The following is a 72089-nucleotide window of genomic DNA, read 5'->3' on the forward strand; positions in this document are numbered from 1 at the left end:
GCTCCATAAAAAGATTTTAAAAAAAACTATGTAACACCCAGATTTAAATATAGGGTTGTAAAAAGAAAATATATATCAATCAGAATGAAAAAACTAATATAATAAAACAAAACAATCTTTAATAAAAAAAGAATAAACATTGAAATTTAAGAGTGTAATATACCTTTAAAAAAATTTCATATATAAATGCAAAAAAGATGACGTTTCAAAAACAAAGATTTATGGGAAGAAGAAATGACATTTTGAAGCAAAGTCTTATGGGAAGAAGAAACAACATCTTGAAAAAAATAAATCATTATTACAAGATACAGATGCATATATCTGAAACGGAAAAAAGAATAAAAAATATTGTAAAAGTTAAAAAAGCATCCATAAAACAGTGATAATAGTAAAAAAAATAGGAATCAGACCCGTAGAACGGGATAGAAAATTATAACCCAACTTCGTAGGTTACTTAAAATGAGATGGCACCCTCTCTCCGAGGAATCTTCAACATGACACATAGTTCAAGTTGCACTAGAAGATCTATAATCTTCAACAAATTTCTTCGCTTCTTCTGGGGTTTTGAAAAATTGCTGAGTGTTGTCGTTCAGCGTAATTCTGAGCTTCGCTGGATACATTAAAGCTTGTTTAAGTCCAATCAAGTGGATCTCTGCCATCACTGGTTTAAAAGCGATTCTTGATCTTATTACATCGTATGAGTAATCTTCAACAATTCGAAATGCATTGGTGTTATAAGGAATCATACCTTTTTTACGAGCTAATCGAATTAAAAGCTCTTTCTCCCGAGGATAATGGAGGCGAACAATCACCGCTCGTGGTTTATCAGACAGAGCCGAAAATCTCGTAACTCTATGAGCACGATCGATAACAGGTTTAGATTGCAAACCTTCTGCACTGAAAGTTTCCCATAGTAATTTAGAGAAAAATTCAGTTAAATCACCGGACTCAACTTTTTCAGGAAACCCGATGATACGCAAATTCTGTCTACGAGATCAATTTTCGAGATCAGTAATTTTAAACTTATATTGATCCATAGTTTTAGCATTCGACTCTACCTTTTTCTCCAGCGCTTCGATTGTATGTACTTTTTCACAAATTGATTTTTCAAGAGTCACGATCTTATCTTCATTCCGCTGAATGTCTGATGCCTGCGATTGAAGTTTAATTTCAAGCGATCTATCAGCTTCTTCAAGTTCGGATATTTTCCTGGTAAGTTTATTTTCCAAACTTGTCAGTCTGCTTCCCAGTCTACCATCTAATCTGCCTTCCAGACCCGAAAGTTTAGTATCCAGTTTAGCGTCCAGAAGAGTAGAAATTGCGTCGATGAATACAGGATCCTTAGCCGATTTCTTGCTTGTAGCCATTTTAAGTTTGACAAGATTAGATCAAATATTATTTTAGGAAGAAAAAGTTAATCAAAAGTATCAACCCATGTGATTAAATTCGAAAAGATTTAATTAAGGGGTGATTATAGTTGAAAAAATGAAGAGCGCCTAAAAGGCAGTTGTTTACGTCGCCATCTTGAAACTCCCCCTCTCCCAGCTGTGCCTTCTATATGCAAATGTTTATTGGTAAATCCTTCACGTGCACTTCTGAAGGCAGATGTAGCTTAATTTTAAAGTTTAATTCAAAGGCTGCCAACCCACTTCAGTAATGAATAAGAAACAGTTCCAGGAACAAATGTAGTCGAAGTGAACATTATCGAGTAGAATAACAGCAGGATTTGGTATTAGATACCATCAAATTATTAACCATGGCATGATATAAATTCACTGTTTAGATGTTTGTACAGCTCAGTTAATCAGTTTCAAAGGCAACTTTCACCACTCTCTCTGCATTCTCTGTAAGATCATTCAATGCATCACTCAGTATCTTGAACGTCATGAGAAATGATGAGCTTGCTCCAAAAATGCTGCCGATAACTGGGACAAAGTTGAGAGCGAATTCCACAGCTGAAATGGTAACAGCAGCAGCACCCCAGGATAACCTCATAATTACATCTGTGCTTATTTCCCCCAGCAGTGGACCTTTTACAATCGCCTTCAGCTCTTCCACAGGTTTTCCTGCTCTCTTGGCCAGTCGTTGAAGAGAAGCATCATCCAGACCCAGGCATTTCCGAAAATAGACAATGGCTCCAATCAATATACTAGTATCACAAGCGAGAGAGAAGCCGGGAACTGGGGCCGCTCCACAGGCCCCAGAGAGTGCTGCAAACATCCAGATAAATTTACTCAGAATCTTATATTTCTTCTGAACTATCTCCACATTTAGATTTGGAAGGTTCAGGACAAATATCCTTTTCTTTATATTATTTAGATCACCTTCGAGTCCTTCATTTAACCGAATGAAATCAAAACGATCCGGCTCTAAACTGGATATCAGGAACACAGCTGGATCCGGAAACCCTGCGTCTGTCAATCTCTTGACAGTGTCATTCCGAATCTTTTCCAGCTCTTTATTAATAACTTTCATTAATAACTTTTCATTAATAACTTTCTCTTCTTTCTTCATGGAATAAATCTCAGCATCAATCTTAGAGCGGATAAAGTAGAATTGTTTCCCCAGCCTTTTAATCTCTTTGGCAAGTTTTACATCATTTTCTTTGAATCGACAATTGGAGATGATGATAAAGAAATCATATCTTTTGAATTTCATTTTTCTGAGATATTTAGCTGCTGTGAATTGTGTGGTTCCCATCCCTGGCAGGTCCCAATAGCGAACATTGGGCAGAGTGGGATGTGAGTACCCGGTTGGCTCCATTGATGTTTCTGTGGTCCCAGATTTAGCTGCTCCCGGATCATCCTTCCGAAGTCCTCTCATGGCATTGATGAAGGTGGATTTTCCTGTACCTGATTCTCCCGTCACTGCGATGTTAAGCTCTGTTTTGTCCAGGTCAGTTACTTTCTTCTCTATCAGTAGTTTAACTTTTTTCACCCCACCTGTTTCAAAATCAGACTTTAGTTTGCTCAGTTCTTCCTGTGTGAAGAATGAGGAGGTCTCAGTCTCTGCCTCCTGTTCCCTGAAAGAAAGTATGTTCCATTAAAGTTCTCAACTGAAACAACTTCCATTTATATTTCATAGCATGGCATTCACAGAACATCCTCATGTCAGTCCCTACAAGGAATGGTCCAAGTGCTCTTTGCTGTTAAAATTTGCTACCCAACAGCTATCTATATTCATTATTATAATGTGCATAATAGAGTCATTGAGTCATTGTAAAGTGCAGTACAGAAACATTATGCACCTGCACCGGGACCATAACCCTCCATATTCCTATTACTGATGTACCTATCCAAAATACCCTTTAATGTTAAAATCGAGCTCACAAGCATCACTTATGCTGGCAGCTCATTCCACACTCTCATGACCCTCTGATCGGTTAATATTCTTTGACTCTGCTTAACACCCATTGACTATCGGACCACATAGATCTCAACGTGTTTGTCCACAGAGCAGCATCTGCACATACCTTTACCATTTTATTTCTATTTACCCATGTTGCTTCACCATGTCATCTCTTCTCAGTTCAACAAAGTAATCTTAGCTTTTGCCTCTCTGAAATGATATTGCCAGTGAAGTCGGTGATGGGAAATTTTGAGCACATGAAGCCCTATTTTGTGAAGGGTGCTAGTAATCAGTTGATAGGATGAAGAAGAGGAGAGGTCATCAGAGGTTCCTATGCAGATGATGCTTTCTGCCTGCAGTGTGGTGAATCAACAGGAATGGAAACAGCTCATTCCAGACCTGGCATGCTTCAGTCATTGATACTCCTTACCACAGTTAATAATCTAGTTTCAGCACATGCAATTCTGAGTGATGCTGCACAGTCAAATATTTGGAGGGGAAAAAGAGAGGAACATTTTCCAAGAACATGCCCGTCCTCAACCATGGTCAGTGCTAATGATGTGGCTGAAATGGTCACAAGGCTGCTGTTTGATAACCAGGTCAAATGGGGACAGGACCAGTTAACTTCCTGAATATAGTACATAAGACTTAGACTCTTTCTATGTAGGTATCTACACAACAAGATGTAACATTGCTCAGGTGTCAAATTCTGTATGGGTAATGATCACCAAATCTGTCTATGCTAAAACATTAACAAAGCAATGGGCCTTGCTGTCATGGGCTCTCAAGAAGCACCTATTCACAAGCACCCCTAAGCATAATTTGGATTTTATCTGTGACTATTTGACCTTCAAACTTCATTTTCAACGTAGTTGAATTGTGGCCATGAGAGCTTTTTCCCATACATAATGAAAACTGTCTTTGATCCCAGGCTAAAACATCATTGAGTGTGGCAAACAGAACCACACTCTTTCAGTGGGCAATAAGAAGAATGCATACCAACAGTTAGGGAGTTAGTCCATATAAACTGGAGTTTGGAATAGCAATACTGAGATCTGTTTGGGGGTCATTCAAATGTGAAGTTCTCCTTGATTGGAAGTTTCATGAGCCAATAAAATATGTGGTTTAAGCATATTTTTGGAGTGGGCAGTGTTAGAGTAGTGGACTGAGGCTTTGGGTCAAGAGACTTCAATGAGAAGAGGAGGAGACCAAGGTCTCAGAAGCCATTTTGGATTGGCAATTGTGTGAATGGGTTAGTAGAGTGGTCTGACATCTGAGACTTTGGTTTGAGAGGCCTTGGTCAGGAAACACAGATAAGAAGAGGTAAGTTACGTTATACATTATTGTGCAAAAATCTTAGGCACACATGCATATAACCCCATTCCCGGCCCAGCACTCCTTCTCAGCTATCTGCCTCATACTTGTCTCACAGCACTCTAGCCTCACCATTCCCAACAACCATTGCTCCCAACAAACTGCTAACCAAACTCAAAGGTTAATGTATTAGCAAAGTACATATGGAGTATACAACTGAGATTTTTCTTCTCCAGATAGGCATGAAACACAGAAAACCATGGATTCAGTTCAAAGAGTTCAAACAGCAAAACCACCATGACCCCGCACAAAAAAAGAAAGGCAACACCATCTTTACCCCAGCCTGAAAACCCCTCCCCTGCACAAATTCATCAAGAACATCGGCCCCTAAAGAAATGCAGCAAGAACATCAACCCCACTCCCCACTCCATATTGACAAATACAATACTGTGCAAAGGTCTCAAGCATGTTATATAATATATAAAATGCTATATATTATATATGTTATATCATATATAAAATAGGGATACAGGATCTGGTGCTGTGTTTTAGCTCCATGATGTGGGAGCTGGTGGGCTCCATTGAAGTTCCTGGTTACCAAATCTACAGCAAGTGTTAGTTTCTCGAGGAACTTGGGCTTAAATTTGAGGAACTGGAATCTGAGCTTCAAACATTGTGATGCATCAGGGAGGAGGAGAGTCACCTGGAATCTGTGTTCAGTCTGCGATCACAGCCAAGATATTGTGACTGTGAGTCATACAGAGTCATACAGCATGGATTGTGAGGCACTTGGGGAATGGGGGTTCCAAGAAGAAGTGCTGGAGGAGTCTCAGCTCCTGAACTTGCCCAATAAGTTTGAATTGATGAAATACACACAAAAAGCTGGAGGAACTCAACAGGCCAGGCAGCATCTATGGACAAGACTAAGCAGTCAACATTTCAGGCTGAGACCCTTCGTGTTAACTGTGAGGATGAGACTGAGGGCTGTAGGGAAGACGAGCAACCATACCATTGCTCTATGGTCATGGAGCTGTCTGGTGCCTGGGTCAGGGGCAGTTCATCTAAATTGCAGAAAAATTATGCTTGGGAAGTGGAAAGATTTGTTTTTCTTTTGTGGTTCATGTGGGTACCAGTGAAAAGGAAAGAGTTTTCACCGAGGAAACTTAAGAAGCTAGGGACTAAATTAAAATGCAGAAACAAACAGATATTAATCTCTGGATTGTTACCTGAGCAATGTGGAATTTGCTCAGGGTTAATGAGATCAGAAAGCTCAATGTGTCAAGGTTTGGTGTGGGAGAAGTGGGTTTGAATTTGTGAAATATTAGCACCAGTATTGGAGAAAGAGGGCTGTTCCAATGGGGCAGGGCCCACCTGAAATATGCTGGGACCAGAATCCTGGCAAATCACATAACTTGGGCTATGGTTATGGCTTTAAACTCTAAGGGGGGAATTGAACAGGTTGGAAAAGTCAGGGTAACATTAAAGAGAAGGAGAATCCAGGGAAGGTTACAGAAGTCTCCAAATTAATTAATAACACAAAGTTTAGAAAGGGATACAAAGGAAGATAGAAAAGACATGTAATGAGGGTAACATTATGTTGGCTATGTGAGATTACAATATGCAGAGTTTTTGGAAAATCAGTTTGGTACTCAATTCCAAGAGAAAGAGTTTATAGAATGCCTAAAAGATGAATTTTTCAAACAGGTTCCGGTTGAGACCATGAGGGAAAATTCCGGTTTAGGCGTTGTGTAATCAGATTTAATTAAGAAGCCTAAGTTAAAGGAACCCTCAGGAGACAAACATCATACTAGTATAGAATACACCCTGCAGTTTGAGTGGGACAAGATAAAATTGAATGTATCAATATTACAGTGCATTAAATCATTGCTTTTATATTCTAGTCCACTCAAAATTAATATTATCTTTGCATTTCCCTTCCTCATCAATTGAACCATCAAATGAACCTTTAGGGAATCCAATACGAGGACTCCCAAGTCCCTTTGTACTTCAATTTAAAAAAAAAATTACTCCCCATTTAGAAAATAGTGTACATGTTTATTCCTTCTACCAACATACCTTTCCATATATTACCCAACATTGTACTCCTTTTGCCATTTCTTCGCCCATTCTCTTTATCTGTCTAACTCCTTCTGTAGCCTCCCTCCTTCCTCAAGTCTACTTTTCCCTCCACCTATCTTCATATCTCCTGCCACAAAGGCATCAATTCCATCATCCAGGTCATTGATACACAATTGAAAAAGAAGGGTAGGTGTTGGGATGCCAGCAGAACACCACTAGTCACTGGCAGCCAATTCTGAAGTCACTCTCTGGATAGCAGTAAAAAGCTGATCTTTCACGCTGAGACTCTTCGTCAGTCCTGAAAGGTCTCGGCCTGAAACATTAGTTTTTTATTCCTTTTCTACATGGCTGCCAGAGACTAGTACTGTTCCATTGATGTCAGTTTTGGAAGAAACAGGGATTCTGCAAAGGACTCGGACAGATAGGAAATAGGAAAAGAAGTGACAAGAGGAATGCCAGGTGGTGAAGTGTACGGTCAGGCATTTGGAATAAAAATACAGATTATTTTCTAATGTGGTAAGTAAGACAAATGCAACATTTGTGAGGACTAGAATATTATAGGAAGGATGTAATGATGAGGCTTTATTAGGCATTGGACAGACTGCACGGAGTATTATGAGCGTTTTTGTGCCCCATATTTATATATTTATAAAAGGATATGCTGCCTGGGGAGGCCATAATAAATTAAATACTCTCATAACATGCAGCTATATAGGAGCCTAGTCAGACCCCACTTGGAGTACTGTGCTCAATTCTGGTCGCCTCACTACAGGAAGGATGTGGAAACCATGGAAAGGGTGCAGAGGAGATTTACAAGGATGATGCCTGGATTGGAGAGCATGCTTTATGAAAACAGGTTAAGTGAACACTGCCTTTTCTCCTTGGAGCGACAGAGGATGACAGGTGACCTGATAGAGGTATATATGATGATGAGAGGCATTGATCGTGTGGATAGTCAGAGGCTTTTTCCCAGGGGTGAAATGGTTGCCACAAGAGGACACAGGTTTAAGGTGCTGGGGAGTAGGTAGAGAGGAGATGTCAGGGTTAAGTTTTTTAACACAGCGAGTGGTGAGTGCGTGGAATGTGCTGCTGGCAATGGTGGTGGAGGTGGATATGATAGGGTCTTTTAAGAAACTTTTGGATAGGTTCATGGAACTTAGAAAAATAGAGGGCTATGGATAAGCCTAGCAATTTCTAAGGTAGGGATATGTTCCGCACAACTTTGTGGGCCAAAGGGTTTGTATTGTGCTGTAGGTTTTCTATGTTTCTATAACACTTTGGCCACCTCTGATCCTTGGTAGGGAAAGCTTGCGCATATCTGTTGTATTGATCCATGATGACTAAGATATTCACTGTGTTGCCAGCATCGGGTTCTATTGACAGGAAATCCACACACACCAGGTGATTAAGTTTTAAGGGAATTCGGGCCGTAAGAAATGATTTTTGGACTCTTGTAAATAACAGGTTAAAATTAAGTGCCAGCTTGTGTGTGCAAAGTTTGGCCTTCACTAAGGAATCTGCTTTCAGCTTGTTTAGATTAATGACTCACAGCTGGGAAAGATGTGGGAGTTGAATCCACACACATTATGTCTCACGGTTTCGCACCACTGAACTAAGTTCATTCCTCTATATAATATCTGATAAATAGTGGACAGAACATTCATTTTTTAAATTAAAACCTTGATTTAGTGGAATTTCTTATCTAAGTAATTCAGTTTTGTTCTAACTGACTTGGTGGGAATATCTATTGAACTGAGTTCACTTTGTCTCGCTAGTTCTATAAATTGTAACGTTTCTGCATGCTTGGTAGAAGCTCGCTACCGAGCCGCCAGAGAGAGTGATATTCTGTCTCGCTAATGCCTGGCTCTGAGTTTCTCACCGGCTGAGTTTGAACAAATAAAATGGTGAAAAGATAAAGTAAAGAACTATTTGTGGTGTGGTTATTTGGTCTGGTAAATTTAAGTTTACATTTGGTGCTGTGACTCGGATCCCAACATAGGGAACGCATCTCTGGGCTAAGTAAGCCACCGATGGTTTGAATCGAGCACAACCGAGAGGTAGGGCACCCTGAGGTGTCTTACCTCTTGCCACTCCTTGTGTCCGGTCAGGAGTTCTGCCCCTTGCCCAGTGAAACTTGTACCTTGATGGGATCCAGCAAATGACCAGCACCAGGAAAATAAGGCTAGCTGTTGTTTTGGTGAGGTTGCACAGGTGACATTGGCTATTCTGTATTACGCTCAAAACAGGACTACAAGCCCTGTTTGGGAGAGGTGGTCTTTTGGAAGAGGACAGCGAGGCTTTGAGAGGAAGTGCGGCGGCGGCCATTTTCAAATTGCTTCTCAGATTGGAGTTCTGAGAGGTGGGACTGCGCAGGCGCGTGAAGGAGGCCTGGGAAGGGGGGAAGATATAAAAGGAACGCATCCTTAAGCAGCGGGCAGCTTCGTTTGCGGGCAGCGGAATGAGCTGGGAGCAGAGTGTAGGGCTTGGGCTCAGAGTGCTTAGGCGGAAGAGAGCACAGTAGGCTTATCTTTTAGTTCTTGTTATTTTTCAGTTTTTCGGGAAGTATGAGTGTGAGGGCAGCTTGTTGTTCTCAGTGTCGGATGTGGGAGGTCCTGGAGTCTCCGAGCCTCCCAGACGTCCACATCTGTGCCAGGTGCGCCGAACTGCAGCTCCTGAGGGACCGAGTTAGGGAACTGGAGCTGCAGCTCGATGACCTTCGCCTGGTCAGGGAGAGTGAGGAGGTGATAGAGAGGAGTTACAGGCAGGTCGTCACTCCGGGGCCACGGGAGGCAGATAGGTGGGTCACGGTCAGGAAGGGGAAGAGGCAGGTACTAGAGAGTACCCCAGTGGCTGTACCCCTAGACAATAAGTACTCATGTTTGAGTACCGTTGGGGGGGACAGCCTTCCTTGTGGAAGTGACAGTGGCCGGGCCTCCGGCACAGAGGACGGCCCTGTAGCTCAGAAGGGTAGGGATAGAAGAAAGAGGACCATAGTAATAGGGGACTCAATAGTCAGGGGTTCAGACAGGCGGTTCTGTGGAGGTGATCGGGAGTCCCGGATGGTAATTTGCCTCCCTGGTGCCAGGGTTCGAGACATTTCTGATCGCGTCCAAGATATCCTGAAGTGGGAGGGTGAGGAGCCAGAGGACGTGGTACATGTAGGTACCAATGACATAGGTAGGAAAGGGGAAGAGGTCCTGAAATAAGACTATAGGGAGTTAGGAAGGCAGTTAAGAAGAAGGACCGCAAAGGTAGTAATCTCAGGATTACTGCCTGTGCCACGCGACAGTGAGAGTAGGAATGGAATTAGGTGGAGGATGAATGCGTGGCTGAGGGATTGGAGCAGGGGGCAGGGATTCAAGTTTCTGGATCATTGGGACCTCTTCTGGGGCAGGCGTGACCTGTTCAAGAAGGACGGGTTACACTTGAATCCTGGGGGGACCAATATCCTAGCGGGGAGGTTTGCTAGGGCTACAGGGCAGGCTTTTAACTAGTAAGATGGGGGGCAGCGTGAATCAATTTGAGGAAACTATGGGAGAGGAGGTTAGTTCACCAGTAGAGCAAGTAAGTAGACAGTGTGTGAGGGAGGAAAGGCAGGTGATGGAGAAGGGATGTGCTCAGCCTGAAGATGTAGCGGAGAAGAAGGAAAGGGATAATAAATTTGAATGCATTGTTAGGGATGAAAAGAGAGGAGGAGGTGGAGAGTATCTTAAATATATCTATTTTAATGCTAGGAGCATTGTAAGAAAGGTGGATGAGCTTAAAGTGTGGATTGATACCTGGAATTATGATGTTGTAGCTATTAGTGAAACATGGTTGCAGGAGGGGTATGATTGGCAACTAAATATTCCTGGATTTAGTTGCTTCAGGTGTGATAGAGTAGGAGGGGCCAGAGGAGGAGGTGTTGCATTGCTTGTCCAAGAAAATCTAATGGCAGTGCTTTGGAAGGATAGATTAGAGAGCTCCTCTAGGGAGACTATTTGAGTGGAATTGAGGAATAGGAAAGGTGTAGTACCACTGATAGGAGTGTATTATAGGCCACCTAATGGGGAGCGTGAGTTGGAAGAGTAAATGTGTAAGGAGATAGCAGATATTTGTAGTAAACACAAGGTGGTGACTGTGGGAGATTTTAATTTTCCAAACGTAGATTGGGAAGCTCATTCTGTAAAACGGCTGGATGGTTTAGAGTTTGTGAAATGTGTGCAGGATAGTTTTTTGCAACAATACATAGAAGTACTGACTAGAGATGGGGCAGTGTTGGATCTCCTGTTAGAGAATGCGATAGGTCAGCTGACAGATGTATGTGTTGGGGAGCACTTCGGGTCCAGTGATCACAATAGCATTAGCTTCAATATAATTATGGAGAAGGACGGGACAGGACCTAGAGTTGAGATTTTTGATTGGAGAAAGGCTAACTTTGAGGAGATGCGAAGGGATTTAGAGAGAGTGGATTGGGTCAAGTTGTTTTATGGGAAGAATGTAAAAGAGAAATGGAGGTCATTTAAGGGTGAAATTATGAGGGTACAGAATCTTTATGTTCCTGTTAGGTTGAAAGGAAAGGTTAAAGGTTTGAAAGCACCATGGTTTTCAAGGGATATTAGAAACTTGGTTTGGAAAAAGAGGGATGTCTACAACAGATACAGGCAGCATGGAGTAAAGGAATTGCTCGAGGAATATAAAGAATGTAAAAGGAATCTTAAGAAAGAGATTAGAAAGCTAAAAGAAGATACGAGGTTGGTTTGGCAAATATGGTGAAAGTAAATCCAAAAGGTTTCTACAGTTATATTAAAAGCAAGAGGATAGTGAGGGATAAAATTGGTCCTTTAGAGAATCAGGGTGGTCAGCTATGTGTGGAGCCGAGGGAGATGGGAGAGATTTTGAACGATTTCTTCTCTTCGGTATTCACTAAGGAGAAGGATATTGAATTGTGTAAGGTGTGGGAAACAAGTAAGGAAGTTATGGAACCTATGACAATTAAAGAGGTGGAAGTACTGGCGCTTTTAAGAAATTTAAAAGTGAATAAATCTCCGGGTCCTGACAGGATATTCCCCAGGACCTTAATGGAAGTTGGTGTAGAGGTAGCAGGAGCTCTGATGGAGATCTTTCAGATGTCATTAGAAATGGGGATTGTGACGGAGGATTGGCGTATTGCTCATGTGGTTCCATTGTTTAAAAAGGGTTCTAGAAGTAAGCCTAGCAATTACAGAGCTGTCAGTTTGATATCAGTGGTGGGTAAATTAATGGAAATTATTCTTAGAGATAGTATTTATAATTATCTTGATAGATAGGATCTGATTAGGAGTAGCCAGCATGGATTTGTGCATGGAAGGTCATGTTTGACAAACCTTATTGATTTTTTTGAAGAAGTTACGAGGAATGTTGATGAGGGTAAGGCAGTGGATGTAGTCTATATGGACTTCAGCAAGGCCTTTGACAAAGTTCCACATGGAAGGTTAGTTAAGAAAGTTCAGTCGTTAGGTATTAATGCTGGAGTAATAAAATGGATTCAACAGTGGCTAGATGGGAGATGCCAGAGAGTAGAGGTAGATAATTGTTTATCGGGATGGAGGCCGGTGACTAGCGGGGTGCCTCAGTGATCTGTTTTGGGCCCAATGTTGTTTGTAATATACATAAATGATCTGGATGATGGGGTGGTAAATTGGATTAGTAAGTATGCTGATGATACTAAGGTAGGAGGTGTGGATAATGAGGTGGGTTTTCAAAGCTTGCAGGGAGATTTATGCCAGTTAGAAGATTGGGCTGAACGTTGGCAGATGGAATTTAATGCTGAGAAGTGTGAGGTTCTACATTTTGGCAGGAATAATCCAAATAGAACATACAGGGTAAATGGTAGGGCATTGAAGAATGCAGTGGAACAGAGAGATCTAGGAATAACAGTGCATAGTTCCCTGAAGGTGGAGTCTCATGTAGATAGGGTGGTGAAGAAGGCTTTTGGAATGCTGGCCTTTATAAATCAGAGCATTGAGTACAGAAGTTGGGATTTAATGTTAAAATTGTACAAGGCATTGGTAAGGCTAAATTTGGAATATTGTGTACAGTTCTGGTCACCGAATTATAGGAAAGATATCAATAAATTAGAGAGAGTGCAGAGACGATTTACTAGGATGTTACCTGGGTTTCAGCACTTAAGTTACAGAGAAAGGTTGAACAAGTTTGGTCTCTATTCATTGGAGCGTAGAAGGTTGAGGGGGGATTTGATCAAGGTATTTAAAATTTTGAGAGGGATAGATAGAGTTGACTTGAATAGGCTATTTCCATTGAGAGTAGGGGAGATTCAAATGAGAGGACATGATTTGAGAGTTAGGGGGCAAAAGTTTAAGGGAAACATAAGGGGGTATTTCTTTACTCAGAGAGTGATAGCTGTGTGGAATGAGCTTCCTGTAGAAGTAGTAGAGGCCAGTTCAGTTGTATCATTTAAGGTAAAATTGGACAGGTAAAAGTGGAGGGTTATGGGCTGAGTGCGGGTAGGTGGGACTAGGTGAGATTAAGAGTTCGGCACGGACTAGGAGGGCCAAGATGGCCTGTTTCCATGCTGTGATTGTTATATGGTTATATGTTATATGGTTATATGGTCGCCGATACCTGACAAATTCGGTAAAGGGTTGTGCACACTTCAGAATATGGCCGGTTGAAATTTGATAAGGATATGAGACTGGCAGCCTGGTAAACTTCTCACCTCAGCAGCAAGAGTATAGCCGGTTGAAATTTAATGATAAGGTTCTCCGGATGTTAATTGCTGCAGCGCTAACAAAGAAACGGGGAAACAGGGGTGGCCACCAAAGGGGAACTTGAGATATAACCTCTTGTGAACAAGCAGGAAATTTAATTTGGAAAAAGAATAGCAGTTAAAAAAAAGTGGAAATTATTGATAAAAAATGGAACGATAAAGCTGATACCAAATGGAATAATGCCTTACTGGCCAATTGGAGGAACAATGCATGTGATAAAGGGGTGTAGAGGTATGTATGCCAGAAGGAAATCCCAAGAGTTAGGAAACATTTAAGGCAGAGTGCGAATGGGTAGATGAGAGAAGAAAAAGAGAATGAGATAAACAAAGAAAACAGGCAAAGGCAATATGGACAGACAATAAGGTTTAAACCGGCAGTGCTGCGTGTGAGATCTGGGGCCAATATGGGATTCCAAACCCATGTCTGGCGTACCGATCCTGTTTGAGGACAGTGACTGCGATAAGGATTGGGCACTCACCGTACCCCCACCTTACCAGGGGCCGAGTGCACCCAGTGCTCCCGAACCCCAATCCTGCTAGTACTCAGATACCGTGACCACTCGGGTAAAACAGCGGCGGCAGGGAAGGAGGGGCTGTCTATACCCTGAAATTCAGGAGGGGAATGCCGAGGATTATTCCGAGACAGGGAGGGAAGAATCCAATAAAACCCCAGAGTTAATGGCTCCACAGAGACAATTGCTCACCCGAATGCTGTCCAATCCACGAGCAGCGAGGAGGGGCAGCCCTCAGTAATTCCAGTCTATGCACCCTGGAAGCCTCAAGAGATTATAGTGATTATGAATCAGGCCCCCAATAGAAAAGAAAAACCAGCACAATTTGTTTAGTACGCCTGTAGTATGATACAAAGGTATAATGTGACCCCACAAGATTTATTCAGTCTGTGCTGCATGATTCTCCCAGCTGATGAGGGATGGAAATGGAAGGCAGAATTAAGATTACAAACCTATCAGGAGTTACAGGTGGGAATCCATAATGAGAATGAACAGACAGACCAGATTACTCAAGCCTTGGAGAGGGCTGTCCAACAACCTGTAAATAATACTAAAGTACTTAAATGCAAACCTAACCCTAGGAAATCGGACCGACTATCGGGAGAGATTTGTGGCCTGCTATGGCAATTTCGCAGGAGACCAGGCCTCTAATAGTGGGAATCCATTCCCCATTAATGCCCTGCCGCTCCAACGCTTACCAATTAAGTTAGCCAACATGATTAAACCAAATAATATGGATTGGCCTAACAATGACTGAAATCGAATGCAATGAGCTTTGAGCCTTGACATATTACTGGGACCCAGCTTTTGAATCCTGATCAACCCCGAAGGGAACTAATTTTAAAGGTGAATATGTTCAGCGGGAAGGACATGAGAGGGCTATATCTGGGGATCAGAATTGGGAACAAAAACCTATCAAGGGGCAGGTGTTGACAACCCATTTAGAAATTGACAAACAAGGAGGCTTTCTACCGTGAGTACCTCTCCTCAGCAAGAGCCCAATGTAATATTGCAAGTTGCTTCAATTCTAATTCCATTTATGATTGATAGGAGAGCAACCACATCCACTCTCGATCAGGAAAGGGATTTCAGCTATCAGAAGCTACAATCACCCTGTCTGGGTTCGAAGGCACAGAACGCACTTGTTCACTACCCAGCCACTGCAGGTGGAAATGCAGGGGGCCAGTTTGAGGTTTCATTTACAGCCACCTTCAGTCTGGGGTGTAATCTAGCAGGGAGAGACTTGCTCTGTCCGTTGGAAGTCAAGATTCTATGTACAGAAAAGTGTATCACCCTGGGACTAGTGAACAATCGGCAGCTTCTCCAGTAACCAACACCCCACGCCCAGTGGGGGGCAATTAATCCAGACTCCACTTCGTTTGAACCCCCTCTGCCAGAGGCAGACCCTCATGTGACTCTGTGCTATGGTTCATGGGGTGCTCAACTGAAGAAAGCCAGCATTATGCACCCCTCGAGGGACAGAAGTTCCCAGTTACGGTAATTGCAGAGGTTAAAGGAAAAGAGAGCAGTGCATTACTGGCCGAAGTTTCGGATTTCCTTTGGCAACAGTCAGGACTGGTGGCTCCCCAAACCACCGTTATGGTTTGCCCCATGTGAAGCCAAAGATCCTAGGGTTGCTTGCCCACACCCTGACGAAACAAGCCTCGAGCACCGAGGGAGACTGGCAAGATTTCCCACGGGCCAACTCCAATACCAGACGGAGATGGAGGTGAAGACGGGACATCTGCTAAGACATTCTTTTAATATTGACCAAACCCAAGACGTTGTACCCCATCTCTGGGCAATTTCAGGCCACAAAGTCAGCCGCACCTACTGCCCCCCGTCCGGATCACTGTGAACGAAGGACAGACACTCCCCTCCCTTCGGTAATACCCCCTCGAGCGTGAGGCAATGTTTTATGAGGATGGAAGCTCTTTTGTGGATCCAGCGAGGAAACGATGTTCTGGCTATGCGATAGCGACGGACAGTGAAGTAACTGAGCAGGCCTCTTGTCTCCACCCGGAAGGCTGAGCAGCTTGCCCTGACACATGCACGTATCCTAGCAACAGACTAAATTGCAAACTATTATAACCCGTTATGCACTGACTATGGGACTTTGGGAATTCCTGACTTCCTCTGGCCACCCCATTAGTAGTGCTACCTTTGTAAACAACTTACTCACTGCCCTATACCTACCTCGAGTTTATTAAATGTGCAGCCCATACTGGGAAATCTGATGAGATATTTAAGGGTAATGCTTGGGCTGATGCAGCAGCTAAACAGACAGCCTTGAATCCCACACTTCTAGTCTCCTTGGGAACCCAGCAAGCTCCTATTAGACAAAATCTAAGGATGGGTATGGCAGGTATGGGGGAAATATGTACGTTCCAGGGGGATGCCCCAAAAGCAGAGCGCAAACTATGGTCCCCAATGGGTCACCACCTTGAACCTCAGACCAATTTATGGGTGACCCCTGTGGGACAGATTTGTGTTCCCTCTGTATTCTTACCTATTTTGATAGATTATCTACATAATTGTTCACACGTGTGCAAGGAGGGAATGGTTAATACATTATTACAATCTTGGTGGCACCCTGACTTCCAGCAAGCAGCTAAAAAAAACAAACCTCAGCATACTTAATTTGTAAAAAATGAAATCTGGAAAGGGAATACTTTGTTGTTTCCTGAACAACCCCCTTGCCTGGTGGGCCTTTTTCTTGTTTACAACTTGATTTTATGTAACTACCTCGAGTACATTATTGTAAGTATTGCTTAGTGATAGTAGATGTATTTGGCAGATGGGTTGAAGCTGTTCCTACAGCTAATAATACTGCAATGGCTATTGTGAAAATATTGCTAAAAGAAGTAATTCTTCACTATGGACTTCTAGAAATGATTAACTCGGACCATGGGCCACTTTGCTTAGCCAAATTAAAAGAGGAAGTCTGTAAAGAACTTGCTATAAAACAACAGTTCCACTGCACCCATCATTCGATAGCAGCCGACATAGTGGAATGAGTCAATGGTACTTTGAAAGATAAGTTGGCCAAACTTACGCAAGAAACTGGATTGACCTGGTTGAAGCCCTATTCCATATGAGAATCATATGAGAATCATGCCATCAAGTAAAATGGGGTTATCACCTGTAGACATTATCTACAGATAGCCTATGACAGGGGTCAGCAACCTTTACCACTGAAAGAGCCACTTGGACCCGTTTCCCACAGAAAAGAAAACACTGGGAGCCGCAAAACCCGTTTGACATTTAAAATGAAATAACACTGCATACAACGTTTTTTTTTGCCTTTATGCTATGTATAAACAAACTATAATGTGTTGCATTTATGAAATTGATGAACTCCTGCAGAGAAAACGAAATTACATTTCTGCATGCAACAAAAACATTTTGAACTCCGAAAAAAAGACGTTGGGTTGAAAGTTACTTTTAAGTAAAATATTCAATGTCTATTTGAGTCCTTCTTGTATTTATGAAAAACGCCGAACTTAAATTTTCCGCCAGCAGCAAACCAAAAATAACGTCAGCCAGCTGTCATCCTGAAAAATGAAAGGACTATTTCACTGAACCATGAAAAAATATGAATATAAGTAAAATAATAGGCAATTAAAATATTTATCATACTTGGTTAATGGGATTTCTGCTCCTGGACCTCAGCGCACAGCGTCTGCACATCAGGGCTGTATGATGTCACCTTCATCTTTACACAGGATCGCAAGCTGTCATCTGTGAGGTTTTCAATATCACTCCATTTGTGTTTCTGAGCAAGAACGGCCTTCTGACGGGCAACATCTTCAAGGTCTGCTGTCAAGCGTCTAAACTTGGACACCCATATGTCTTTGTCGGCTATGTCGGCCAGTTCCATCTCAAGATCAGGTTGACTCACACCTGCCAATGCAGTCGTATTCAGTAGGGAAGGATCGATGCTTAAGGGAGTGACCGGGAAGGATAATGTGTTTTTTTCCTCTCTGAACTCACAGAAGCGTTTCCCAAACGATGTTTGCATTGCGATGATTGCAGAATGTAAATACTCCGAAATTATCATGTCGTGACCTTGTTTGAACTCTCTCAAATTGGGGAAGTGAGACAAAGTGCCTTTCTGTAAATCTCTGGCAAGCACTGTCAACTTGCGCTCGAATGCCAAAACATCCTCCAACATGTGCAGGGCTGTACGTCCTTTCCCCTGAAGAGCTGTGTTCAGCGTGTTCAGGTGCGCTGTCATGTCTACCATGAAGTGTAGCTTTTCCAGCCACTCTGGCTGTTCCAGCTCAGGAAAGGTGAGCCCTTTGCTGCCCAGGAAAGTTTTCACTTCTTCCAGACACGCGACAAAGCGTTTCAGCACCTTCCGTCTGGACAGCCAGCGATAAAAACACGTTGTAGCGGTGTCAGTAAACTGCAGTCAAAGATAGCTTTATTCGAACTAAACAGCCTTGCTTTTAAGCCTCCCTCAACCCAGCCCCCATGGACGCAGATGCTGCAAAAGACGCGTACTCACAAACCCCCGTAGGCTATCTCCCTTAGCCGGAATGCCGGCTAATTGTGAGCCGTTTCGGATGTGGCAGGAAATGTACAAGATCACCATAATTACATTTCAAAAGCTAACAAACTAACATAAAATACATTTTAATTAAATACTGACCAATTATTTCCCAAAGCCACAGGGAGCCGCAGCACAGAGGTGAAAGAGCCACAAATGGCTCGGGAGCCGCAGGTTGCCGACCCCCGGCCTATGAGAACCACATGAGGATCCTGACCTTGTCTGCCGCTCTTCCCTGAGAGCTTACCTGCAAAATTAGATATGCAAACCTTGGGGGAGGAGATGGGAAAATATTTATGCAAATTAACTAAAACTGTCCAGAGCTTGCATTCACATGTATAACAGGCCTAACAAGAGGACAACACCCAGCCTAAGAGTGACGACCCACCATTGAGCCTGGAGATTTTGTCCTGATTAAGAAGTGGGATTGCAAGAAGTTGGAACCGAGGTGGAAAGGACTGTAGCAAGTGCTACTGACAACGCCTACTGCAGTGAAGGTGGAAGGGCAGCTCCGGCAGATCCATCGAATGGACTGTAAACACATTACTGGCGGAACTGATAAGGACTGAAAAATGTATTGGTTAATGCTGATTTTAATTACCCTAAAGGGACCTGCCCCTGTCTCAGGAAGCCCCCAGGTTAACACTTCTTGTCCCCCTGCCACACCTACGCTAAGCACGTAGAGCAGGGAGAATGTTGGGTATGTGCCGAAGTTCCCCAACATGGTAAGACTATGAACCCCAAATCAGTGGTGCCCCTCAATACTAGCAAAGTAAATTCAGTTATGGTGTTTTCTGATTGCCGTAATGGTAGCATTGTCAATTGTACCATAGTCAGGTCTAGAAGCCTAGACTGTGGGGGGTGTTGCTTTGAGGGTTGGGGTTGTAGATCTTCTGCACAAGACCCCTCCAAGCTATGGCCGGGGATAAGAGTCACATCTCCAGCAGTGGTTAGTACTACTTGTTAGTGTAACCATAACGAGAGTGCACCTTATCAAGTGGGAAGTAGTAACTGTACAAAGAATCAAACTTGTGATACCCCGGACCACTAAATGGAACTTACTGGGTTTGTGGAAATAACGTCTATCCCTAGCTGTCGGGAGAAAGAATAGGGCAGCAGCATGGAACCACACCCTACCAGAAGGGTTCTCGCAGGCGAGACGAGGGTTGGAGTGGTTGTTGGTATTTGGCCTACCTTGTGCTACATTTGAGGATCCTGGCTCAGCCTCAGGATCACCCCCATTGGGATAGGCAATGAAGGGGTGTAACGGAATCTGAGAGATTTTGGATGATTACCTTTCCCTCCTATGGGGTAGGCAGAAATTCCAGGGAGAAAATTAACATAGCAGCAGCCCTAGAAGAGTTAGCCAACAATACGGTTGGAGCACTAACTGACACTCAAGCACATGTGACTGAAATATCTACCAAAATGATTGCAATCCGGCAAACAGTCCTACAGAACCGGGTGGCCCTTGATTTTATTGTGGCAGAAAAGGAAGTACCTGTGCTGTTATAAGAGAGAAATGCTGCACCAATATCCCTGATGAATCCTTAAATATTACTGATCTATCTAAACACATAACCCAAGACATCCCAAAAATTTGAGATGTTGGCAGTAAGCTACACAATTTTGGGGCCAGTAAGACAGGAGAATGGCTCTGGCTCTTTAACAATGTTTGGGGACTTCTTTGGGTTGTTTTTGCATTTCAGAAGTCTAATTGTATTAACTTTGATTATTGTCTGTATCCTGCGGTGCCTGTGGCCATGTTTTGTATCATTGTGTAGAAGCGACAATCTGTTCTGAAAGGTTATCATGTAATGATAAAAAGAGGGAATTATGAAGTTTTAAGGGAATTGGGGGATGTAAGAAATGATTCTTGGATTCTTGTAAATAACAGGTTAAAATTAAGTGCCGACTTGTGTGGGCAAAGCTTGGCCTTCACCAAGGAATCTGCTTTCACCTTGTTTAGATTATCGACTCACAGCTGGGAATGATATGGGAGTTGAATTCACACACATTATGTCTCATGGTTTCACACCACTTAACTAAGTTCCCTCCTCTATTTAATATCTGATAAAGACTGGACAGAACATTCATTTTTTTAAATTTAAGTCTAGATTTAGTGGACTTTCTTATTAATTATTCTTATTAGTAATTAAGTTTTGCTCTAACTGACTTGGTGAGACTATCTGTTGAACTGAGTTCTCATTGTTTCGCTAGTTCCATAAATTGTAACATTTCTGCATGTCAGGTAGAAGCTTGTTACTGAGTTACCAGAGAGAGTGATATTCTGTCTCCCTGATGCCTGGCTCTGAGTTTCTTGCCGGCTGAGTTTGAACAAATAAACTGGTGAAAAGATAAAGTTAAGAACTGTTTCTGGTGTGGTTATTTGGTCTGGTAAATTTATGTTTACACAGGTCCAGGGGCCCCACACTCTGTAAGTGGGACAAGGGAGCTGCCCATGTAGGTAGCATCTTCCTCTGTTGAATCAAATACACTACACAGTATCCTTCGACCTCAAGCTTCATTCGAGGCCAGTAAAAGTCTCTGAGAAATCCATAGGTCTTTTCAACCCCCAAATGTCCAGAATCATCATAAAGTGACTTATCTACAATCTTCCAATACTTCTCAGGCAGAACCAGCTAGGAACGCCGAGTTTGGTCTGGAGGTGGGGACCTGGTATAGGATCTGGCTCCACAACTCCAAACTGAGCCATTCTCTCTGTAATGGAGACACTGCAGCATGTTTCGTCTTCTCTGCCTGAGCCATGTCTCCCTTTCTGACAGCTGACCAAATGATACCAATGCCCAGGTCATCTAGCTGAGCAGTTTCCATTTCCCCAGAACTCAATTCTGGTAACTGGTTTGTCTTCAGAGCAGTCAAGTTACAGTAAACTTGTGGAATGGCGATATCAGAAGCTCCCAATTGATCTATTGCTCGATCCTGCCCTTGCTTTCCATCCACCTCCATCAGGATGGCAAATTGACACATCGCCTTCACTCCCAGGGCAGGAATGCTCTCCCACTCTTTGTCCCTGTCCAGCCCCTCATGAGCCCGTCTGGACAAAGCATCAGCATCAAGTTCCTGGCCGGTACTTCAGGCTGAAATCATAGGCAGATAATGCCACCAACCACCAATGGCCTGTGGCATCAAGTTTCGCTGAGGTCAGGATATAAGTGAGGGGATTGTTGTCCATCCTCACCTCAAACTTGGCGCTTTAGAGGTAGTCTCTCAGCTTATCCACCACCACCCATTTCAACGCCAGAAACTCTGACTTGTGGGTGGGATAGTTTTTCCTCAAAGGATGACAGACTCTGGCTGACAAATGCAACACATCTCAACCCAGTGCCCTGATTCTGATACAGGACAACCCCTAATCCCTCCTTGCTGGCATCTGCATGCAGTACATATGGCAATTGGGGGTCTGCAAAATCCAGCACAGTCGCCTGGATCAGCAGCTCCTTCAGCGACCGAAAGGCCTCCTCACATTTTGCATCCCACCTCAGTCCAAAGGGCTTCAATGGGCTAAGATACTTTCCACCCTCCTGTTCCTTTCTCCCCCAAGAGAGGGTAACCACACTGGAGCTGATTCAACAGATGACTCACTTTCGCGTAGCCTTTCACAACCCGAGGAACGAGCAGAGTGCTCACAGTCTGGGGTCTTGGCCAAGTGAAAACTGCCTCTATCTTAGCTGGATCTGTAGCAACTCCAACTGTGAGACTATGTGCCCAACATAGCTAACAGTCATTTGGCAGAACTGGCCCATGTACAGGGAAAGTTTTACTCCTTCAGCAGCCTTGCTTCATGTTCTTCCAAAGTGGATCCAAATACTATGATGTCATCCAGATATACCAATACCTCAAGGAAGTTCATATCCTCCAACATCTTCTCCATGACCCGCTGGAAGGTTGCAGGGGCTCCCGATATGCCCTGGGGCATCCTTTCGAACTGGTAGAATTCCAGTGGACATACAAATGCCGTCTTCTCTTTGTCAGCCTCACTCATGGGGATCCTGTAATATCCACTCCTCAAGTACAGCACACTGAACCACTTTGCACCACCCATACAGGCTAGCTCGCCTTCGATCCTTGGTACTGTATACTGGTGGGGGAGGTGCGCCTGTTCACACACATCTGTACCTTCCCATTCTTCTTTTGGACCATTATTAATGGGGACGCATAGGGGCTTCTGGAGTCGGTGATGATCCCAGCTCCCTTCAACTTACACAAATGTCGCTGGATGTCTTCCACCTCTGTAGGGGCCAGTTGCTGTGATGCCTCTCTAAATGGGGTGTTCATGGTCACCCAGAGAGTGTGACGAGTGCTCTTGGAACAACCCACATTAAACACGTCAGTGGAAAAGACACCTTCCAGCTTCGATATCCTCTCTACCAACCTCCTCTTCCAACCCGCAGGTACCGGGGAGATCCAAAATTGAATAACTCATCAGTCAACTTTCCCCCTTTTCCAATAGTTTCTCCCCAGCTTGTCTCACAAGGACACTAGACATTACTGTCACTGGGAACAGATGCGCCCAGGGAATCCCCCGCTTGAGGGTGACCTCCCTCTTTGTAGTGTTCCTGACGATCACTGCCATCCTGCTTGCCTGTACAACCGAGGGCTTCTGCAGTTCTGGCCTCACCAGCACCCCAGTAGCTACCCCGACTCCTCCTCATGGTCTTCTGGAGTATCCACCAAAAAGCCCTCACCCTCGAGCATTCCAGAAAACTCGGGGTCCCTTCATTCACGCTACTTCCCCAGCCCATAACACGATTGGATTGGGCTGGTTGAACCACACAATCCCTGTCTAAACTCATTATCCGGCCCAGTGAAGCCTCGCATTTCTTCAAAAGCAGCTCAACACACCGTGTGAGTGGGCAATGTTCTCCAGCTTTCTCCATGCAGGCCCCCATGTGTCTCCTCACAATAGGAGTCTTGGTCCCCATGAGAACTGTAACGCCCCCCTTCTCAATGGGGTCGGGACAAACCAGCGCTAATGAATCCAGAACCTCAGACACTCCCGCATCAGCCTCCGAAAACTGCAGCTTCACTGTCAAATAGCCATCATCATAAAGATAATCACCCACACTAGGACCCCAGATCTCTAGTGCACTCCCCCTAGACGAGAATGAGCTGAGTGAGCCTGAGGCGACCCAGGGGGTTACATTGTGGGGGCTCATCTGGATTGATTTCTGTGGAAGCTGTGTGATCGCCCTCTTTAAATTATGTCTGGTGCGATTGCTGGTTATCTCTGCATGTGTGTTGGGTGGGGTGGCTGTTGGTGCCCCGGAGGGCGTTGTTCGAGTTCTGACTAGCGTTGACGAAATGTTGGTGGGGCCATGGGCTGTCCATGCTGTTAAGAGAGCGGGGAAGGACTGGTGGGTATGTTCCAGCTATGGTGGGCTCCGCCCGGTTGTTGGATTGATGTCCAGCCCTAAAGGGGCGGAGCGGACCTCTCAGTTGTTGGGTGAGTGGCAGTGCTTGGCACAGGAAAAGCGACAGGGATTGGTTGAAAGTTTGAGTAGGCGGGCTGGTGACGTTAGAACAGTTGGGTACAATTACCTCGAAGTGACCGCTGCCAGTTCTGGGAAAGTGTGGGAAAATGCATTTGGTTTGACTGGAAGTCAAATGCTGCAGCTGAGGGACTTACCATATCCATGGCCGGAGATTTGTGGAAAGTTTTTAGGGTATCCCTTTTGGCTAGGGGGGCAGATAAATTGCTTGCGGAGCCAGGGTGATCTGTCAAGGGGATCAGCTCCTCCCTCAGTTGTTCAGTTGATCCGAGAGGTGTTGGGAAACTTAGAGGAGGCCCAGTGGAGGAACTGCTTGGGGTCTCTAGGGGAGCACATTCCCAGCAATGTACCAAGGATCTCCCGAAAGGAACAGACCCTATTCCTGAAGGCTTAGCAGGACCACACACTCAGGGGTCGTTACGGATAGATGGAAGCCAAGTTAAAGCCATCCTCAACACCGGGGCACCAGTTAAGTTGCTGTACGGTTTGTTTTATAACCGTTATTGGAAGCGTTTACCCTTGACGACATTGAGGGCACTGGGGTTTGGGGTACCAGTGCCGGTAATTATCCAGACGATGGTTGTTGGTCAGTGCAAGTGGAGTTCTTAGAGGCAAATGTGGGGGTGACTGAGGTTTGTGAATCGTTAATGCTGATGTGTCTGGACACTGTTGAGACAGGAAGTGTTTCGGTTCTGGAGAGAACCAATATCCTGCTGGTGCACTTGGGAGCCTGGCCGGAAGAAGCAGGTGAGCACTGTTTGGAGGCATTGTCGATGCACCCAGAGTTTCGAGCTGCTTGTGCGGACGTGTGTAGCTTCATTGGGCCGGTACCGAATTCAAACAAGAGCCAGTGGTGGTACGGCCTGGGGGAAGTATCTAAGAGTGAGACCCTCTTAGTGGATACTGTGAAATACCACAGGAGAGGGGAGTTGACCGCTGAAGACACCTCGGTGAGAAATAGGTTGCGGCAACTGGCCCCTACAGGCGTGGAAGACGTAGGCAACGTGTGTGTGGATAATAGTGCGCTGAAGAGGCTCACTGTCAGTGACCAGAGGGCCGAAGAGGCGATGGCCTGTCTGAGTGGTGCAAAGTGGTTTAAGGTGCTGGATCTGAGGAGTGGATGTTGCCAGATCCCGATGAGTGGGGCTGACAAGGAGATGATGGCCGTTATAAGTTCCCTAGGATTCTTCGGGTCCGAAAAGATGCCACAGGGCATATCCGGAGCCCTTGCAACCTTCCCGTGGGGCATGTGGAAGAACATGGGGGATGTGGAGGTGTTTGGAGCTTTGGCAGATGTGGATGACCTCCTGGTATTTGGATTTGCCTCAGGAGAATATGAAGTGAGGTCGTTGCAGGAGCGGCTGAGAACTACCAAGTTAAAGTGTTTTCTGGACACGTGCCAGGGCTGGCGAAGGTCGCAGCTCGTGAGTGACTGTCTGTACGGAATCAAGTTTGAAATGAAGACAGAGAGACTGGAGAGAGTGATCTGGAACCAGTGGGAGGACTTAGAAGTTGGAGAAAATGAAGAAAGTTGTCTGACTGAGGGCAACAGCAAACTGAGAGCTTGGAGAGGGGAGTTTGTGGAGGTGAAGAAATTGCGGACAAATCTCAGAAGAGGGAAGCGGATGCTTGAAGGAACCCTGAAGATGACCATCGACAGTTCAAATGAAGTGCAAAGCCTGAAAGTCGATCTGGAAGAAGTCATGATGAAGAAAAAGCTGGAAATAAGTGCTGTGAATACTGAACAGGAGGCTGACCAATCTCTAGCTGCTGCTTTTCCGGTCAGGGTGGAAGAAGCTGTTGGAGTAACTGCGTCCCAGATTCAGATGGCCAGGATGCGTGAATCAGAACTGCTGAGCCTGTGGCGAGAGTTGGAGGGGCCAGAGAAGAAGCTGATCTCTCCACTGCAGGAGGTTGAAGAGACTGCAGGAGCAATGCAGGCCACGTGTTTCCATTTGGAGAAGATCAAACAGCAGCTACCCATCGCGGAAATGAGGAAGAATATGTTTTCGAAGGATGATGTGCTGGATGTGTGGTACATGCTGCCTTCCCCTCAATTGAGGAAGAGACCCTTGGCCCTTCTCCCACTGAGTCAGGTGCAGTGGGGAGGGTTAGCTGTGGGCAGCAGGGGGCTCAGAGTTGCAGTGGGGGCATGAGTGAGAGGTTGAGAGAGGAGTTGGTAGCAGGCCTGAGGTATCCCCAGTTGTGTCCGAGCCTGAAGGGTTAAGTTGAGGGGGTACGGAGCTCTCGGAGGGTTAGGAAACTCCCAGGTAAGTTGGCCTATGTAGTGCCTGAGGAACAGGGCATGAGGTTTACTGTTTAGGAAGCAATGTCACTGCTTGTGCCTGGGTTAGGGTTTGTGTTGGCAGGAAGAGTGGGCGAGTTATTTAATAGTCATGAGGACATGACTTTTATTTGACGGGGGGAGAGTGGAAAGGGTTTGTTTTCTTTTTCTTTATTGCTGCATATGTTAATCAAAATGGCTTCTTTGTTTTGTTAAAAGGAGGAATGCTTCTTTGTTGCGAGAGAGTGCTGGAAGCATGGGTTAAAATTTACTGATAAAGAGAATTGTATTCCTTTGCAAACCAATTGGGATTAATGTTCTTCTGAGTCTGTACACTATTGTTGGCAGGCTTTTGGAGAGATCAGTGTGAGGGGGTGAGAGAGAGAGGACGCGATGCTGTAAACTGGGCGAGGAATGGACCCCAAGCGGGGGTCCGAGGCCAGGAGATACCCCAAGGAGAGGAGACGAAGATAGATATGCTTGGTTGACCACTTTGGGTGGTCCTGAGCTGCGAGTCGAGGAGTTCGGAGGGGATCGAATGGTGGCCAGAAGACTTCAGTAATTGAGCTCCAACCGTTGTGCAAGAAGTGGTTTGGACTTTGATAAATTTGGCGCCTTTTCTTTATTTTCTTTTCCTTCATATATACTGTATCGATATTAAACACTTATAGTAATCTTTATAAATTGTAATCATTTAATCGCATATGGTGTCCTGTTTGTTTTTGGGCGAGGCGGGGACATCACACAGCATCCACACAAGCTGATTACCCAGTTTGGCGGGGCCGAAAGCTGCTCCCCCTAGACGAGAACAAGCTGAGCGAGCCTGAGGCAACCCGAGGGTTACAACTGGAACTTGGCTCCACTAAGCCTTCAGGAATATAGTTTTTTGCTTTAGGGTGTTCCTTGATATATTGCTGGGAATGTGTTCCCCATGATACATCAGGCCATCCCCTCTCTGGGTCTCTTTTAAGTTTTTCCATTGACTCTCTCTGCTGAGGTACTCCGCGGCTCACTCTCACAGCTGAAGCGTCCCTCTTCACCACAGTTATGACAACCAATACTGGCCGCTCCCCTTCTTGCGTGATATCGGCTGCTAGCAGCCCTCTGCTTAGTCTGCCTTCTTAGATAATCCGCCTCATTCTCAGCTCCATCATGTGGCGGGGGGGAGGGGGGTGGGTCCACAACTGGGGATAACAACCAGGACATCTCAGTTCTCAACTCTGCCACTCCCCGGGGCAGGCTATCCGTTGTTACTGCACCACAGGGGACCACTACTGAGGACTGTACCCTGCTGACAGAGGCATCCCGTGCCTCTGACGCATTCTCCTCCTCTCATACTTCTCTGATCAGCTCAGCAAATGAAGGAGGGGAGCACGTTTTACGAGACTGTCGGAGACCCCAAGCAATTAGGTCCTGAAACTGGGTGCCCTTTGTTATCTGGTCCATTCTTAAACAGATCAAACTTAACCGCCTGAAATGGCCCCTTCTGTGCGCAAGCAATTAAGCTGTCTCCCCAGCTGAAAACTGTAGGCAGAAAGCTTCTTTCCCTGCTCCTGGTGCATCTTCTGAAATTCGCCATGAAATCCATTGGGCTTCCTGTCATGCCCAACACATTTTCCAGTGCTTCCGTGTAATCGGCAGCCTTAGCTGGGGGCACCAGGACCTTATGGCTCTCACAATGTCGGTAGCCCGCCCACTCAAACTTTCAACTAATCTCTGTTGTTTAATGTCATCACAGTCCTGCCACTCATCTAACAACTGAGAGGTCTGCTCCACCCAAGTCTCATATTCTTCCCTTTTGGAGTGGGCTTCATTCCTAAGAATCGGCAGAGCGTAACATAGCTGGAACTTCGGACCTGCGTATTTCTGCATTTATTCACCAGAGAGGCAAGGGCAGATACTAATTCAGAATTCTCATTCTTCCCTGCGGAACGGGGACTAATTAGTCATTCCAAATCCAACCACTCCTTCCACTCTCTCCTCAGAAATTACAGAACCCTGTCTTTGAAGTCTCCGCCCCCAGCTACGGGAAACTCAACTTGTGATTCGGTCCACTCCTCTACACACTCCTCCTCCCTGTAAGTATGGGCAGTCCACGGCCCCCTCCCCTTCACCCGGGGAACAGATAGTACCAGGCATCTCTACCGCCAATATGTCACCGCTAGTCTGCAGTAAAACGAGGTCTGTGCCCACCATTTTATCAAACCTCCGCTCGCAATACTGATTTTGCAGACAAGTTTAAGAGGCGACTGAACAATTCATCCGGAGTATGAATATCTACCCCACTCAACTCGGATGCATTAGATACCAGTAACCCTGTGGATGCACACCACCACTCTGCCCCGGCAGCATCCATACCAACACAGTCTTAAACACACAACCCACTGGTTCAATGCTCAGGGCAATCACACAGCATCCAATGGAATCAATCCCGGAAGGATACCTCCGCACAAAAGCTTATTGTTTTAGATACATAAATATTAAATAAGAGGTAAGACTTAACACAGGTCTGCAGAAAACTGATACTGGAAAGGTAGTCATGGGAACATAGTCATGGGCCGATTTTGAAATTGTGGAGCAATAGATCCTTCAAGTATCACTGGTATTTGGAATGATTTCAGAGTGGAGAGAGGAAAAAGACAGGAAATTATGGGCCAGTTATCTTGACTTCTGTGGTTGGGCAAGGTGTTGGGGTCTATTAATACAGTTGAGGATTCAGGGTAGTTGAAATGAAATCATGCCTGACAAATCTGTTGAAATTCTTTGAGAAAATAGCATACCGGATATACAAAAGAGAGAGAGACAATTTTGTTAACTTGAAAATTCTGTACGCCTTTGACAAGGTGCCGCACAGAAGGCTAGAAACAATATGATACTAGCATGAATAGATGATTGGCTGACTGACAGAAAACAAAGAGTGGAAATGACGTTAATACACATAAAATGCTGGAGGATCTCAGGTCAGGCAGTACATATCTATGGATAACAATAAAGAGCTAATCTTTCAGGCCGAGGCTTTTCATCAGGACTGAAACAACAGCTCTTTATTCCTTTTCTGATTGGCTGCCAGTGACTAGTGGTGTTCCATAGATGCCATGCTAAGGAAGCAGAGCTTCTGCAGAAGGACTTGGACAGGTCAGAAAATGGGAAAAGAAGTGTCAGAAGGAATACAGCATAGTAAAGTGTACGGCCAGGCATTTTGGAGAAGAAATTAAAAAATAGACTATTTTCCAATGTGATAAGGAAGCAAATTGCAACAGTTGAGAGGACTAGAATATTATAGGAAGGATGTGATGCTGAGGCTTTATCAGACATTGGACAGACTGCACTGGAGTATTGTGAGCATTGTGGACCCCATATCTATAAAAGAATATTCTTGTATTGTAGAGAAACCAGAGTATGTTCACAGGAATGTACTGGAAGCTGAAAGAGTTAATGTATAAGAAGTGGTTGATAGCTCTGGGTCTGTATTCATGGGAGTTTAGAAGAATGGTGGGGGGACTTAGTGAAACCTCTTGACACCCCAAAAGCCTTCTACAATCTGTGAGGCAGAAGACCCCATACAGGATTACTCCTCACTTTCATATCATGAATCAATCTCCAGCAGCACTCAAGGAGTTGGTCAGGTACACCATCTGCTCCCCAAAAGAGTCACGCTTCCCGCCAGTACCACACAGAGGATGAAGTGAATGGCAGTTGGAAGATTTAAAGACACTGCCTGTTTATGCTATTCTACAACAAAATATCCACCAAGAAAATGTTCCAGAGTTCTGTTGTGAGATAACATTTCCTCAGGTATCTTCATCTCCATTATGCGCCATGCTTATGAGGAAAGGTATCATTGTTCCTTCAATGTCACCAGGTCCACTGTGATGAAATCATGAATCGACCTCAAAACAGGATCAGATTGATCCAGAATGCAGATTTTCAAAAAGGCTACATGCTTTCACCTACGTGCACAAGGCTATTAGGAACTTCTAATAACTGCTGTTCTCAATGTCAATACCCACATCTCAAAAACAAATAAAAGGGATTTAATTCATCGAAGAGCCAGCGCTATTTCTAAAGATATAGCTGAGCACTGTACGGCATCTGCTCTGGCGGGTTTTGTTGATGCAGGAGAGCAGGGAAGAAACAATGTGCGTAATTTCCGACCTACCTGGAGCTTGACCCTCCCATTCCTGATCTCTGTCTCTCGTTGGCTGGCCTGTAAAACAATCCAGTGATGACAGGGCTTTAAACGGATGCTCATGGAGCCTTTTTGTCTTCTCATAGAAACACAGAAAACACACAGCACAATACAGGCCCTTCAGTCCACAAAGCCGTGCCGAACATGTCCTTACCTTAGAAATTGCGCAGGGTTATCCATCGCCCTCTATTTTTCAAAGCTCCATGTACCTGTCCAGGAGTCTCTTAAAGGACCCTACTGTATTCACCTCCCCCACCATCGCTATCAGCCCATTCCATGCACTCACTACTCTCTGCATAAAAAATCTTACCCCTGACATCCCCCTGTGCCTACTTCCAAGTACCATAAAACTATGCCCTCTCATGCTAGCTATTGAAGCACTGGGAAAAAGCCTCTGACTAGCCACATGATCAATGCATCTCATCATCTTATACACCTCTATCAGGTCCCCTCTCATCCTCCGACACTCCAAGAAGAAAAGGTCGAGTTCACTCAACCTATTCTCATTAGGCATGCTCCTCAATCCAGGAAATATCATTGTAAATCTCCTCTGCACCCTTTCTATGGCTTCCACATCTTTCCAGTAATGAGGTGCCCAGAATTTAGCACAGTACTCCAACTGGGGTCTGACCAGGGTCCTATATAGCTGCAACATTACCTCTCAGATCTTAAACTCAATTCCACAATTGATGAAGGCCAATGCACTGTATGCCTTCTTAACCACAGAGTCAACCTGTGTAACAGCTGTGAGTGTCCTATGGACTCAGACCCCAAGACCCTTCTGATCCTCCACACTGCCAGGAGTCTTACCATAAATGCTGTATTCAGCCATCATTTTTGACCTACCAAAATGAACCACTTCACACTTTTCTGGGTTGAACTCCATCTGCCACTTCTCAACCCAGTCTTGCATCTTATCAATGTCGCAATGTAACATCGGACAACCCTCCACACTATCCACAACATGCACAACTTTTGTATCATCAGCACATTTACTAACCCATCCCTCCACCTCTTCATCCAGGTCATTATAAAAATCATGAAGAGCATGGGTCCCAGAGCAGAACCCTCAGGCACACCACTGGTCACCAGCCTCCATGTAGAATATGACCCAGGTATAACCACCCTTTGCCTTCTGTGGGCAATCCGGTTCTGGATCTGCAAAGCAAAGTTCCCTAGGATTCCATGCCTCCTTACTTTCTTAATTAAGCCTTGCATGGGGTACTTTATCAAATTCTTTGCTGAAATCCATATACACTACATCTACTGCTCTAGCTTCATCAATGTGTTCAGTCACATCCTCAAAAAATTCATCAGGCCTTTGATAAAGCCATGCTGACTATTCCTAATCATATTATGCCTCTCCAAATGTTTATAAATCCTGCCTTTCAGTATCTTATCAATCAACTTACCAACCACTGAAGTAAGACTCACTGGTCTATCATTTCCTTGGCTATCTACATTCCCTTTCTTGAATAAGGGAACCTCATCTGCAACCCTCCATCCTGTGGAACCTCTCCCATCCCCACTGATGATGCAAGGATCATTGCCAAAGGCTCAGTAATTGGCTCCCATGCTTCCCTCAGTAGCCTGGGGCACATCTCATCTAGTCCCGATGTCATCTCCAACTTGATGCTTTCCAAAAGTTCCAGCACACTCTCTTCCTTAATATCTACATGTTCAAGATTTTCAGTCTTCTGTAGGTCATCCTGACAATCACCAAAATTCTTTTCTGTAGTGAAAACTGAAGCAACTATTTATTAAGTACCTCTGCTATTTCCTCTGGTTCCATACACACTTTTCCACTGTCACACTTGATTAGTCCTATTCTCTTACGTCTTATCCTCTTGCTCCTCACTTATTGTACTGTGCCTTTGGGTTTTACTTAATCCTGTCTTAATTCTCATGGCCCCTTCTGGCTCTCCAAATTTCATTCTTAAGCTCCTTCCTGCTAGCTTTGTAATCTTCTAGATCTCTATTATTACCTAGTTTCTTGAACCTTTCATAAGCTCTTCTTTTCTCCTTGACTAGATTTACAACAGCCTTTGTAAACCATGGTTCCTGTACCCTATCATTCTTTCCCTGTCTCATTTGAATGCACCTATGCAGAGCCCCATGCAAGTATCTCCTGAGCATTTGCTTCATTTCTTCCATACGTTTCCTGGAGAACATCTGTTTCCAATTTATGCTTCCAAATTCCTGCCTAATAGCCTCATATTTCCCCTTACTCCAATTAAAGATTTCCCCCACTATGGTAAAGGAGATAGCATTGTGACCACTATCTCAGAAATGCTCTCCCACTGATATACCTGACTCCTGACCAGGTTCATTTTCCAATACCAGATCAAGTACAGCCTCTCCTCTTTTAGGCTTATCTACATATTGTGTCAAGAAACCTTTCTGAACACACCTAAAAAACTCGGGCAGGTGGTCTATAAAAACACTCAGTCAAGTTATTGACCCCTTCCTATTCCTAATTTTCACCCACAGAGAATTCATAGACAACCCCTCCATAACTTTCTCTCTTCTGCAGCTGTTACACTACCTCTCTTCAACAGTGCCACACCCTCACCTCTTCTGTCTCCCTCCATGTCCTTTCTGAAACATCTAAATTCTGGCACTTGAAGTAACCATTCCTGCCCCTGAGCCATCCAAGTGTCTAGACACAATATCATAGCTCCAAATGCTGATCCATGCTCTAAGCACACCCGCTTTGTTCATAATATTCCTTGCATTAAAATAGACACATCTCAAACCATTGGTCTGAGCACGTCTCTTCTCTATCACCTGCCTATCCTCCCTCTTGGACTGTCTCCAAGCTTTCTCTGTTTGTGAGCCAACCAGCCATTCCTCTGTCACTTCAGTTCGGTTCCAACCCCGCAGCAATTCTAGTGTAAACTCTCCCCAAAGTATTTTGCAAACATCCCTCCCAAGGTATTGGTCCCCTTGGGGTTCAAGCACAACCTGTCCTTTTTGTACAGGTCACACCTGCCCCAAAAGTGGTCCTAATGATCCAAAAATCTGAATCCCTGCCCCCGTTCCAATCCTTCAGCCACACATTTATCCTCTACCTCACTCTATCCCTCTCCTCTTCTGTTGTGTGATTTCTCTGGTTCTAGAGGAGATGACAGAATGTGTTATTTTTTTATTGCAGACACATCCAAGACTGTGAGGAAAATCACCATTAGTAACATTTGGTTTAATGCAAGCAACTAGAAAACACACAATTGCATTTACTTATGTTGCCTTAGTCAAGCCGAAGAAAGGTATTGTGAGGGCAGTCGTGCTTCCTTCTCAAAGTTCCAAGGAAAAAGATCCATCATAAAGCTCAGGAAATAGAGAACTGAGGGTGAATGGAAATGTTCAAAAATTGTCTGTTGGATTCTCAAACATCATCATAAATCATAAATCAGTCACCACCTTGAAGTGAAGTGACAGAAACCCTTGTGCTGTAATATGCCACTTTACTGTCTCAATGGAAATCACTTGAAAAAGAATAACATTTTGCACTCACACTCTCAGCAATTCTCAGAAAGATGTTATTTCTATAGACAGCAGATAACAGTGAAATTGCGATTAAATTAAAATAAGAAGCGGACGTGTCCAGTACCTTTTTTTGTCTTCACAGAAAGGAATAAAATGCTGAAGATATAGTTAAATACAAGACTAAATCAAGAGGATGAGATTTGTCAGTGTTGTACCCATAAAGCATTGGTAAGTGAGAATACAGTGAGACAATGTTACACCGTAGAGTGAATTATATCTAGCTGTATCATCGTCTGGTGGGTGGGTGACCACTGCACAGGATGGAAATAAGCTGCAAAAAAATAAAAACTCAGCCAGCTCCATCATTGGCACTAGCCTCCTCAACATCCATGACATCTTCACGGAGCGATGCCTCAAAAGGGCGGCATCCATCAACACCCAGGATATGCCCTCTGCTCATTGCTATTGGGGAGGAAGGACAGGAGCCTGAAGATAAACACTCAACGACTTTTATGTTTTGGCGATTCCAATGCTTATCCGGATAAGAGCTATCTTTCCGGAAAAAGACAGGCTGGGGGAATTGCGTTTTATCTCACAACTATCCTTTGCGGGACGACCCACCACTTCAGTTTCTCTCCAGCTAAATATCGTGCTTTTCACAATAAACCTATGCCTTCTAGTTTTACAATTTCTCGCCTTCCACTCTAGCTATGTCCCCGAAATTTCTCCTCTAATATATTTTGCTTCTCTCTCTTTAAATAAAATCTTAAAATAACAACACCGGACTTGAAATCCCAGCAACGCTCTGCTCGGTGGCTCCAGCAACTTCCTCGGAAACTTTCCTCAGGAAGGCACGGGACAGCCAACATGAACTGTGTTCTAACTCTCCATGGGCACCTGGTCCGTATGGAAACTGGAAAGACGAGCCCGAGAACCGCTGAGCCCCACACCTTCTTCTCAAAGACTGAGGGAGACAGGATTTCGTTAGTCTCTCTCTCTACCTTGTGTTAAACGGCATGTGATGACATCTCATTCACTGCTGGAGTAGTCAGATAGGCTGGGAAACTGAACCGAACGTAAATTGGAAATTGTTCCCTCATTCGTTTTCTGGGCGGTTTGTAATCCTCTCCTACATTGCAGCACCTCTTGGTTAACTCCATGGTGATTTGCGACACACAGCTCTCTCCTGGAAACACCCGAACCTCTTTATGTACCAGACTACTGTCTATTCGTTGGGTTTTGCACTACTTGTTTAACATAACTAGTTAATATACACAGATATACTTAGTGTAATTCAGGATTTATCATTGTGCTGTACCGCAAAGTTAACACATTTCACGATATTCGCCGGTGACGTTAAACCTGATTCTGATCGTCAATTTAGGGCAGTTTTCTGCTGTTGTTCCGTGCTCAACTCAACTTCACTCGAAAACCCGCCGATCCCCGATGTAAAATCCTTACATACAAGTAAAAGAGGCAGAAAATAGGAAAAAAAGTAACACCTGTTGAGGGGTTCTCTCAAATTGTTTGCGGTATACATTAGTTTTACGGTTGCTGACACAGAGACCCTGCTTGCAAGCTCGCAGGATGTTCTGCCCACAATTTTCTCAATCGAATAGTATTAAATTATGTAACGGCAATAAACTCAGTTTGTCGTTCAGTTTCTTGTCTTTACCTGCACTGGATCTTTGATCAAGGAGGATGAAGGTCCGCTTTGATCAGCAGTCCGTCGCGATTTGTATGTTCTGTGCTTCCTCTTTCGTTCACACTGTGTACCTCTCTCGGATTGGACACATTGATGGGTGCTATCCAATGAGAAATAAAGATATGCATAAGATTACTTCTTGTTGGGTCACTTGATTCTTTTCATTCTGCTGGTTCAGTGTGTGCTGAGTACAGACGGTGTACCTCTTTTGGAAGAGGACAGTGAGGCTTTGAGAGGAAGTGCAGCGGTGGCCATTTTCAAATTGTCCAATTGCTTCTCAGATTGGAGTTCTGCGAGGCGAGACTGCGCAGGCGCGTGAAAGAGGCCCGGGAAGTAGGGAAGATATAAAAAGAACGCATCCTTAAGCAGCGGGAAGCGCAGTGCGCCGGGAGCAGAGTGTAGGGCTTGGGCTCAGAGGGCATTGGCGGAAGAGGGCACAGTAGGCTTATCTTTTAGTTCTTGTTATTTTCAGTTATTCGGGAAGTATGAGTGTGAGGGCAGCTTGTTGTTCTCGGCGTCGGATGTGGGAGGTCCTGGAGTCTCCGAGCCTCCCGGACGTCCACATCTGTGCCAGGTGCGCGGAACTGCAGCTCCTGAGGGACCGAGTTAGGGAACTGGAGCTGCAGCTCAATAACTTTCGCCTGGTCAGGGAGAGTGAGGAGGTGATAGAGAGGAGTTACAGGCAGGTGGTCATTCCAGGGCCATGGGAGGCAGGTAGGTGGGTCACGGTCAGGAAGGGGAACAGGCAGGAACTAGAGAGTACCCCAGTGGCTGTACCCCTAGACAATAAGTACTCATGTTTGAGTACCGTTGGGGGGGACAGCCTTCCTGGCACAGAGGACGGCCCTGTAGCTCAGAAGGGTAGGGATAGAAGAAAGAGGACCATAGTAATAGGGGACTCGATAGTCAGGTGTTCAGACAGGCGGTTCTGTGGAGGTGATCGGGAGTCCCGGATGGTAATTTGCCTCCCTGGTGCCAGGGTTTGGGACGTTTCTGATCGCGTCCAAGATATCCTGAAGTGGGAGGGTGAGGAGCCAGAGGTCGTGGTACATGTAGGTACTAATGACATAGGTAGGAAAGGGGAAGAGGTCCTGAAACGAGAGTATACGAAGTTAGGAAGGCAGTTAAGAAGAAGGACCGCAAAGGTAGTAATCTCGGGATTACTGCCTGTGCCATGCGACAGTGAGAGTAGGAATAGAATTAGGTGGAGGATGAATGCGTGGCTGTGGGATTGGAGCAGGGGGCAGGGATTCAAGTTTCTGGATCATTGGGACCTATTCTGGGGCAGGCGTGACCGGTTCAAGAAGGACGGGTTACACTTGAATCCTGGGGGGACCAATATCCTAGCGGGGAGTTTTGCTAGGGCTACAGGGCAGACTTTAAACTAGTAAGATGTGTGGGGGGGGTGGGAATCAAGTTGAGGAAACCATGGGAGAGGAGGTTAGTTCACCAGTAGAGCAAGTAAGTAGACAGTGTGTGAGGGAGGAAAGGCAGGTGATGGATAAGGGATGTGCTCAGCCCGAAGATGTAGGGGAGAAGAAAGAAAAGGATAATAAATATGAATGCATTGTTAGGGATGAAAAGAGAGGAGGGGTGGAGAGTATCTTAAATGTATCTATTTTAATGCCAGGAGCATTGTAAGAAAGGTGGATGAGCTTAAAGTGTGGATTGATACCTGGAATTATGATGTTGTAGCTATTAGTGAAACATGGTTGCAGGAAGGGTGTGATTGGCAACTAAATATTCCTGGATTTAGTTGCTTCAGGTGTGATAGAGTAGGAGGGGCCAGAGGAGGAGGTGTTGCATTGCTTGTCCGAGAAAATCTTATGGTGGTGCTTTGGAAGGATAGATTAGAGAGCTCCTCTAGGGAGGCTATTTGGGTGGAATTGAGGAATGGGAAGGGTGTAGTAACACTGATAGGAGTGTATTATAGGCCACCTAATGGGGAGCATGAGTTGGAAGAGCAAATGTGTAAGGAGATGGCAGATATTTGTAGTAAACACAAGGTGGTGATTGTGGGAGATTTTAATTTTCCAAACGTAGATTGGGAAGCTCATTCTGTAAAAGGGCTGGATGGTTTAGAGTTTGTGAAATGTGTGCAGGATAGTTTTTTGCAACAATACATAGAAGTACCGACTAGAGATGGGGCAGTGTTGGATCTCCTGTTAGGGATTGCGATAGGTCAGCTGACAGATGTATGTGTTGGGGAGCACTTCGGGTCCAGTGATCACAATAGCATTAGCTTCAATATAATTATGGAGAAGGACGGGACAGGACCTAGAGTTGAGATTTTTGATTGGAGAAAGGCTAACTTTGAGGAGATGCAAAGGGATTTAGAGAGAGTGGATTGGGTCAAGTTGTTTTATGGGAAGAATGTAAAAGAGAAATGGAGGTCATTTAAGGGTGAAATTATGAGGGTACAGAATCTTTATGTTCCTGTTAGGTTGAAAGGAAAGGTTAAAGGTTTGAAAGCACCATGGTTTTCAAGGGATATTAGAAATTTGGTTCAGAAAAAGAGGGATGTCTACAATAGATATAGGCAACATGGAGTAAAGGAATTGCTTGAGGAATATAAAGAATGTAAAAGGAATCTTAAGAAAGATATTAGAAAGCTAAAAGAAGATACGAGGTTGGTTTGGCAAATACGGTGAAAGTAAATCCGAAAGGTTTCTACAGTTATATTAAAAGCAAGAGGATAGTGAGGGATAAAATTGGCCCCTTAGAGAATCAGAGTGGTCAGCTATGTGTGGAGCTGAGGGAGGTGGGAGAGATTTTGAACGATTTCTTCTCTTCGGTATTCACTAAGGAGAAGGATATTGAATTGTTTAAGGTGTGGGAAACAAGTAAGGAAGTCATGGAACCTATGACGATTAAAGAGGTGGAAGTACTGGCGCTTTTAAGAAATTTAAAAGTGGATAAATCTCCGGATCCTGACAGGATATTCCCCAGGACCTTAATGGAAGTTTGTGTAGAAATAGCAGGAGCTCTGAAGGAGATCTTTAAGATGTCATTAGAAATGGGGATTGTGCCGGAGGATTGGCATATTGCTCATGTGGTTCCATTGTTTAAATAGGGTTCTAGAAGTAAGCCTAGCAATTATAGACCTGTCAGTTTGACATCAGTGGTGGGTAAATTAATGGAAAGTATTTTTAGAGATAGTATTAATAATTATCTGGATAGACAGGATCTGATTAGGAGTAGCCAGCATGGATTTGTGCGTGGAAGGTCATGTTTGACAAACCTTATTGAATTTTTTGAAGAAGTTACAAGGAATGTTGACGAGGGTAAGGCAGTGGATGTAGTCTATATGGACTTCAGCAAGGCCTTTGACAAATTCCACATGGAAGGTTAGTTAAGAAGGTTCGGTCGTTAGGTATTAATGCTGGAGTAATAAAATGGATTCAACAGTGGCTAGATGGGAGATGCCAGAGAGTAGTGGTGGATAATTGTTTATCGGGATGGAGGCCGGTGACTAGCGGGGTGCCTCAGGGATCTGTTTTGGGCCCAATGTTGTTTGTAATATACATAAATGATCTGGATGATGGGGTGGTAAATTGGATTAGTAAGTATGCCGATGATGCTAAGGTAGGAAGTGTTGTGGATAATGAGGTGGGTTTTCAAAGCTTGCAGGGAGATTTATGCTGGTTAGAAGAATGGGCTGAACGTTGGCAGATGGAGTTTAATGCTGAGAAGTGTGAGGTTCTACATTTTGGCAGGAATAATCCAAATAGAACATACAGAGTAAATGGTAGGGCATTGAGGAATGCAGAGGAACAGAGAGATCTAGGAATAACAGTGCATAGTTCCCTGAAGGTGGAGTCTCATGTAGATAGGGTGGTGAAGAAGGCTTTTGGAATGCTGGCCTTTATAAATCAGAGCATTGAGTACAGAAGTTGGAATGTAATGTTAAAATTGTACAAGGCATTGGTAAGGCCAAATTTAGAATATTGTGTGCAGTTCTGATCTCCGAATTATAGGAAAGATATCAATAAATTAGAGAGAGTGCAGAGACGATTTACTAGGATGTTACCTGGGTTTCAGCACTTAAGTTACAGAGAAAGGTTGACCAAGTTAGGTCTTTATTCATTGGAGCGTAGAAGGTTGAGGGGGGATTTGATCGAGGTATTTAAAATTTTGAGAGGGATAGATAGAGTTGACGTGAATAGGCTGTTTCCATTGAGAGAAGGGGAGATTCAAAGGAGCGGACATGATTTGAGATTTAGGGGGCAGAAGTTTAAGGGAAACATGAGGGGGTATTTCTTTACTCAGAGAGTGATAGCTGTGTGGAATGAGCTTCCTGTAGAAGTAGTAGAGGCCAGTTCAGTTGTGTCATTTAAGGTAAAATTGGATAGGTATATGGACAGGAAAGGAGTGGAGGGTTATGGGCTGAGTGCGGGTAGGTGGGATTAGGTGAGATTAAGAGTTCGGCACAGACTAGGAGGGCCCAGATGACCTGTTTCCGTGCTGTGATTGTTATATGGTTATATGGTTATACACAGAACGAACCCTGTTAACTACAATAGTTAAATCACCGCAACGTACTCTGTCACACCTGACAATTGATTTATACCTTCCTCAATTCTTCATCCAGCCAGCTACATTGAGGATAATTTATCACAACCAACTAGAACAAACACGAGGAAATCTGCAGATGCTGGAAATTCAAACAACACACACAAAATGCTGGTGGAACACAGTAGGCCAGGCGGCATCTATAGGGAGAAGCACCGTCGACGTTTCGAGCCGAGACATCCACCAGCATTTTGTGTGTGTTAACTGAAAGAGTCATGCCTTTAGGATATAATACACCATATCAGCCACTGGGGAAACTCTCAGGATCACAGAGAGAATATTCAAACTGCCCTCTGTGTCAGGATCGAAGCCTGGTTGCAAGGTTTTGCAGATATATCAATCCAGCATCATGATATCGATTTAGGATTTCATCAGGTCCGAGAGGCCGGTAAACACAGTTTCAAATGATCATAGATTACCTTCCTTCCTTCAAAGTCAGAACTAAATCAGAAGTTGGATATTTGCTCAAGACTGTACAATATTCAATCCCGTTCACAATGAAAACAAACCAATCTTTGCCTGCAGGCAGCGAGATGACACAGAGTGGCACAATGGCAGAGCGGGAGGTACAGCTGTCCTGTCGTCCTGACCTTCGATGATGTCTGTGTGTGGAATGTGCATGTCTTCCCGTCACCGTGTTAGTATTTTTGGTGTATCACAGCTTCCCCTCCTATACAAAAGATTCAGATTCAGTTTATTATTTATAACAACAAATACAAATACAATGCAGTTAAAAATGAGACATTCTCCAGAATGATATATAAAAAAAGCACAAAACAGACCACACAAGAAAACCTACATTACGTTTGGTAATCCCCAATCTAGATTCCGGAGAGGCTGCTGCATATCGATATCGCACTACCATCTTAGCACATTCCCCGGAAAGAAACTACAAACCCATCAGACAAAACTAAAGCTACAAGACCTACACAAAACCACATAGTTACATATAGTTATAGTTAACATATAGTTTCCACAGTGCAGACAATACCATAATTGATAAAAGACTAACTGACAAAGACCACATAATTATAACACATAGTTTCAACAGTGCAAAGCAATACCATAATCTGATGAAGAGCAATCCATGGCACGTTTAAAAGAAAGTCTCAAAGTCCCGACAGCCCATCATCTCACGCAGACGGTAGAAGGAAGAAAAACTCTTCCTGCCATGAACCTCCAGCGCCACAGCTTGCCGATACAGCACTTTGGGAGCCCCGATGACAGCCAACTCCGAGTCTGTCCGAAAACTTCGAGCCTCCGACCAGCCCTCTGACACCGAGCACCGAGCATCATCTCTGCCGAGCACTTCGACCCCGGCATCGGCCGCTAAGCAACAGGCAAAGCCGAGGATTTGGGGCCTTCCTCCCGGAGATTCTCTGATCGCACAGTAGCAGCTGCAGGGAAACAAGCATTTCAGAAGTTTAACCAGATGTTCCTCCGTGCTTCACACGTCCGTCTCCATCAAATCTGGATTGTACATGGCTCCCTACTTGACAGATTACAGATATTCATTCCAAAGTGTTGGCAGCGTGCTGCATCGCACCGCCACTGCAGTTCAAAGACATGGTTTGGTGGCCAAATGGGTCACTCGAATTTGACTACCATTTATCACGACAGGGGGTTCACTGTGGACAGTTTAAAGAAATGTAGGCAATGGAAAGGGGTCATCCGATGATATTTGCTACAGGACTTGGGACTCAGCCTACCTCAGTGTTTAGACAGGCCAATGATTTTCAATCCATTCACAACGTAAACTGAATATAGACTTTAGAAAGGAGAAGACAGATGAACACAGTAGTCTTCATGGAAGAATGTGGTGGAAATGTTGAGCAGTTTCAAGTTCCTGATTTTCAATATCTTGAAACTATCCTTACCCCAGAACATAGTCAATACAGAAGAATGTATACCACAATCTTATTGAAGGAGATTCAGCAACCCATCAAAGACTAACAAATGTTGACATTTGTACAGTAGAAAGTATTCTGACTGGCTGTGTCATAGCCTGGTATAGAAACTCCAAGGTACAAAAATGCAAGAGGCTACAGAGAGCAGTGTTATCAGCCAGGTCCATCATGTGTACAGCTCAATCGACAATCAAGGGCATCTACAAGAAGTAATGTCTCAGCAAAGTGACAGTCACATCAGGGACATCTACCTAATGGGCCATGTACTCTTCTTGATGCTGCCATCAGGAAGGAGCCTGAAGACCCACACCTCAAGTTCAACAACAGCTTGCTCCCCACTGCTATCACATTATCTAACTCTTGTCCATCAATATTCCTGAATTCAGGGAAAAACTCAGTAGCCAACCCACATGTCTGAATGTGAGGGGAGACCAGCAAATCCAGGGAAACCCACATTGTCACAAAGAGAACTTGCAAACACAACACAGAGAGCAGTGGAATTCAGTGAAATGCATACTGCACATTAATGGGTGACGGGGTGGAGATACGGCTCTATCAGAGGTGGCGTAAGGCACACCTTCCTTCTGCTAGTCTTTAGATCACAAATAGCCATGGCATATCACCTACTTAGCTCCCCACGCCCATCCCGATCAGGGTCATGTGAAGCCATACGAGCAGGTGGTGGATGGTCTTATGAGCAGCTGGTGCATATCACAACTCCTGGTTAGGTGACCACTGACATCAGGCAGACAGTCTCTGAAGAGTATTGAGAATAGCTGGGATCACCAACAAAGACACTGTCCAGAAGAAGGCAATGATGAATGACTTTTGCAGAAAAATTTGCCAAGAACAATGATGGTCATGGAAAGACCATGACCACCCATATCATACATCATGGCACGTAATGAAAGAATGAACCACTCATTAAGTTATATTTGCAAGCCGAACCAATTATAAATTTACTCACTCACAATGCCAGTATAATACACATGGTTTTCTAAGACATTGTTTCTGTGTAAAGTTACTGGAGGGCATAAATTCAGGGTGAGAATATTTAAAATGGGTTGAAGAGAAAAGCTTTTCATATATTTGGAATGAGCCAGAGGAAGTGGCAGAGACAGATACAATTTCAGTTGAAAGGACGTTTTGGCAGCTACGTGAACAAGAAAGGTTTAGAAGTATCTGGGCCAAATACCGGAAGATGGCACTATATAGGCACCTAGCATGGCATGAATGAGTTATAGCCACAAAGCACAGAAGTCAGCCCTTCAGCCCATCAATTCAGTGCTGAACATACACTGCTTATTGGCACTAATCCTACAAAAAATTCATTTTGTTCTCTTCATATTCCCATCAACACCCTCCCTCTGACCCACCTTAGACTCTACCACACACATACACGCTAGGGCAATTTGCAGTAGCTAACTAACACATGGAACTGCACATCTTTGAGATTTAGAAGGAATCCAGAGCACCTCAACCATCAAGGAAATAGAATAGAAATCCTCAGTTGTAATGAGACAGGACAACTGATTCATTAAGGATCTCAAAATAATCAGTGTGTTCTCAAATTAACCCAGCTCCTTAGGCTGAAAATGTAACATTTTGCACTCACTTATCAGTTTCAAACCCACACTCTACCAACTGGTAATAGATGTCAAGTTATTGAGTAATCTAGCACAGGACCACACCTTCAGCTCAAAACATCCGTAATGAGAAAGGTACCACCCAGGTTAATGTATTTTTCCTCTCTTTGGTCCCTATCCCTCTAAATCTTTCCTGTCCTTGTACCTGTCCAAATACGTAGAAATGTTGCAACTGTAATCACGTCTACACTTCCCCTGGAAGTTTGTTCCATACGCACTCAAGCATTTCTGTGGAAAGCTTCCCCTTCAGACTTCCTTTAGATTTTTGCCCACTCACCTTAACACTACTCCCTCCAGGGTTAGACACCCTTATCCTGGGGATAGGACTGTGATATCCTTTCCAATGGATGATGCATTGGATATGTGCCTCATGACTGATGGTTGTCTCTGTTATGTTTTGTAACTCTAATACCTGAAGCTAATTGAAAGAAAAACGTTGTAGTTCAGGATGTGTGTGCTTACTTTCGTTATAATTCTAAATGAGGCATGCAATGACATGGTGGCATAAAGACATATGCAATTCATCTACTTTTACATGAATTATGTAACCAACAAAAATGCTTAAACAGACAATATATATACATTACTCAGATATCTATTGAAATATTAAATACACAACAGTTACCAGTATGCATTTTGCCTTGTGTCTGGCCACTGCAATGAACAGCTGAAGCATCAATGAAAACCTCTATTTACATTCAAATACATCAAACCAGTTTCACTTGTAACAATTCTAAGAAAGTTGGCTTTGGCAGCAGAAGATACATTTTCTTCTAGAAATTGAAGATAGTCAGATAATGATGACCTACGGATTTTGACGTTTTTGAGAAATACACAAAGTTCCACGAGGACTATCACATCTCCCTGTGACAGTAAAGAATTTCCAAAATTTTACATAAAAAAGAACAGAGTTTCTCCACATCTAGCTGTGAACTTTCAGCAGCTAAACTTGTGAATCTATGCAGTAAACTGCAGTAGGTTAGACTCGATCTCAGAGCATTGATGTCATAACTACGGACTGCCGTGGGGTTGACTCGCTCATGAGTATGCACATTCCAGCTGATTAATGTTTCATTGTGATGGTTTTTAACTCCCTCCTTTTCATTCTAGTCTTGTTGAGACTTGACCAAAAGCACGGCAATGTTTGTGCTCCCTGCTTACCCTCATCTGTGTCTGGGAAAAAAGACTATTGTTTTGATTGACAATGTAAGGAGCAGTATTTGTTTAGTGGTCTTTATACTCCTCATGTGCTTTCTTTGATCATAACTCCCAAAACTTTAGATACATTTGCTATTTCTTCTTGACTTTCATCACCTTTCTGGACATTCAATGTTCTCTTATCTTTCCATCCCCATCCTTCCTCCGAAGAGAAACATTCCTTTCTTGTACACAGTGCAATTCACCTGCATGGGCCATACATATCCTGATTTAGAGCTATCCTGGAAGATAAAGAGTTGTGGCCATTGTTCCCCAAATGTTCACCCACTGAAAGGTGTCAAGTATCTCTCTGCTAAGTCTCACAATGCACAATACCAACTCTGAGTGAATCTTTATCAAGTGCCTTTATTCTTTATCCACTTGCAAAGGGAAACTTCACCACCACTCCCACCAGGGATGATCAGGGATGTCCAACACACCGTTTACAAAGCATTCCTTTTACACATAAGAATGAGACAAGTTTCCTATTTCCAGTGAGCTCAGTCCTTCTGATACATTTGTTGTAGTGTTGTCTGCTCCTCTCTGCTACTTCCTTACTTTGTTCACACAGTGTTCAGTACATCGGGTGCTTGCAGTCATGCATTTCATTAGTAAGCACATTTGTGTAGTCACATACCTATATTGCATCAAATTAGCTTCGCACTCTGGGATCGTCTATAACTCCATTTTGTCACATCAAGCAGTTACAAAAACTACAAAGTTCAACATATATTTCCACAAAGGTCGGTCACCTGGCTAGGCTCATTACCCAGGTGAGAGGTCAAAGCAATTTTTTAAACAAATTGACTTTACATAAATGCTTTCTTTTACACTTAATCATTGTTTTTGCCTTTGATTGTTTAAATTGTCTTTAATACTTTGGTGAATATTAACAGTTGTAGAATATTATTTACTGTACAGTATATGAGTGCAATTCAATGATTTTTAATCTTGTAAAAATTGCCTTAGAGATGTGACTTATCCATTGCCTATTGCATGCAATGTTTTTGAGGCACAATGTTGTTTTGTCTTGCTGTGTGAAGGGATCTAAATACATTAGACCCACCTCTCCCCACACTCAGACTGGTGGAAATGTCTATGATGTACTTTACCTTCGAGATTGTACATAATGAAAATATAGGCCAGTGGCTGTTTCTGGATGAAATTCAGCCCATTGCAAAAACAATTTTCCGCTTCAATATATCAAAAGTTACACACTTTGGTTACATTAATTTACAATGCTCATATTATCATTAGAGAACACTTAACTGCATTGTTCATTTGAATGTGTATTAGGGTCCATTATTTCTTGGAGATTATTCATTGTGACATTGGTAGCACACCCTCTCCTTTTCAGACTTGCCCCTGTAAGCATACCTCCTCCACAGTCAACAGTCAATAATACAACTCTAATATGAATTCCAAACAAAAAGCACTGACCAGAGTGATACAATAGCTGAACTGCAATAATCTAATGGGTATTTGATGGCCAGCACACACATGCTGAATGTCTCTTATGAATTTGGTTGGGTTCCTTTTGACTGAGACCTGTAAAAACATAATATATTGTGAATTATGGAGTAATTATTGGACTGAGCACAGCTCACATAGAGTAATACCAGAGAAGTTTCAGTAACATCAGAAGACTTGCTATACAAGTCATTCTTTTCAATAGTTACATCTCTTTATATATTTTATCTAGAGCCATAGTTGATAAACATTCTTCCAGTTCCCAGTCAGAGAAAATTATTTCATTTCACAACTTGTTGTTCTTTACCTATATGAGAATTACAAGAAATGAAGAAAGTAAAGATTTTCATAGATATCTACACTTCATTCAAAACTCTCACATTCAAAGTAAGTTTATTGTCAAAGTGCATTAATGTTACATGACTTGGGAAAATCAAGTAATACAACAGAATTTATGAAAAACACTATATATAAACAAGGACTGACAAAAAACCAATGTATAAAAGAAGACAAATTGTGCAAATGAAAAATAAATCAACAATAACGAGCACATGATCTGAAGACTCATGAGTTCTGGAGCCCTTGAGAGTGAGTCTATCGGTTGTGGGATCATTTCTGAGTTGTGTTGAGGGAAGTTTTCCATGCCGATCAAGTGCCCAATGTTTGTAGTGTAATAGCAATTCCTGAACCTGGTGATGTGGGACCTAGGACGCCGAGTTCCTGTGTTCCAAGAACTAGTCTAGGCGCCGTGCTCCTGTTTTCCAAGACCTAGTCCAGGCGCCGTGTTCCTCTGTTCCAAAAACTAGTCCAGGTGCCGTGTTCCTGTTTCCCAAGAACTAGTCCAGGCGCCACGTTCCTGTGTTCCAAGAAGTAGTCCAGGTGCCGTGTTCCTGTGTTCCAAGAACTAGTCCAGGCGCCGTGTTCCTGTCTTCCAAGAACTAGTCCAGGTGCCGTGTTCCTGTGTTCCAAGAACCAGTCCAGGCGCCGTGTTCCTGTGTTCCAAGAACTAGTCCAGGCGCCGTGTTCCTGTGTTCCAAGAACTAGTCCAGGTCCCGTGTTCCTGTTTTCCAAGAACTAGTCCAGGCGCTGTGTTCCTGTGTTCCAAAAACTAGTAGAGGCGCTGTGTTCCTGTTTTCCAAGAACTAGTCCAGGTGCCGTGTTCCTGTGTTCCAAGAACTAGTCCAGTCACCGTGTTCCTGTTTTCCAAGAACTAGTCCAGGTGCCGTGTTCCTGTTTTCCAAGAACTGGTCCAGGCGCCGTGTTCCTGTTTTCCAAGAACTAGTCCAGGTGCTGTGTTCTTTTTTTCCAAGAACTAGTCCAGGTGCCGTGTTCCTGTGTTCCAAGAACTAGTCCAGGTGCCAGCATGACAAAAATTTCAAAACCCTCCTGGGAAATAGAAGATGTATATATCCAAGGAGGAATACAGTAAAATGGAAGTTACAGCAGGATTTGACATTTGACTTCCTCAAAATATTATAGTATGACATGAACTACGTGGAACAATGCTTGTAGTGACCAGTTAAACAGTCTGAAACAGCATTCACCACTCTCTGTGCTCCCTGTAGGATCCTTCATTACCTTGCTCAGTAAGTAACAAGGAATCATTATCCTGCTCTAAAAATGGATCACAGAGTAGGACAAAATCAGAAGTGAATAACATAACTGAAACAACAACACTAGTACATTGCCCAAACTTTATAAATCAGTCTAATGTGATTTGTCTCCGCTGATGAGCTTTTAATCCCACCTTCAGCTCGTCCACAGGTTTACCTGTGCTGTTGGCCAGTTTTCAAAGAGAAACATTATGCAGACCCAGGTATTTACTGCAAAAGATTATTTGTCTCATCACTATACAAATGTCACAAGGAGAGACTAGGAACCAGTTTAGCTCCCAATTTTCCTGAGAAAATTGCCAACATCTAGATACCTTTCATCAGCATCTTGCTTTCCTCATGAACAATTTCCACACTGGTTGGGAAGGGCAAGGAAAAGGATCTTTTTCTTGACGTTAGGTAGATCTCCCTTAAGTGTTTCATTTAACCGATGGAAGTCATAGAGTCATAGTCTCATAGAGAAGTACAGCACAGAAACAGGCCCTTTGGTTCAACTAGTCCATGCTAAAATCATTTAAACTGCCGACTCCCATTGACCTGCACTGGGACTATAGCCCTCCATGCCCCTGCTTTCCATGTACTTATACACATTCTGTTAAATGTTGAAATTGAGTTTATATGCACCATTTGTGCTGGCAGCTCATTCCACACTCTCACAGCCCTCTGATTGAAGAGATTTCCTCTCATGTTCCCCTTAAACCTTTCACCTTTCACCTCTCACCCATGACCTCTGGTTAGAAATACAGAAAATCTACAGCGTAATACAGGTCCTTCAGCCTACAATACTTTGCTGAACATGGATTTACTTTAGAAATTACCTAGGGTTACCAATAGCACTCTATTATTTTAAGCTCCATGTACTTAACCAGGAATTTCTGAAAAGACCCTGCTGTATCCGCCTCCACACCATTGCAGGCAGCCCATAGGTAGCTGACCAAAACTGCACACAATACTCCAGATTAGGCCTCACCAATGTCTTATACAACTTAAACATAACATTCCATTTCCTGTAATCAATACATTGATTTATGAATGCCAATATGACAAAAGCTTTCTTTACAAACTTATTTATGTGTAACACCACATTCAATGAATTATGGACCTGGTTTCCCAGGTCCCTTTGTTCTACCAGACACCCTGGTTGGTCGGACTGAAATGCAAAACCTTGCACTTATCTGCATTAAATTCTGTCTGCCATTTTTCAGCCCATTTTTCCAGATGATGTCAATCTCTCTGCAAGCCATGATATCCTTCCTTACTTCCACTGCACACCCAATCATAGTGCCATCCGCACATTTGCTGATCCAGTTTACCACATTATCATCCAGAGCATTAATATAGATGACAAATAACAATGGACCCACCACTGATCCCTGAGGCACACCACTAATCACAGGTCTCCACTCAGAGAGGCAAGCATTCACTACCACTCTCTGGCTTCTTCCACAATGCCAAAGTCAAATCCTGAATGCTGAGCAACTGAAGCTTCTTGACCAACCTCCCGTGCAGGACCTCGTCAAATGCCTTAATAAAATCTACATAGACAACATCTACTTCCTGGCAACTTTTTCAAAATCATCTATAAGGACAGGTAGACATGACCTACCATGCATGAAGCCATGCTGACTATCCTTAATCAGTCCATGTCTATCCAAATACTTATATATCTGGTCTGTTTGAATAGCTTCCAATAACTTTCCCACAAATGAAGTCAGACTCACTGGTCTGTAATTTGCTGGTTTATGTTGAGAGCCTTTTTTCAAATGGTAACAACATTGGCTATACTCCAAACCTCTGGTACCTCCCCTGTTACTAATGAAGATCTAAATATCTCTGCTAGGGCCCTATAAATTTCTGTACTTGCGTCCCCTTGAAATCCAAGGAAACACCCTGCCAGGCCCTATGGAATTTATTCACCCTGATTTGACCTAGCATAGTAAACAGCTCCTCCTCTATAATCTGTACAGGGTCAATGAAGTTGCTGCTGACTTGCCCCATTCCAATAGACTCTTTATCCATTTCCTGAATAAATGCAAAGAATTCATTGTAGATCTTCCCCATCTGTTTTGGATCCACACATGGAATTTCATACTGGTCTTCCAAAGGACAAATTTTGTCCTTTGCGGTCCTTTTGCTCTTAACGTATTTGTAGAATCCCTTAAGATCCCCCTTCACCTTGCCTGCTGGAGAAACTTGATGTCTTTTTAAAAAATATTTCCTGAATTCTTTCTTAAGTGTTATCTTGCATTTCTTAGAATCCACAAGCACCTCATTTGTTCCTACCTTCCTATTCCTGCTACGCACCTCATTTTTTTTCTTAACCATGGTCTCAATATCTCTTGAATACCAATTTTCCCTACTTTTACCTTTTATCCTGACAGCCAAGTACAAGTATTGTACTCTCAAAATTTCATTTTTGAAGGCCTCCCACTTACCAGGTACACCCTTGCCAGAAAACAGCCTGTCTAATCCACACTTGCCACATCACAATTGGCCTTTCTCCAATTTAGCATCTCTATCCATGGACCAGACCTATCTTTTTGCATATTTACTTTGAAACTAGTGGAATTGTGGTCACTGGATGCAAAGTGTTCCCCTAGTCACTTCTGACACCTGCCCTGTCTCATTCCCATATAGCAGATCCAGTACTGCACGCTTGTTGAGCTGAATTCGTTTGACATACTCTACACCAATATACCGATCCTGCTCAAATCCAGATATCATGGATATTGTCGGATCACGAATCCCTGCTTCTACCAGCTTCCTCACAGTCAGCCCATGCTTTCCTGTACTTCTTCATAAATTACCTTTTGGTGCTTCCTTATGGAATAAAAATCACTGTCATTCTCATAGCAGGGAAACAGAAATCCTTCCCCAGCTGTTTAATCTCTATGTTGAGATTTGGACCAGTTTCCCAGAATCTATCAGTTGTGATTCTGATAAAGAAATTATATCATTTAAATTTTATTTCCTTCAGCTATTTTCCAGCAGAAAATATTGTCGTTCCAATCCATGTCAGGTCACAGAAGCAAAATTTGCAGACTTAATCGATTGTTTATTTTTTATTTTCTCCCATAATACATTAACATAATCTATTAACAGTACACATAATGTGTAGAGATACCCACTATACAGATGTGAGTGGGGTGTGAGACAGAAACATGTAGATGATAGATAGAAACATTTAGCATGGTACACCTCAGTCCAATATCAAAGCATCTTCAAGATGTTCTCAGGAAGCTGACATGCATCATTGGCCCCCACCTTTTGGGCATGTACTCTTCTTGATGCTGCCATCAGGCAGGAGATACTGGAACCGGAATTCCAACACCTCAACGCTCAATACAGCTCCTTCTTCCTCATATTTAACAGATACAAACCCCGTAACTGCACTTGCAAAAATTCTGCAGCACATGTAGATATTTGTGACATGTACAACTGCACACACGTTCTGCCAGTAACACCTAGAGAAATGTCATTACACCATCTTCTTCCTTGTTGAACACTGTCAACTACAGTTCTCTGCTCTTCCTCCAACTCTTGAGTTACACTTTCCATTTCACTAAAATGGTAAGCTGATAGAGTGTTGTTGTGAGATGCTGTACAGTGTAATTGGTTCTGTAGTCTCCATATCCTGTCACCGGTGAACTTGGCATTGGTAAAGTATCCTTTTGGAACCGAGAGACTTACAGCTCAAGTTGGAAAAGTCCCTTTGATTCAGTAACACAGCATCAGATCACTCATCTGAGTAAACAAGCTTCTTCTTGCACTCCCTGAGAACATTAGAACAATAACAGTTGAAGGCATTTCCCTTTAAAGCATGGGACTCCTTTTTGGAATGTCCTTTCTTTTTAGTCAATTTTTAGACTAATTATAATACCATACTGACATTGTTTCTTTAATGTCCATTGCAAATGAACTACTTTGGATGTTAAACAAAGAGTATGTCAGTACTTTGGATGCATCATAAGCTCTGGTAGTGACGTCAATTGACAATAGACAATAGGTGCAGGGGTAGGCCATTCAGCCCTTCGAGCCAGCCCTGCCATTCACTGTGATCATGGCTAATCATCCACAATCAGTACATCATTCCTGCCTTCTCCCCATATTCCTTGACTCCGCTATCTTTAAGAGCTCTATCCAACTCTTTTTTGAAAGCATTCAGAGAACTGGCCTCCACTGCCTTCTGAGGCAGAGTATTCCACAGATCCACAACTCTCTGGGTGAAAAAGTTTTTCCTCAACTCCATTATAAATGACCTATCCCTTACTCCTAAACTGTGGCCTCTAATTCTGGACTCCCCCAACATCAGAAACATGTTTTCTGCCTCTAGCATGTCCAATCCCTTAATAATCTTATATGTTTCAATCAGATCCCCTTTCATCCTTCTAAATTCCAGTGTATACAAGCCCAGTCACTCCAATCTTTCAACATATGACAATCTCACCATCCTGGGAATTAACCTGCTGTACTCCCTCAATAGCAAGAATGTCCTTCCTCAAATTTGGAGACCAAAACTGCCCACAATACTCCAGGTGTGGTCTCACCAGGGCCCTGTCCAACTGTAGAAGAACTTCTTTGCTCCCATACTCTACTCCCCTTGTTAAAAGACCAACAAGCCATTAGCTTTCTTTACTGCCTGCTGTACCTGCATGCTTACTTTCAGTGATTGATGAACAAGGGCACCTAGACCTCATTGTACTTCCCCTTTTCCTAACTTGACACCATTCAGATAGTAATCTGCCTTCCTGTTCTTGCCACCAAAGTATATAACTTCATATTTATCCACATTAAATTGCATCTGCCATGCATCTGCCCACTCACCCAACCTGTCCAAGTCACCCTGCATTCTCATAACATCCTCCTCATATTTCACACTGCCACCCAGCTTTGTGTCATCTGCAAATTTGATAATGTTACTTTTAATCCCTTCATTGAAATCATTAATATATATTGTAAATAGCTGCAGTCCCAGCACAAAGCCTTGCGGTACCCCACTAGTCACTGCCTGCCATTCTGAAAGGGACCCGTTAATCCCTTCTCTTTGTTTCCTGTCTGTCAACCAATTTTCTATCCATGTCATTACCCTACCCCCAATACCACGTGCTCTAATTTTGCCCACTAATCTCCTATGTGGGACCTTATGAAAGGCTTTCTGAAAGTCTAAGTACACTAGATCCACTGGGTCTCCCTTGTCCATTTTCATAGTTACATCCTCAAAAATTTCCAGATGATTAGTCAAGCATGATTTCCCCTTTGAAAATCCATGTTGACTTGGACCAATCCCGTTACTGCTATCCAAATGTGCCGCTATTTTATCTTTTACAATTGACTCCAGCATCTTCCCCACCACTGATGTCAGGCCAACTGGTCTATAATTCCCTGTTTTCTCTTTCCCTCCTTTCTTAAAAAGTGGGATAACATTAGCTACCCTCCAATCCACAGGAACTGATCCTGAATCTATAGAACATTGGAAAATGATTACCAATGCATCCATGATTTCTAGAGCCACTTTCTTAAGTTCCCTGGGTTGCAGACCATCAGGCCCTGGGGATTTATCAGCCTTCAGTCCCATCAGTCTACCCAACACCATTTTCTGCCTAATGTGAATTTCCGACAGTTCCTCTGTTACCCAAGGTCCTATGGCCACTATTACATCTGGGAGATTGTTTGTGTCTTCCCTAGTGAAGACAGATCCAAAGTACCTGTTCAACTCATCTGCCATTTCCTTGTTCCCTATAATAAATTTGCCTGTTTCTGTCTTAAAGGACCCAACTTTGGTCTTAACTAATTTTTTCCTCTTCACATACCTAAAGAAGCTTTTACTTTACTACTTTATATTCTTGGCTAGCTTACCTTCATACCTCATCTTTTCTCCCCTTATTGCCTTTTTAGTTATCTTCTGTTGCTCTTTAAATATTTCACAATCCTCTGGCTTCCCGCTCATCTTTGCTATGTTATACTTCTTCTCTTTTATTTTTATACCGCCCTTGACTTCCCTTGTCAGCCACAGTCAACCCTTACTCCACTTAGATTCTTTCTTCCTCTTAGGAATGAACTGATCTTGCACCTTCTGTATTATTCCCAGAAATACCTGCCATTGTTGTTCCACTGTCATCCCTGCTAGGGTATCTTTCCAGTCAACTTTGGCGAGCTCCTCCCTCATGGCTCCATAGTCCCCTTCATTCAACTGTAATACTGACACTTCTGATTTTCCCTTCTCCCTTTCAAATTGCAGATTAAAACTGATAATATTATGGTCACTACCTCCTAATAGCTCCTTGACCTCGAGTTCCCTTATAAATCTGGTTCATTACACAACACTAGATCCAGAATTGCCTTCTCCCTGTTAGGCTCCAGTACAAACTGCTCTAAGAATCGATCTTGGAGGCATTCCACAAACTCCCTTTCTTAGGGTCCAGTACCAACCTGATTTTCCCAGTCTACCTGCATGTTGAAATCCCCCATAACAACCGTAGCACTACATTTGCAACTTGCCAATTTTACCTCTTGATTCAACTTGCACCCTATATCCAGGCTACTATTTGGTGGCCTGTAGATAACCCCCATTATGGTCTTTTTACAATTATAATTTCTCAGTTTCTCAGGGGTGCGTACTTAGCTCACTCCTCTACTCCCTCTATATCCATGACTGTGTGGCTAGGTATGGCTCAAACACCATCTGTAAATTTGTTGATGACATAAACATTGCTGGTAGATCGCAGATGGAAATCAGAGGGTGTACAGGAGTGAGATATACCCACTAGTTCACTACATCTCCTGATTCTATGTCACCCCTCGCAAGCACTGAATTTCATTCCTCACCAGCAGAGTCACCCCACCTCCTCTGCTCACCTGTCTGTCCTTTTGATAGGATGTATACCTTGAATATTCATTTCCTTGCCCTGGTCCTCTTGCAGCCATGTCTCTGTTATTCCTACAGTCATTTCAGTGTCGCTGGAAACATTGTTGTTAACCCTTGTTTTGAATGTTACTGTAAGGATGTGAGCAGATCACGGTGTTCACGTTTCTGAGCAATCTGGATTTTGAAAATGTGTGAACAAATTCTGTGTAGATCAGTCAGCAATCAGCAGTGTGCAGTCTGTAGTGTGTGGCTATGGGAGTACGAATTCTGCAAGGCACAAACTTGTGAGGTGTTCACAATGTCAGGGTTAGCTAATGTTATATCTACAGTGACCAGTCTACTGTGATGGGACTAGTGAGCTATCTGTGATAAATCAAATCACAGGTGGGGAATATAGAAAACAGAATGCATTCAATGCCTTTACTTTGTGGTGAATCACAAGGTAATCCAACTTTGTCTACTCTCACTCCACCTCATTCCATCCATGATGAAATCTCCAGCCAGGTTCTTTACCTTGAAACGTGTTGTTCCAAATTCCTCCCAGTCAGTCTCTCTTGTTCCACCTTCCTCAGATTAAATATTGTGCAAAATGCTTCAGTCTTCATTCTATTCTGGGTTTAACCATCTCCTCTCTTCTAAAAAGTCCACAATACCTCCCAGAGAGGCAATCATATGTTCATAGCATTCTCTATCTGTATCCAACCCCCTCTATGGCACCCTTCCTTTTAATCTCTTTATCTGTATCCTTCCATTTCATCTCTTTATATTTCCTGTCCCAGTCAGATTCCTGGTTGAAAAGAAAAGGGAAACAATAAAGAATTGATTTACCACAAGTTAACTCAACTGAGGGTGGCCTCATCATGGTAGTAGACATGGACTGACATGTTGGAATGGGAGTGGGAAGTGGAATTAAAATCAATGGTCCCCGGGAAAACCCACCTTTTGTGATGGACAGAGTGATGGTGCTCGATGAAGTGGTCTCCCCAGTCCACGTTGGGTCACCAATGTAGAGGAGGCTGCACAGGGACCACTTGACTTGCAAGTGAAGTGTTGCTTGACCTGGAATGACTGTTTGGGGCACTGAATGGTGGTGAGGGAGATGGTATAGGGGCAAGTGAAGCACTTGTCCCACTCAGAGGGGTAAGTGTCAAAAGGAGATAGGTGGAGAGTGATGAGTGGACAACAGAGTTTTATGATCCTTGCAGAAAGCAGAGAGTTGAGAGAAGTGAAAGATAGTTAATGGTAACATTCCGTTGAAGATGTTATGGAGAATGACTTTCTGCATACAATGGCTAGTGGAGTCGTAGGTATGGACAAGATGAACTCTATCTCTGTTATGGCAGCAGGGAGACAGGCTGAGAGTGGATTTCTGGGAAATGGAGATGTGGATGAGGGCAGTATTGATGGTTGTGGAAGGGAAACCTCATTCCTTGGAGGAGGAGGACATCTCAAATGTTCTGAAATAGAAACTCTCATCCAGGGAGCAGATGCGGCGGAAAAAGGAACTGAGAAAAGTGAACTATATTTTTATATTTGACAGGATGGGCTGGGTCAGTAGATTTCCCAGTTGCCTGCATTGACCCCTTTTTCTCTGAACTAATCCTGTTTAAAATGTTGCAATTATGATGATCTCTACACTGCCTCTGTCAGCCTGTTCCATATGTACACCGCCTTCTCTGTGGGAAGCTTTGCCAACAGATGCCCTTTAGATGTTTCCTCTCTCACCGTAAACCTATGCCCTCTGGTGTGAGATACCCACTATCTTACAAAAAGACTCTGACCATCCTGATGTGTTCTGATACAGCTCCCTGCTGACAGCTTTGTTAGTCAAATTAAATCTTTATGTGCAGAAACTCCAGGATAACTTGGCAGTATCAGAAAACACAGGGTAATTATTACATTAAACAAATTGTCCTTTCTAATCTCGAGTGCCTCACTGCCCACATTTCGACAAAATACATATTCTGTAAGCCTCAACTCTTTGCTCCAAGCTGTTGCAAACTCTCCATGTATTCCATTTGTGTAGTTTCATTCCTTTTCTATGTTCACTGAGATGCCTGTTATGTGAAATTGAAATCCTGGGTATGGTGAGTGAGGACACAAGGCACTCATTACCAGTAAGTAAGTTAACTACAGTGGATTCCAGCTCATTGGGCCATCTGTTAATTAGAGTAGTCACTTATTGAGACAACTCTTGAAGAACAAAACTAATAAAGAAAATAGCTGGGATTGCCTTTGTTCACTTGGGACACTGCCACTTAATTGGGACAGGAGACTTGTTCAACAGTTTTTAACTAGCATCAATCCTGTGCACTTGCATGGTTGTTAAACACTTCACTGTGCTTACCGTGATGAGTTTTTAAACCGTGTTGATTGTGTGTGTTTGAAAAAAAAAACTGTGATTTTTGTCACTGATATTTGGTGAAAAATATGCAGTAAGACAACCAAAACTGTTTTGCACACTACAGTTTCAAACATTCAGGTTTAGAGATGCCAGAAACAGCCAGGAGTGAAAGTGAAATGATTTTACGGCTTCAACAAGTTAGGAAATATTAAGAATCTGAGGGAATCCCTGAAGCTGCCTGGAAGGAGTTTGTATGTTCCCTCCATGACCATACGGGTTTCCTCTGGGTGCTCCAGCTACCTTCCACAGTCCAAAGACATACCAGTTAGTAGGTTAATTGGTCATTGTAAATTGTCCAGTGATTAGGCTGGGATTCAATCAGAGGATTACTGGGTGGTGTGGCTTGAAGGGCTGGAAAGCATTATTCTACCCTGTATCTCAATAATAAATCAATAAAAACAACCATCCTGAATGTTACAATTGTTACGTACTCGTGACATGACAGTGGTACCCTTGTCACGCGACTGGGGTTGAAGCTGTACTGGACTTGAGGTAATGGTCTTGTAATGGTGGAGTGATGTCATTTTCCCACCAGTAGAAATCATGTGACAGGTTTTTTTTTCAGGTTATAAAAGGTGGACCCCACCCTGTGAGGAGGGGCAGTTCGTGGCTGGATTTGCCATGTTGACTTCATGCCACTGCGTGATTTAATGTGATGACGCACTTTAGTTGAAAGATGAAGTTTTATCTAATGCCTAAAGTTTAAAAGGTCATTGCCAGCAGTTTCTTTACAATACTGCTAGTTGGGAAATCAGTGGAGAGTGAAGATCGGAGTTTGGGAACTAAAGATCGAGGAGAATCTATTTTCGCCGGTGAAACGGGTTCGACCTTATTTAATCCTTATTTGAAAGGAATTCGTTGACTGTTCTCGTGTTAATCTCTGCGGGATAGCAGAAGATTGAGGACAGTGTGATAAAGGAAAGGTCAGTGCCTTTAAGCCGTTTTGTTTCGTAAATTCTTGATGGGAAAAGTTCGACGTCGGGGATCGAACCAAAACGACGTGAAAGAGAATTTAAATCTTCTTATAAACTCTCTCCCTTAAATGAACCGTGAGCATTTTGAACTTGTGGCAATCCTACTTAAAAGAACTCTTTTTGCTGCATCGCTTTAAGAACTGTTTAAGCTGCCACACATCAGCTGATTTCCGATTACGTTAGTGTTTGTTTACTTTTGGGGGGGTTTGTTTTCAGTGTTTAATAAACGTGTTGTTTGTTATATAAACCCTTGTCTAACTCATATATTCATTGTTGCCTGAATACGTAACACAATGAAAGTGATTATTTGGAGGATGAAAGCATTGGATGAAGGCAGTCCATTATCTGCACATCTCTCCATTATATGACACTGTCTCTTGTAACTACAGCTGATGCATCACTTACCCTTTCACCTTTTATCTCCTTCCCTCCTCCCAAAATTCTCCTGGGTCCCAAGTAGTCTTTCCAGGTAAAACAGCAAATAATTTTCATTTCTGTAATCTAGTGTACTGCATTTGATATTCACAATGTGATTTGTTCTGCTCTGTAGAAACCAAACACAAATGGGGTGACTTGGTTACAGAGTATATGCATTCAGTTCACAAGTGTCCCCGGGGTGTCAGTTGCCTGCACTTCACAATCTCACTGCCACCTTTTTTGTCTGTATCCTCCTGTACTTTGCAAACTCAATGCACAAAACACATCTGTGCACATTGCAGCCTTTTTGGCTCAATGTAGATTTCTCCAATTTTAGATAATTTGTTCTTTCATTCTGTTTGAATCAGCTCTGGGAATTTTTATCCATCATCTTCTTTACATTCATTTGTATATACTGGCATACTGGGCACATCCCAGAAAAACAGATTACACAAACATTACTTACACTTTACAACATTAACAAATGTCACATTGACACAAGGAGCTGAACTGCCTAATTAGTGGTTACATCTTTGCTTCATGTATATCTGAAGGGTCTCAGCACCAATCATCAATGGTTTATTCCCCTCCATAGATGCTGCCTGACTTGCTGGGTTTCTCCAGTGGTTTCTGTATGTTAACAGTGGCATTGTTTAACCCTTTGTTCAACCCATTGCCCTCCCCTTCTTCCTCTGTTACCCTAACTAATTTGATTTGTCAGTCTCCACATCTGCAGATCATTTTCCACCATTTATACCATGACCCCAGACACATATTCCCCCCCCCCCCGCATCACTTCATCATTCTCTGGTTCATTCAGCCCTGCCCACCTACTCTGATGCTGCCTGGGAGAGATTGTCAAAAGTGTAATGTTGCCAAAACTCCTTGCACACCACCATTCAGAGAACTAAACGGCTAATCCAGGTGAAGTAGAGATTCACCTCCAACTTGGTCTACTGTATCCCTTTCTCCCAATATGGTCTCCTTTATATCTGTGGGTTCAATTGCAAACAAAGTGACTGGTTGATTAGCACCTACACTCTGTCTGCAATGGCCATCTGGTGCTCCTGGTTGACAGTCATTTCAATCCTTCCAACCACTCTCTCCGTGATTTTTCAGAGTGAGGTCAAGTGCAAACTTGAAGAATAGCACGATATATTATGTGCGGGTGTCCTTCAACCCAGTGGCATGGATATTGGATCCTTTGACTTCAGATAACCTCCACTTCATAGCTTCTTCTTCTTCTACACAGATTTTCCTGTCATTCACCTATCTTCCCTGTCCTAGTTATTCAACTCATTCCATCTTGTATATCTATACCATCCCTGCTACTTCTACCAACCCCACCTTCTGTGTTTGTGTTGTTCTAATCCTCTCCCTAAAGCCTTTCACTATTTACATTAAACACTTGATTATCTTCTCCAGTTATTAGTTCATTATCACACATCCTGCCTCCAACCTACCTTTATGTTCTTGCCTATCACCATGTGTACCAGTCTCTGCTGACTCTGGCTGCCCTTCCCCGCTCAGCTATAGATGGACATCCCCTCCCTGTCTCTCAGTTCAGATGAATGGTTATAGCCTAACATGTCAGTCCAGTAACATCATAGTCCCCATGTTGAACCTACAGGTGGCTGTGGATGTCCTCACCTTTCTGTCTCATCATGTTGAGGAAGAAGGACATGTTTACGTTCTGGAACAGCAAGCGGTAGATGAAGGCCAAGCTGAGGGTGGATGCTAATGGTGTCATTATCCACTCACCATCGGACTTTGCACGGTTGTTTGGATTCTGAGATGAGCTGGGCTGCGTCCACAATCCTTTACAGTTTCTGGTGGTCTAAAACAGATCAGTTGCCACACCAAGATGTTATATATCCAGATAGAATGTTTTCTATGGTGCATCAATAACAATTGATGAGGGTCGATAGGGATATGCCAAATTTCTTTGGCCTGCTGAGGAAGGAGGGCCATTGGTGAGCTTTCTTGTGCCTGTGCCCCTTCTGGAATTCAATGCCCAAATCTTCTGTTTGTTAACATTGTTGTCATGACACCAGGTCACTAACCTCTCCATCTCATTTCTGTTTTCCAACTCATTGTCATTTACGTTACGGCTCACTGCAGTCATCATTGTCAAACTTTCAGCCAGGGAATTCTGCGGTGGTGAGGCAATATCTCAATCAGCAAAGTCAAAGCAGTGGTTGGTGGGCATCTCCTTGTAGCATGTCCTCTTCAGTTAATAAAGAACTCTGTGAAGTGAGCACCTGGCTTTCCTCCAGCAGCTTCCACCACTGCCAGGAATGTTCTGACTGGTCATCCTAGCCACTGACTTTAGCTGTCTCATCGATGATTTGACAGTGCCAACAGCAGACTGGATACCACCATTAGTCTGATGTAAATGCGTCAACTGGCATTCTTACAGGAAGGGCTGTGTCTTTAGAACTGAAGTTAGGAAGAGTTTTTCTCACCAGAGAGTGGTGAACCTGCGGAATGCTCTGCCATAGACTGTGGTGGAGGCCAAGACTGTGCATATATTTAAAGGGAAAGTAGATGGGTCCCTGATTGGTTGGGACATCAAGGGATATAGTGAGAGGGCAAGTATATGGGGTTGATTGCAATCCAGAATCAGCAACGATGAAATGGCAGTGGACTCAATAGGGTGAATGGCCTAATTCTGCTCCTATGTCTTATGGTCTTATGGGTCCCTGGCACTGAGTGTCATGGGGCATTTCAATATGCAGGTAGATTGAGAAAATCAGCTTTGTGCTGGATCGCAAGTTTTAGAATGCCTAGGAGATGGCTTTTCAGAGCAGCTCATGGTTGAGCACACAAGGGGATCGGCAATTATGGGCTGGGTGTTTTACAATGAAGTGGAATTGATCAGAGGGCTTAAGGTAAAGGAATCTTTTGGGATAAGTCATTATAATATGATAGATTTCACTCTCCAAATTGATAAGGAGAAATGAAAGTCATATACTTTATTATTACTGTGAAATAAAGGGAACTACAGAGACTCAACCACCAGCTGCTCTAAAATGCCTTCTTCTTAATTTACCTGCCTACCCTTTCAGTACAATGTCTATCCTTGGATGTTCAGCTCCCAGTGATAACCTTCCTTCAGCATGTTGGGCACGTGGCCAAGTGGTTAAGGTGCTCCTCCAGTGATCTGAAGGTTGCTGGTTTGAGCCTCAGCTGTGGCAGCGTGTTTGTGTCCTTGACAAAGACTTAACCACAAACGCACTTAACCACACATTACTCTAGTGTCCTGTGCGAAGAGAGGCACCCCACACAGACTTCCAATCTGCGTCTTGTAAGGCATGAAAATGCCTGATGCAGGCCTGTCATGGTCTGAGTCGATATTCCCCTTCAGTGATGATCCAGTGATACCCACAGCATCGTACATGAAAATCTGCAGCATTTATGTGACTGGGCCAGGACAAATCGTTAGTCATCTTTACACCATGAAACTTGAAGCTCCAAACAAGCTTTTCCCTCTTTACAAACACAGGAGGGGCACGGGTGGGGAGTGTGACACTTTTCCCTCTAACGCGGAACATTGAAAACCAGTAGGCAGAGTTTAGGAGTCAGAGCAACTCTAAGGAAAATGTTTTTCACCCACATGATGGTTGCAGTTTGCATCTGATTGCCTGGGTGGGTGGTGGAGATAAGTACTGTCTTGTTAATAGCGCTCTTAAATGGCCAGGGCAGAAGGCTACAGACTAAGTGCTGGTGGCAGTGGGCGCAGAGGACTGTACCATATAGAACGATGGCACTTAATGGTGACTCCTTTGCATGCATCTTCAGAAACAGCTCTATTGCTATCTTTAATATCTCTATTTTTCCCTTTCAGTGTTCTTTTGAAGATGCTGACCTGCAGTTAAATGCTGACTTCAGTTCTTTGTGGGAATGGGACCCGCTCTTGGGGTCTCCCGACAGGCTGATATTTGATATACCAAGGACGAGGCCTAGAAGTCTAGTGCGCCTTCATAGTTCTGAGATTTCGTGGCTCTGGAGGTGGGTAATCACATGGTTGGTGCTGCTGTAGGAAACTGGTGTGTCATGGGAGTATATGGTAGATGAAAAGCAGCAAACTGGCTGCTGGCTGTGTGCCCAAAGACCCGAGTTCTTTGGGCACAGAGCTCGGAAAAAGCAATGCAACAGACTTCTAACATCGTAAATGAGTGAATTGTTTGTTATGTCTCCCCTCTCGCAGTGAAATGGGGACATCTCTTTTTCCTTACTAGGGAGAGAGAAGACCTGTGGTATGTCATATTACAAGTGAACAAGTAGTCTTTGTGGTACTGCAAGTCTGTGTCTTTATTGATGCTTTGCTGCTCGCTTGAGTGCTTGGTTGGGAACGCTGATGCTTATTTTGCTGATGGGGAGGGGAGATCGTGGCTTTGCTGCTGCTTATGTGTGGGTGGGGGGAGCTGGGAGGTTTGGGGGTTCTAAAATTTAGTTGTCACTCATTCTTTGTGGCACTTCTCTTTTTGTGGATGGTTGCAAAGAAAAAGAATTTCAGGATTGTATATTGTATACATTCCTCTGACATTACATATACCTTTGAAACCTTTGGTAAATGGGATTGATGTAGTTGAGTTCCTGCTGGTTCACGTGGATAAGGTTGACAAAGTGTCTGTTTCCATACTGCTTGACTTGCAGGTAGAGGACGCAATTTACTTCTGGGATAGTTTTCACCTCCCTTGTGTTTGAATGGTCTGTTATGTACTCGTGACACATGACAGTGGAGCCCTTGTCACGTGACTCGGGTTGAAGCTATACTGGACTTGAGGTAATGGTCTTGTGATGGTGGAGTGATGTCATTTTCCCACCAGTAGAGATCATGTGACTGGTTTTTTTTTCAGGTTATAAAAGGTGGACCCCACCCTGTGAGGAGGGGCAGTTCGTGGCTGGATTTGCCATGTTGACTTCATGCCACTGCGTGTTTTAAGTGATGACGCAGTTTAGTTGAAGGATGAAGTTTTTATCTAATGCCTAAAGTTTAAAAGGTCATTGCCAGCAGGTTCTTTACGATTCTGCTAGTTCGAGGAAATTAGTGGAGAGTGAAGATCGAAGTTCGGAAGTTAAAGATCGAGGAGAATTGCTTTCTACAGTGAAACGGGGGCGACCTTTGTTTGATCCTTATTTGGAAGGATTTCGTTGATATCTTCGTGTTAATCCCTGGGTTTAACCAGAAAGGATTGAAGGTAGTGGAGAAGGAAAGGTCAGTGCCTTTAAGCCGTTCTGTTTCGTAAATTCTTCGTGGAAAGTTCGATGTCGGGGATCGAAGCAAGCGACGTGAAAGAGAATTTAAATCGTCTTATAAAGTCTCTCCTTTTAAATGGACTGTAAGCATATCGAACTTTTGGCAATACTACTTTAAAGAACTGTTTTTGCGATATCACTTTAAGAACTGTTTTTGCAATATCGCTTGAAGAACTGTTTGAGCTGCCGCACCGCAGTTGGTTTCCGGTTACCGTAGTGTTTGTTTACTTTTTGGGGGGTTTGTTTTCTGTGTTTAATAAACATGTTGTTTGTTATGAGGAACCCTTGCCGAACTCATATATTTATTGTTGCCTGAATACTTAACAGGTCAAATGGGCATAAAACAGCAAATGCGGAACAAAACCAGAAAATGCTGAATATACATTGTGTATGTTCTGCCAGCTCATCAGAAGAAGGCTGTGGAGGTTCAGGAGAGGATTCAGAACAGATTCAACCAGATTAGAGACTATTGGCTATAAGGAAATATTGGATATACCTGGACTGTTTCATCTGAAGTTTCAGAGACTGAGGGGAGCCGTATAGAATTTTATAAATTATGACAGATGTAGATAGTGTCGATGGTCTCTTTTCCCAGGATAGAAATGTCAAATCCTAAAAGTTTCCCTACAACCCTGTGTAAGTCCCAAACCAATCCCAATGACATGGTCTCTTCCCACATCCCTGTGTCGGTCCTCAAAATCATTCCATTCCTGATGTTTGCCCAAAGCCCTGTGTCAGTCCGTGAGTTAACTCCACTGCCCCATACTTTCCCTGTGATAGGATTATTTTGGGACTATGTGGAGGGAGCAGGGCAGTGGGGATTGACACTGGGCTTTGGGGAGAGTGCAGGACAGTGGGACTCTGGTGACTGATGCAGGAGTATGAGTTGTGCAAATACTTTGGGGCTCACACAATGCTGTGGGGTGACAGTGTGACGCTGAGAGAAGTTTATGGAGAGATAGATGGATTTAGAATTAGAGTGGGGCACTGTCACTATTTAGAGACTGGGATTGAGCTGTGACAACAGAGCTGAGCAGTGAGTTTCCTTCAGTCACTGAAACGGAATTCTAGGAAAGTTATGGGGCGGTGGTTTTAGTTTCAGGACAGACAAAGGTTTGGGGAGAGAGCAGGCCACTGGAATTATTTTGGGGAATGACATGGGGTTACAGGAAGAGAGAGGGGCACTAGGGTTAATTAGGGGACTGAGCTGGGTCTGTTGGAAGAGAGAGAGCCACTGGCATTAGTTTGGGACAACACAGGGCTGTATATAGAGAGAAAGTAATTGGGATTAATATAGAGACTGACAGAGTGATGTGTGTAAACAGCAGGGCAGTGGGATCAGCTTGTGGAATGGAATGGGCCGGTGGGAAAACAGTCAAGCATTGGGGTTAGTTTGGGGACCAAGACAGGGCTGTAGTAAGAGAGTCAATTGATGGGACTAGTTTGTGAACTAATATAGGTCTGTCTGTAATGAGCGAGGCAATGGAATTGGTTTGGGGACAGACACAGAGCTTTGGGGTTGGAGCAGGGCAGAGGGATTGGTTTGGGGACTGATTCAGTGCAAGAGGGAGAATGTGGGGATGTGTCATAAGCTTGGGAGAGAGTGAGCCTGGGGGATTAGTTTAAGAACTGACATAGTGTGTGTTTCTAGTTCTGACTTCATGCTGCATTTAGTGTTCTGAGTGAGTGAACTCTGAGTTCTGATTGATGAGTAAGCATGTTCAAAGTGAGCAAGTCCAGAGTCCAGAGCAGTAACTCCAGAGTGACTTCCAAGATGTGACCATTACATCCTCTCTGCTAGTTCTGCTTGCCCGTGCTCTTCTCCCATCTGCCAAGTTTCTCTGCTTCATGTGCTCATCCAAGAGCTTCTTAAATTATACTGTTGCAACTGCCTCGACCACTAACTCTGACATTTTGTTCCATCAACTCAGCAACATCTGCATAAAACATAGCCCTTTGATCCCTTTTTAATTTTTCCCATCTCATGTAAATCTTGCCCTCCTACTTTTATACTTCTGTTCTCTGGTGAAAAGACTATTACCATTTACCATATTTATGTCTCTTATAATTTTAAACACTATCATAAGGTCATCCCATTCTCCTACATTCCCACAAGTAATGAGGGTGATGAACTTCGAACATGGATCAGTACATGGAACTACAACATTGTGGCTATTATGGAGACTTGGCTTTCACAAGAGCAGGTATGGCTGCTGAATGGTCTGGGGTTTAGATGTTTGAACATGATCAGGGAGGGAGATAAAAGTGGTGTGAGAAGGACATTGTTAATCAGGGGTAGTATCCCGACTGCAGAAAGGCAGGGCACTGTGGAGGGATTGTCCACTGAGTCAGTGTGGGTGGAAGTCAGTATCAAGTAGGGAGCAATCACTCTATTGGGGCTATTCGATAGATCCTCCAGTAGCAACAGGGACAATGAGGAGCAGGTTGGGGGGACAGACTTGCAAAAATGACCAGATTGTTATCATGGGTGATTTCAACATCCCTAATATTGATTGGCGTCTCCTTAGTGCAAAAAGCTGACAGGCCAACAGGAGGAGTGGCCATTCTGTATCTGGTGCTTGATCAATGAAACAGGTCAGGTGCCAGATTTCTTGTGGTGAGTATTTTGAAGACAGTGACCACAACAGCCTGACCTTTACATAGCCACAGAGGGATAGAACCAGACAGTATAGGAAAGTATATAATTGATAGGGGGAAATTATGATACTGTTCGGCAGGAACTTGGCATCATAAATTGGGAACAGATGTACTCAGGGAAACACACAATGGAAAAGTTAATGATGTTTAGGAAGTACGCGCATGGAAATCTGGATAAGTTTGTCTCATTTATACAGGCAAAGGGTGGTAGGGTGAAAGAACCCAGACTGACAGGAAATGTGGACATCCCGCAAACAGGAAGCAGGAAGCTTACGCAAGGTTTAGGAAGCAAGGATCAGGCTGAGCTCCAGAGAATTCCAAGGTAACCAGGAAGGAGATGAAGAATGCACTTAGGAGAGCTAGAAGGGCCTTGACGAGTAGGATTAAGGAAAATACCAATAAGTTCTACAGGTACTGCTTGTGAAGAAGCTGGACCAGAGTGAGTGTAGGACTGATCAGGGCTTTGTGGGAGCGGTAGGTTTTGGCAAATAAAATGTTGTGAGGTGTTTTATGCTTAAGAAAAACCCCAAGAACTCATTGTATTGCAAATACTGAAGCCAAAAAGCACGATAACAGTTCTTCATATAATACATCATCACGTCAGGCCAGCCTCTTAAAGTGAACCCAACTCAAAGCTGGTGGTTGAGAATTGTGTACGTTTCCACCAGTTTCATTACCCTACACAGGTCGCAGTAGATGTTGGTGTGTGTCACGGTGGATGAAAACAAATGAGGTGGAATGTTGGTCAATAGGAACTCAAGAGAGCTGTACACTATGATGTGACGTAGGAACAGGTGCAAAAGAATTGAATTTACGGAGGAGGATGGAGATCTGTTGAGAGGCCAAGCAGACAATTGTGGCAGCAGGAACAAAAGTACCTGACACACATAACAGTTGTCCATATGCAAACTCAGCCATGGATGACTGCAGGTCTTCTTTGGGAGCAGTACCCATGGGAGATGATCATGCCAATGTTCATTGGTCAGGGAGACCCTCGAGCAACTGTTAAGCAGCAATGAATTGCTTGAAGTGGGCCATTGGACTGTGGCTGATATGCCATGGTGTGATGAATTGGGACTACAGTCAGAGGAAATATCAGATGGGTGCCATATCAAACAACCCAGATGCTGATGAGGGATGATAGAGTGACAACCTCTGGCCACCTGGTGGTATGGTCCTCCATGGTAAGGAGGAGCATGACACCATGGGCAGGTGGAAAAGGACCAACTAGGTCCACATTGACTAGGTCAAGCCCTCACCCTTGGGATCTCAAATGGTGCCCTAACACGATGGTTAATTTATGCCCGCTGGCACTCCACAGAACCTGAAGTCCAATTACATATGTCCTTTCTAAGGCCGTGCTACACAAACCTTAGTGCAACCAGTTTCTGTGAGATCTTCCAGTCTGGATGTGAGAGGCCATGTATGGAGGCATAAACTGTCCGCCTCCAGTTTGCAAACACTATGGAACGAGTGCAACCAGTTGAGAAATTGCACAGGAGAGAAACCCCAAACTTAATGTCAGCCAACCACTGGTGTCTAAAAGAAATAGGGGGACAATTATTGAAAGGCCTGGATAGACTGGACATTGAGAGGATGTTTCCAATAGTGGGGAATCTAAGACCAAAGGGCAGAATCTCAGAATACAAGGAAGTTCCTTTAGAACAGAGGTGAAGAGGAGTTTCTTTAGTCAGAGGTTGGTGAATCTGTGGAATTCATTGCCACTGACAGCTATTGAGGCCAAGTCATTAGTTATATTTAAAGCAGAGGTTGATGGGATCTGAATAACTAAGGATGTGAAACATTACATGAAGAAGGTAGGAGAATGGGATCGGGAAGGGTAATGAATCAGCCACGATTGAATGGCTTAGCAGCTGCAATGGGGTGAATGGCCTGTCCACTCCTCTGTCTAATGGTCTGATGGGGGAAAGGTATCAGACACAGATCAATAAAATTGACGGCAGTGTGGAAGTAGGGGATAAAGTTGATTAAATTGTCGAGCTTAGCATGAATGCAGGAAGCAGCACAAACGCAGGCACTGATGTAACAGAGACAGACTGGGGAATCCTTCCAGCGATGTCAGGGCGGTACTACTGCCTCACTGCTCCAGTGTTCCAGGTTTAATCTCACCTGGTGTGCTGTCTATGTTTAACTTGCACATTCACTCTTCTGTTTCAGAAATCAGTTAAGAGTCACCACTTCCTGTGGGTCTGGGGTATCAATAGGACAAGGTTGGGTAAAGATGTCAAATTTACTTGCCTGATGATTATTAATAATCCAGGTGATTTATTGCCAAATTAATGGTTTTTATTGTCATTGTTTCTGCTTATTCATTTTTCTCGATGATTCATGGAATTTAAATTCCGGGGCTGCTAATGCAATGGTCTCTCTAAATTTCTAGTCTTGGCCTTTGCATTATCAAAGTGACACACACAGAATGCTGGAGGAAATCAGCAAGGCAGGCGGCTTCCATGTAAATGAATAAACACTCAACGTTTTGGACCAAGACCCTTCTTCAAGATTGAGAAGGAAGGGGGAGATGCTACAATAAAAAGGTGGGGGGACAGGAAAGAGACTCGCTGGATGGTGACAGGTGAAGTCAGGTGGGTGGAAAAGGTCAAGGGCTGGAGAAGATTGAATCTGATCAGAGAGGAGAGTGGATAATAAGGGAAAGGGAGGGAGGAGGGGACCCAGGAGGAAGTAATTGGCAGATGAGAAGAAGTAAAAAGTCAGAACAGGGAATAGAGGAAGTGGGACAGGGAGAAATTGATATTCATGCCATCAGGTTGGCGTGTACCCAGAGAGGATATAACATTTTTCTCCTCTACCCTGAGGGTGCACATCTTGGTACAAGAGAAAGCTATGGATCGACATGTCAGAATGGGAATGAGATTCAGAATGGGAATCGGGAAATAAAATGTTTGGCCACTGGGAACTCCTGCTTGTGGCAGATGGTGTGGTGGTGTTCAATTCCCACCTAGTCCACCCCCACTTCAGAGAAGATTAAAAGTTACATTCTATTATTCTATGATAAAATTTGAAAATTCTGGGAACACGCAAGCCAGGCAAAAAATGTGGAAGTTACAAAGAGATGAAGTATTAGCGCACATCCAGAAGTTGCCTGACCGACTGAGTGTTTCCAGAGCTGAACTTCTACTGTATCAGAGAGGATCGGGCCTGTTCCTGTGCTGCATTGTTCTGTTTTATGTTGGTAGAATTGCAATTCCCAAAACATGAACTGGAATGAACTTCACCTGATATTCCAGATACATATTTGGTTTTAAGCTTTCCCTGGTGTTTTAGCTGTACAGTAGCTTTGGTGATTTACTCTCAAACAATTCTGTTCATATGTTGCCAGGATGTTTTCTACAAACTCATTGTCTTGATCCAGTTGTGTTTTTCAGGGCTGAATATGAAAATAGATGGAATGGAAAGTTCATTGCTTCAGATGTGGCACGGCAGTGATTATAGTTGATGACGGTCATTTTTCACTGTTCCAGAGCAAACACTCTGAAATATCCTTGACTCAACTCAACAGTGACTGAATTTTTTTTTAAAACTACAGATGTTGGAAATCTTTCAAGAAAAAACTTAACACTCTTGAAAATTTGAGCAGCTGAGGCAGCGTCATTTCAGGTCAAAGATCCATCATCATTTCTTGCTTTGGGACTGCCTTTTTGTGATTATATATTTTGCAAATTCAACTCAGAACTAGGGTTTCAGAATCTCACCAGATTGAGTTTACTATCCAAGATTTGGAACACACAAATTTGTTGATAATCCAAAACAATGTTTATAAAGGAAGATATGATTATATTTCTCTAGCAATCATTGACACCTTAACTTGCTTCTCTCAGTGGCAACAATGGTTATACTCTTAATTGAACTAGCCTTCTGGAAGTTAGTGTCGGGCTAGAACAAGCAAGTGTACATCACAAGAATAAATACTTAAACTTCTTGGTGCTTACTGTAAGATACCTCTTGTGACTCCTTAAAAGTTTTACAACAACTAATTAATTATAGTATAATGTCTTTATCTTATTACACAAAGGAAACTCTTGCTTTTTTAATCCCTTGTATACAGGCAATGCAATGATTAAATTACAGGACTAGTTCCCTATAGGTTTAAGATGATAATTTAGAGATTTGTATCCATATCCTGCTATGACAATTGTGGAAAATGCTAGTGCAATTAAACTTTTTTTTTTACGTAGTTCCATCAAGCATTGTACTGTGTCATGCAACACCATGTTCCTGAAAAATGTTGTCTCGTTTTTACTATGCAGTTATGGTCAAAATGACAATAAAAAGTGACTTGACTTAACTTGACTTGATAATCTACTGGGTTATTTAGAAATCCTGATGCTTTGATATGTGACTTTACTGTTGCTTCCTCTGACTCATCAGGGTCTTTGTTCCTGTGTTCCCTCTGCCACACTGGGTCCTCATTTCCCCAGCTCCAACTACCACACTGTGTCTCATTCCCTCTTCTTCTCACCCATTTTGGTTTCCTTTGGATCCCTGAAATTTTGTTATACTGCATAACAAACTGATCTGTCTTTTAATTGGAAAATAACATCTGAAATTCAGCAAGTCCAGCACCAAAGTCCTGTGCCAGATTAATGACTTTCAAACTATCCCAACCCAGAAACCCATCTCGTTCATTAATGTTCTTGCAGAAGTAGAAATCTGTTGTACTTTCTAACTTAGGCCTAGGCATGACAACAGACTCACTGCTGGGCTTGTAAACCCAACATTCAGGGGAACTGAGGGGTGGCTAGTAATAGCTCTGCCCTAGCCAAAGCTATTGATGCCCTCACTACAGTGCAAGTTTTTAAATATACTGGATGACTAAAGGTCATTCCAGCCACTGGCACACATTTCGGTGTGCTCTCCCTGTTGTAACGCAGGACATGCATCTGTTATTATATTCAGTCACAGTGAAGTTGTGATTATTACACAACTTGTTTCAGTGATGTCAGTTCAGGGAGCGAAAAATGATCAGAAAGCCCTTGCTCACTTGACTATTGCCATTGTATACAGGGGAACAATGTGAATTGAATGGCGTTGCCAACAACACTATATTCTTTCAGTCCGGCATGGGAGCAGTCACTGGTATTTAAAGGTCATCGAGAAATTCCGTGTTCTTACTAATATTTACAGTATCTTTCAGCTGAATCACCTGCCACACTGGTTGTAGAATATTGTTGTTTCGGCAGGAGCTTGCTGTAAGTAAATTGGCTATAATGTTTCCTATGTTACAACAGGAATAGCATTTTTACAGGACCAGCTTGGCATTTGGGTTACTTGAGCGATGAAAGGAGCTGTGTAGGAGTGTATCTCATTCTGTCTTCCCACTACAGTCTGGTAGTTT

At 43.4% G+C, this 72089-nt stretch overlaps 1 protein-coding gene across 1 annotated transcript; it reads right to left on the reverse strand.

The window, feature by feature from the left end:
• Positions 1 to 212: 212 nt before the first annotated feature.
• LOC132398249 (interferon-inducible GTPase 5-like) lies at positions 213 to 35991 on the reverse strand. Its single transcript, XM_059977387.1, has 4 exons — positions 35934 to 35991; positions 35701 to 35830; positions 30510 to 30557; positions 213 to 3022 (listed from the first exon to the last, which is right to left on the reverse strand). Exons 3-4 carry the CDS (start codon positions 30527 to 30529, stop codon positions 1801 to 1803), a joined length of 1242 nt encoding a protein of 413 aa, XP_059833370.1. The 5' UTR covers positions 30530 to 30557; positions 35701 to 35830; positions 35934 to 35991; the 3' UTR covers positions 213 to 1800.
• Positions 35992 to 72089: the final 36098 nt, after the last annotated feature.

The sequence above is a fragment of the Hypanus sabinus genome, chromosome 8 (genome assembly GCF_030144855.1).
Source record: "Hypanus sabinus isolate sHypSab1 chromosome 8, sHypSab1.hap1, whole genome shotgun sequence".
Taxonomy (NCBI): Eukaryota; Metazoa; Chordata; class Chondrichthyes; order Myliobatiformes; family Dasyatidae; genus Hypanus; species Hypanus sabinus.

Excerpts from the sequence above, each read along its gene's own strand:
- LOC132398249 (XM_059977387.1), bottom strand. The coding sequence starts at position 30,529 with ATGGGAGGGTCAAGCTCCAG. Across the intron at positions 3,023-30,509 it reads ATGGGAGGGTCAAGCTCCAG|GGAACAGGAGGCAGAGACTG; the intron begins GTAGGTCGGAAA and ends ACTTTCTTTCAG.